Source organism: Nicotiana sylvestris, chromosome 10 (assembly GCF_000393655.2).
Source record: "Nicotiana sylvestris chromosome 10, ASM39365v2, whole genome shotgun sequence".
NCBI lineage: Eukaryota > Viridiplantae > Streptophyta > Magnoliopsida > Solanales > Solanaceae > Nicotiana > Nicotiana sylvestris.
In genome coordinates, this window is record NC_091066.1 from 146,232,390 (window position 1) to 146,304,478 (window position 72,089).

The window sequence follows — 72,089 nt, forward strand, 5'->3', positions numbered from 1 at the left end:
CAATAAATACCCTTGGGGGTGCGAAACGCAGTAAGCTCTTCATCTTTTGTTGCCATGTGAATTTGGTTATAGCCCGACGAACCATCCTTGAAAGACATTGCCTCGTAACCAGTAGTAGCATCTATCATCAGCTCTGGAATAGGAAGCGGGAATTCATATTTGGGACATACATTATTGAGGTCCCTGAAGTCAACGCATACTCGAATCTGGCCATTCTTCTTCCTTACAGGGACAATACTTGAAACCCATGTCGGGTATTTAACTTCCCGAATAAATCCATCTTCAATGAGCTTGTTAACTTCAGTTTCAATCAGGGGAACCAAGTCCGACCTAAAATGCCTTTGAGCTTGTTTAACAGGGCGAGCATCATTTTTTACTACAAGGTGATGGACTGCTACTTTCGGGTCCAAGCCAGACATCTCTTTGTAACTCCAAGAAAAGACATCCCTGAATTCTTTGAGTAACTCAATATAAGTGCTCTCTTTATCCACTTCTAGTAAAGCACTTAGGTAGGTGGGTCTTGGTTCCTCATCGGTGCCAATGTTAACTTCTTTTAAGACATCAACTGTCGTCTTCACTCCTTCTTCAAGTTCAGGTGGAGCATCTTTCGCATCTTCATCTTCTTGAGGGTCCCCATCATTGAAGGATATGTGATAACATGATGAAACATCCTCCAATTCTGCATTATCTTCCATCGAAGACGAAATACCATTCTCGCCTTGTATAGTGACATGATGCGAAGAACCTACACTTTCTTCATCTTCGTCACGTTCCTTAGTATAGACCACAGTATATGGCTTTATCTTCAGTACTTCTTCACATAAAACCACCAGTTTTGTTTGTCGCCTCATTCTAGAAGGAACCAAACTTTGGAAATCCTTAGAGATCTCCTGGATTTTGGGTGAAGCGGGTGTTATTATGCTTTGAAAGTTTTTCCGGAACTTGTTCCCCTTCTTTAGTGGACCCAATCTTTTAAACACAGAGGTCCTCACAGGTGATTTTCCAAGTCGATCAAAGATAGAAGGCTTGTTAGAAGCGGCTGATTCATCTTCTACAGTGATATAATTGTTGCTCGCCCTTCTTATTGAGATGCGCACTGATGACGGTTGCTTGTATCCCAAACCTTCACGTGGTTGCCTCGTTGCAGCTTCTGATGGGAGCTTCTCTAACTTTGACGGCTCATTGGGATTGTATCCAGCTTTTGCAAATAGCTTGTAAGCGTTAGGGTCAAAACCTTCATCTGTTCGCTTTGTAGGGAGTGCCACATTCTGCAAACGATTTTGGGCTACAAACCCTGAAAGCGGCATTGAGGACGACTTTACTACCTCAATTCGTTTGACCGGAAGCGTTAACTCCTTTAGCATATTGGATTGGCGATTAGATGATTCACTTTCATCTTTCTTCCTTTTAGGGATATATTGGAGTGTCGGACTCACTTTCTTTCCATAAGACGTAACATTCCCTCTACAAGACTTATTCGCGTTGGGTTGTACCTCCTTGCTAGCAGCTTTGGCTTCACCGGTAGTCACCTCTTCTATTTTAGTTGAGGGTTCTTTATTCTTACTTTTCATGCCATCATCAGCTTTTAGCTCCTTCACAATACGGTTCTTCAAGTAGAACTTTGCATCGGTGAAGTGTGACTCAGCCTCGGTGAATGGCTCATCATCAGCAACTACCGTCTTCTCGACTTTACCCTCGTAGTATTTTAAACATTGATGGTAGGTAGATGGAACTACTTTATTCTCATGTATCCAAGGCCTCCCAAGCAAAACATTGTATGAAGTCTTCGCGTCGATCACATGCAGCCATGCACTTGATTGCATATCTTCAATAGTGATTCCCAGCCTGATCGCACCTATGGCTCTTTTCCCCCCTTGGTTGAATCCTTGGATTATCACACAACTTTCTGAGAGTTCGTTCATGGGAATACCAAGTTCTTTCATAGTGTGGATTGGCAAAATGTTCACTGAGGATCCTCCATCAACCAAAATCTGATTTACCCTTTCATCGCGCATATAACCAACTAGGTACAATGGGCGGTTATGAGGAGTGTCACCTAGCAAAAGATCGTCATTTGTGAACGTGACCTTTTCCTCACAAGCATTAACTTCTTGAGGAGTGGACTCGATGGGCTTTTCCGAAGATGGTGCCAACGGTAGGTCATCACTCTTTTCTTCCCCTTTGTCAACATGGCAACAAGAGGCATCAAAGCCCTCATGGGAAATCTTCGTGCGGAACCAACTTGGTAAAAACTCCTCCAAGGTCACTGGATTTCGTGGCTTTTGAGAATGGTGCATCTTCACTTTTGCTTTCTTAAAATGCCTAACTGGATTCTTTTTCGTTGGTCTTTTTACCATCATCTTCCTTGTCGGTTGTTCTATTGATTCTTTTCGTGGGCTCCTTTTGTGGTGCCTACGACGAGTCACCAGTGTCCAACCTTCATCATTATTAGGTTGATTGACTTCAGCTTTGTCGCTCTCCAGTAATTCTTCATCTTTACTTTATTTAAAACTACATAAGTCATCCTGACTGAATGAGCCAAAGGTGATAGAAACTTGGTTTGTGCTTGCTTTCTCATCTTCAAGCACAATCTTCTTTTCGCGAGCCAAATCCATGACTTTATCCTTGAAGACAAAGCACTTCTCCAGAGGGTGGCTTACAAGTCGGTGATATTTACAGTAGTTTGGGTCATTTATTTTCCCAGCTTCATTTGGTCGCTTCATCTCCGGAAGCTCAATGAGATTTAACTCGAGGAGTTCTTCGAAAATGGCTGGCACATCAGAATCCAGGAATGGGTACTCTTTTTCCTGCATTTATTTTAGAGTCAACTTTCCACTTGGCTTGTCTTGAAAAGAAGTGGATTTCATACTCTGCTTCTTGCTCACCTTCGTCGTGAACTTCATAGGTGACGTATTGACATTCATAGCTTCTTTGCTTTCAGACTTGGGTACGAACTTGTTCCACTTCCTGACTTCTTACTTGTCATTCGCATTGCGAGGTTCATAGATGGGTAGCCTTTCATTTCCAGTGGAGGCCATGCTCAATTCCATGTCATGGGCACGAGTTGCAAGGTCCTCAAATGCACTAGGCTTGATACCTTGCAAGATGTAGCGCAATCCCCAATGCATGCCTTGGATGCACATCTCTATATCTAAAGTTTCACTAAGCCTGTCTTTGCAGTTGAGGCTTGCTTTCCTCCAACGATTGATAAAGTCGATGACTGGTTCCCCCTTTAGTTGACGAGTATTTGTAAGCTCTATCATACTCACCGTGCATCTTGTGCTATAAAAGCGATTGAGGAATTCTTGCTCTAGTTGATCCCATATGTCGATAGATCCAGCCTCGAGGTCCGTGTACCAGTCAAAAACATTTCTTTTTAGCAAGCGGACAAACTGCTTGATGAGGTAATCTCTATAAGTCCCAGCATTGTTGCATGTCTCCACGAAGTGCGCAATATTGCTTTGGATTACCTTTACCATCAAACTGTTGAAACTTCGAAGGTTGATAGCCAGTTGGCATCTTCAACATATCGACCCTTGCAGTGTACGACTTTGCATACGTAAGGGAGGATTTGGCAGCAACTTCATAGTTGTTCTTAATGGTTCCTTCGATGAACTCCTTCAGTTGATCGATTGGAATCATCCCTTCAGATAAGACAGGGATAGCCTTAGTGGATGCCGCTTGTCTTGGGGGAGAGTCACTCTCTAGAACTTCTGGGAGCTTGCCGGGTGCATGGGTAGATTCTTCTTCCATCAAGATTCCCACCCTGTCTGTTAGCTTGTCAATTCTAGCCTCTTGATTTTGCATGCATTTGGTCAAGCCAGCGATTGCTTCCGTCAAGTTTGCCAACTGCTCCTCTACGGATGAAGTATTTGTTACCATAGCTTGCATGATTGTCGTGGACGATGGAGAGTAGCATGGATTTTCACACAGATTGATCCTTGATCGGTTTACGCTATGTGGTGTAAGTGGGGAGGATCCATCACTTGAAGCATCATCATCTTCCTTCATAGCATAGTGCTTGGATCCGGAGAGGTCAAGCATAACAAGAGTTTTCTTGATCTTTTCAGCAACATCGCTTCCTCCTTCAGATACGTTTGTGGAAGATCTTGCTCCTTTTGAGGATGAAAATCCAAAAACAGGGGTTGATGCGGACGACACTTGGGGTGCTTGTTGTCCTAAAGAGCTTGCTTTTCTTCTCGTAACTGGTCCGAAGCTTCCAAATGTGACATCGAGGATGCTTTCCACATCAGCATAGAACCTGGAGTTAGCAGCCTTGGTGGATGTTGATCTGGAGTTGATTTTCTTCGAAGCCATTTCAATGTTCTTGAACTTTGGTGATTGAAAAGTTGAGATGAGAGGTAGAGATTGTCCCACTGGGCGTGCCAAAATTTGTAGACAATAAATTCGCGTCGAGAAAATAAAATCAAAACCGAAAAAATCGCAACAATCGTAGTATTTTATTTCGAATATTTGAGTATTACAATCTCTATGAATCCTCTGATTCTACTTTTCTAGTATAAATTCAAGGACCTTTGAGCTTGATCTTGAATTGTAATTTGATTTATCCGTCGCGAACACTTTGATTGTTGCCACGAATTTTATCACAAACAAGTAGCCTTGATCATGAACGCCTTGTATTTGATTTGACTTCGTTCTTGATTCTTGGATACTTGAATTGTTCTTCGTTCTTGAGCTTGAACTTGATTGCTTGAACTTGAACTTGATTTCTTGAACTTGAACTTGGTTGCTTGAAGCCTGAAACTTGTAGAGAAATTTGTGGCGTTTGATCCACGTGCTCTCTCTTGCTTCTTGTTATAACTTCTGGTCCCTTTTCTGAGTTATGAAGACCCCTATTTATAGTTGTGGAAGGGAGGAGTTATGATAAGAACAAACTCTTTCCGACCAATCAAATTGCAGTGTGACATGACCGCATTCGATTGGCCAGAACATGTCACTTGCACACGTGGCGCGATTTCATTGGCCTTTTAGTGTGACTTGGTATGCCTTGTCATTTTGACACGTGGCACGATCCTATTGGCTCTTCCATTTGACTTGGCGCGCCACGTCATTTGACACGTGACACCAAACTGGGCCTCTAGGAAGATGTCATCTTGGGCTTAATGAAGTGGACTCATCACTTTAGCCCAATTAAATGGGCTAGTCCAATGGATTAAGACCTATTTATTTAATCCATATATATTTGATTTATATAATTAATTCAATTATATTAGCCCATAATATTTATTTGGACCAATATTATCTTGAATTTAAAATATAATCCAAATTATTTTATGGATTTAATTTTAAGTAAAATTCATATGCCTACAAATATATATAAATTTTTAGAAATTGAAATTTCAAAATAGCAATATTTTTTGAAAGCTAAAATCATACCAAATAAGAGTTCAAGTCGTAGTATAAGAGTCACGTTGTAATCAAAGAATCGTTTATATCGTGTCAACCTTTTTGCTTTGCCATAAATATGAATTATTATTTCACTTTGTGGCTATTTTTAGGTTCCAATGATACCTATGAGAATAGTGCAAAAATAAAATTATCACTACGAGAATTGAGAAAATGTTATTCTTTTTCCATGTGGTGTTTCTTAATTAATATATGACGATTATCTATAATTATTTGGAAGGTTTAATGTTAAGGTTATTTACATATAATTCAAATAACTCAGATATTTAACATGGTTAATGTCAAATATCAAAATGGAGTAAAAAAATTCACTAGCTAAAGAATTTTTTATATTTTTAGACAGCCAACTAAAATGAGTTTTGAATTAAGAATAATATTTTCAATTACATTATTATAAAAATAATTATTATTGAAATGTTTTAGAATCATTCAAAGAATCATTCATTGTAAAGAATGGTATCAAAAAAGAAATGGATAATGGCATTTGATTGTTTTACCGTAAATATGAGTTATTATTTTGCTTCTTGACTATTTTTAGGATCCAATGACACCGGCAAGAATGGTATCAAAAAAGAAAAATAGAAGAAATATATAATTTTTTTCATGTAGTTAATATCCAATGATTATCTATATTTACTGAGAAAGTGTAAATTTTAAGATTATTTACATACAATCCAAATAACTTAAATATTTGACATGATTAGTGTCCGCGCATCCGCGCGGATACTAATACTAGTTCAATTAAATTGCAGCAAAGTTTTTCTTCCTCCTTGATCTAGGACTAAAAATCCTACTAAATTCACTCAAAATTTTCACCAAACCGCGCGAAAATTTAGATATAAGCTCCTTAAGTATTTTTAATTATTTTTTACAACACTTAATTAAAATCAAATTCAATTTTAAAAAACCCAAATTTTAAACTTGAAGCTATAAAGCTTGTTCAATGGCGGATAACTCTTCTTCAAGTTTTCATACTCTACTCTAAATCAATGGGTAAACAAATTGGAGTTTAAATTTTTCGATCCAACAAGGTTTAGCTCAACTCGGGTTTTTGTTATTCATAGTTCCCTTGCCAAGTAGATTCAATCTTAAAATCTATGTCTTGGTGTATCATTCGTTACAATACTTTTGACTTAATTATCCAAAAAAGGAAAAAACTGAAGTTTACATATGGAAATTTTGATGAGTTAGAGTTGGTACAGCTAGAGTGGCATGAACACTCCAGATCAAATAACTGCCAATGTGGTTCAATTGAATTCCCTTCCTCGAACAATTTGGATAAAACTAACATTTATTTTATTATATATAAAGTTTTGAATCCCATTGAAATCAAGAAAGTTATAGTGTGGTAATTGAGGTTCAAAAGTTGCTTTGGGTAAAAAGTTCAAATTCTAACTATGATATTCTAGTATATTTTTGATTCTCTTATACATAAAATGCTTAACAGTACAGTAATTTGTGTGTTATTTACTCTATGCTAAATATTTTCCGTATATCCCTTCTTCTTTTTTCTTTCTTTTGGCAGTTTTTGTTAAGCATTGAACCGCACCTTAGGTGTTGTGTTGTCCTCCCTCCCTAATACCTAAACAGAGTTCTGTCTATGAGGCCTAAAGCTTAAATTATGGCATGGCAGGCAGCAGTAAGTTGGCCTAGTCTCTCGCCAAGCCGCACTTACAGATAAACATTTCAAGTAGATAAGATCATAAAAGAAGAAATGGAAAAGAGAACTGCCATTATACGCTATTATTTTAATATGAAAGTCAATCATATCCAGCTTTGATATGAAAGTACGAGGGAGATCAAAAGGGAGTATGTTAGTCAAATAGCGGAGTGATGATTCTGGTGAAAAAAATCAGAAGAATTTGAAGTATTATTGTTTCAGATGGCGACACGACACGACAACGACCCAGTATAATCCCACAAGTGGGGTCTGGGGAGGGTAATATGTACGCAGACCTTACCCCTACCCCGAAGGGTAGAGAGGCTGTTTCAGATGGCATTTTATCTAATTCATATAGTCAAAGTGTCTTGAAGCTATAGAGAAATTTGCTTGGGGAAAAGTAATTTAGGTGGTTGGATAAATTTTCCAATCTTGATATTATCTATATATTAAAGAACATATATCCTGGCAACAAAAATAACAATTCTGCGGGAATACATTCTCATAAAGCTATTCTAATATTCAAAAGTTATGGGAAACCACTGATCCTTATTCTGAATTTGACCTTACAAAATCAGGCCAAATTATCTCCTCCTCTAGCTACTTCTTTTTAAAGGGGAAGTAAGGGTATTATAAGTTTTTTTTTTGGGTACTAATATAACCTAGAAGACTTCCATTTACATGTGAAAACTAAACATACTCATATTTCCTAGCATGGAAAAAGGGAAAAAGATGGCTCCATACTAACTTTCCTGCCAGCAACATTGATATTACTTAATTTCTTCTGGCACCAGACTAAGTAATCTCTCCTTAATCTTGGTAAACTTAGTACTCTTGATACCAGTTTTAGTTCCACCAGCGACGTGAATAACGGATGGCTTAATCGACCTTCTTGTTGTTTTTGGAACTTCTTCACTATGCAATTGCCACTTCTTTGTACATCCTTAAGCTTCCTCTCCTTCTGCATATAGAATCAAGTTATGCATAATAGAGTTTAGAAACTAAAAGAAAGACTTCTATGAGTAAAGATGACAAGCAAACCTTTTGAAGATCTGATTTGATATTCATAAAAAGCTCGGTTTCTGCAGTGTCCATTTGAGTTCCTTGAACACCCTTTAAGCCCAAATTAGCTTCGCGTTTATCAGCACGAAGAAACTCCCAGAAAACCTGCATTGTTTCCTTAATAATTTCCGCCAACTTCACTATGGAGATGACATTTTTTTCCCCTTCATTTCTGCCTTGCTTTTCCTTTGAACGATCATCTGCTAGACGGTGAGAGTACACCCCTCGTTACTTATGAATCGAACTATTTTAGTAATGATTCAGTGAAAAAAAGTGTACCTCTAATGCTCGGGACCTGAAGAAAGCTACGGAGCATGCACCTCTTCCTGACATAATTTTGGACTCGAGGTCCTTGAAATGGCTCATCCTCCACAAATCTTTGCAAAAGTACTTGAAATTGCTGATATTCTCCAGCTACTTGGTTGTATGTGTGAAACTGTTGAGGATCATGTTCTAGCAATTCCTTTGTTTTACCATATTGCCAACAAAGAATTTCCCATGAAAGGCAAACTTGTCCAATATATACTAGTTCCAAGTCTCTATTCATTTCAGTAATGGATTTTTGTGCTGGATCAGCAAAGATTTTCCTTTGTTTGTTTGCCAAGAAGCTAGGCAAAGCGAAGGCTTTTGTTATTGAATTTGATGACTTTTTGCTTGACATAAACACTTCTGAATCCTTAAGTTGAAGGAAACCTATGTTAAAAAGTAAAACATCAGAATACATGAGTCTAGGACTCAAAACAACATTTCAAGAAGCTAATTCTAGGTTAATGAAAGGCAGCCTGGTGCCAAAACATCTCGCATTCATGCAGGTCTAGGAAAGGGTCACACTGATGTAGGTAGAAAGCAACCATCAACGACTGATTTCAGAACTCAGAACCCACGAGTTGTACGTCATATGGAGACAACTTTACGTTACTCCAAAGATACTTTGCTAATTCTAGGTCAACGATTTTTTTTTATTAATTCATCTTTTAATTCAACAAATGTTTTGACAAAAAAAATTGTCTTATTTTTTTTCTACAATACTAGTCCAAGATGACTACTCTAAATTGGTTGCGGGGTTGTTCTATTCTCCCTAAATTAGCAATTTGATTAGACCAAGAAATTATTAGTGGAAGGACCTAAAAGTCGGTTGAATGGCATTAAAAGCCACTGATTATAACATTAAAATTTAATAATTGCATGACATAATTGAAAAGGGACAGCAAAAGAGTGTCCCTTTAAGCATTTGATAGTGGGTACTTTCAGAAGTGGAGATAATGTCACACTGCTCTTTTCGAAAATCTAATGGTCAAAAATCATGCAAATTATCAGACAGGACAATAAGCATATTCTGATGCTATTTCATATTGGACAAGAGAGGGAGGTTTGACACAACTTATAAGCGGTCCACAACCCTTTACCTCACAAGCTAGTTTTTGTATCGAAATTCAGCGGTCCGTGACAAAACAATATCAAAGCCAACTTGTCACACCAATGGCGGAGGCGTAATTTCCGCTAAAGAGTTTAAAAAAAGTTAAAAAGTAGAAGAGATTGTGTGACCAGCGGGAACTACACCAATTACCTCACAAAGATGTTGAACCCCTTTGAACATTGAGCTATGTTTTTGGGCTGTGTCATAGGGATTCATAATATAATATACAAAGTCATAAAACGGATTTTACCTTATATATATATAGCGTAGCAAAGGGGGTCCGGGTGAACCCTTTTTTGCCCCTCCTCCCCACTCCCCCCCCAAAAAATCCGCTCCTGCGTCACGCCCCAAACCGGTGCCGGGTGAGGGTGTGGCGCGGTCTCACATAGGACAGGAAACCAGCTTATAAGCGTTTTATAACTCCATCTTATGAGCTAACTTTTATAGTCAAAGTTAGTTGGATGAGTGACAAAATGGAACAAGCACAAGGCTCAAAGCAGAAATTTGGTTGTTCAGCGTGCTTATTGATGAATTTAATCCTAGAGTTTACTGAAAATGACATGAGTAAGGGGCCACAAGATTCATACATATGCTGACTTCATCAAGTATTTAATACTGAAATGGACAGAAAACAAACACATCATTGTTCTACACCAAACAAAGATTTAACAATTAAAGATGGAAGTTCGATTTTTTTTTTTTTTACCAAACAGCTAAAAGAGGTAACTAGTTTGAAACTTACTGATAGCATTCAAGGTCTGATAATTCAAGATATCCAATTTTCTCATTTTTTCAGCATAGCTTTTGTAAAACTTCTGGATTTCTTCAATACAATCTTTATACTCAATCTTTTCATCAATTTTCAGTGGCTTCAAATCTTCTACTACTTTAGGAGATTCACTATCTTCTGATATAGTAGGCAGCCCTGTGATTCTTGAATTTTTCATTTCCATTTTCATTTGCCTGACTAAATTCTGATGTTCCAATAAGATATCATCTTCATCTGAGTCTGTATCCCATGATTTTCGACTCGAATTATGACCTTGAAATTCTTGCAAATCATCCATTAACTTCACTTCCTCAGAATTCATATCTGTTTCTTCAACTCTGTCAACTTTTTCAGAAACAAACTCATCTGTATCTATTGCATTAAAATTATGCAAAGAGGTTTCCAATTCTATAAACCCCATGTCATCATTTTCCATAAAATGATCAGAATTCAAGAATCCATTAACATGTACATCAGAAGTTGATTTTTCACTTATAATGAAATCCTCAGCTCCAATAGTATCAGACCCTTGAAACGAATTTCGACCTAAAGAATGATTCTCAGGAAACAATTGAATTTCATAACATATATCTTCCAAATTCTCTGATTCCTTATCACTAAAAACTTCATCATTTTGCTTCAAATTCTCTTCACAACAAATACTTTCAACATGCTCTTCTGCTAATTCTTGATCATTAGCTTCTTTTTCATCAAAAACCTCAGCTTTTGCTTCCTCTTTATTTTCTGTCTCAAGTACATGTTCTTGAATGTCACTTCCATTTTTGAAAAAAGAGAAATAGAACAATTTTTCCTTAGAATTTGGTGAATCATCAAAACTCTTATGAATCTCTTCTTCTTTTCTAATTTGATCCAACTGAAACTCCTCAGCCATTAAAACTTCTTCTTCTCCTTCATTAAAATTCACAAACATTTCTTGAATAGTAAAGCTTTTAACTTCTGGCTTTTCTATAAATCCGAAAGCATCTTGTCCATATTTGTATTGAAACTTACTCTGTACAAAAACAGAGCTCTCTGTTTCAACACCCTTCTCATCAAATTCTAAACTTTTGTCACTTTTGCATTCCAATTGAATGGCACTAAAATCTGAATCATTCTTCTTATAATCACCCTCCACCATCCTGCTACAAAACCAAAAGTGACAAAAACTTTAAGCAAATATAACAACAACAACAACAAAAAACTCACTAAATTTAAATTTTTACAAGTGACGCATGGGGAGAGTAAAATATACACAACTTTATCCCTACCTTGCAAGTATAGAGAAACTGTTTGACTCTCGGTTAAATTAAATAATCTGATGAAAAAGAAGATTTATTTATCATACCTGTCTATGTATTTCTCCAAGAGAAAGAAAATCTTGAACATGAAGCTAGAAAAGAAACTCCATAGGGAATTGACACACCAAGTTATTGTTGTGTACATAAATTGACTCAAAAACATTTTATTAAAGTGGCTTTTGAGCATAAAATGTTTATTGGTACTCATGCCTTTTCCAACTACAAGTAAAGGAAAAAAGGAACACAAGCTAATAGTAGTAGGCTAGTAGTATAGTAATCTTGAATTCATAGGAGAAAGTGGAGAGACCACTAAAGAAGAACGATATTTGAGGAGAAAAATCCTAAGCATCTGCTAAAACATGTCTTGTTTTTACTATTTTTTTGGAGACCTAACATGTTGGCGAAGATTGAGGAAAAAGAGAAAAATGAGAGAATTTTAGAGAAGTCGTGAGAGTGAAAGATATGGACATGAAATTGCTGAATGATCAAAGTACAAATAAAGAGATGATATAAATTTGTTTTGTATAGAGAAATGACAAATGGGGCTTAGCTATTTCATAATGTTTTTTGTCGGTTAAAGATTTTGTATGGTTTTGGTGGGGCTTTTTTTTGTTTGTTTTCACTTAACATTTGACACGTTTCTTAGGTGAGTGGTAAGGGTCAAATTTCATTAACAATGGAGAAAGTCTTAGTTTTCTTTTTTAATCTTTTTTTTGTAATCTTAGGTATTGTTTATTTGAAATTATTGGTTCGATTAGTTCAGATTTCATCAGATAAACTTACTTAGGAAATAGTTAAATTAATTTATATTGCAATGCATAAACTCTTCAGATTACGTCGAATAGGCCTACTAAGGAAATAACTCAATTAATTCAAACTGTACCGGATGGATCTATTAAGGAAGTTGCTTCTAACAAAGTGGGCGTTTGGACATAAGAATTATAAAATTTCGAAAAAAAGTAAGATATTTTCAAGTGAAAATTAGATTTGTATTTGGACATGAACATAATTTGAAGCTATTTTTAAATTTTTCTGAGTGATTTGAAATGAAAATTTTGAAAAATAATTTTTTAAAGTTTTTCAAATTTTCGATTTTTTTTGAAATTCAACTTCAAGTGAAATATGCAATTTTTTAATGGCCAAACGGGCCCTAAAAGTTCTCCAATTACATAATTTTAACTTAATAACCTCTGATTTAAAGCGGAGAAAACATTACTTATTCCACCACATCTCATACGGTGAGAAAGTCGTGTTTGGATATTTGCTTTTTGGAACGTTGCTATACTCTTCTTTTGGTGGTGAGTCTTTGCCTTTTGTGCTTTGGGCCTAGTCAAAGACGTGAAACTAGTTCTTAGCACCAAAAAGGAAAAAAGCAAGGACTTGGTACAATAAATGTAATATTGTTCGCATTAAATTTCTTGTAACATAATTCCCGTGAAGGAGATTTACTGAATATGTTGTACATGAGAAGTTGAGATTGCAAGAATCCAAAGTTCCATCCCTCTTTTTCTTTTTTCTTTTTTCTTTTTTCTTTTTATCCCTCTCTTTTTTTTTTAAATTTTTCTTTTTCTTTTTCTTTTCCTTTTCCTTTTCCTTTTCCCTTTTTTAACAGTGGCTAATATATTATTTTAATGTGATATGAGGTAAGTCATCTGTTTTTATATATATATATAAAGGAGAGAAAAAAAATCATGGTCAATCGTACTACGAATTGTTGATACTTTTCTAAATCGACGCTATAGAACTGGCAAAAAGGCAATCAGATTTGGTAGAATATAAAATAGAAAAGTCATAAAATCGGTGGATTGAATTTCTCCACATAAGGTAGAATTGGATTCGAATTCCACAAAATTGAAATAATGACATCCACTTAACCAATATGAGCATTTGGTGCAACTGAACCAATTTGCTTGCCTATTCATATGACTTTGGGGTCGTTGTGTGGTGTAAACAAAATTGACATTTTGTTTATTAGAGGAAGAATAAAATGAGGTTTACTTGGTAGTACTTGTGTTTTTTTCTTCCTCCTGTTTTAATGAAACAGTAGAGATATGTACTGTCATAATCAAGTCTATGTCTCGATGATAATCAAAGTCTTTCACGTATGAACAACGTCTTTCAAATGGTGACGAGAGGTGTACCCAGGATTTAAAGGTAGCGGAACACATAAATGAATTGTTCAACTAGTAGCCATGTCAGACTTTTGATTAAGAATAATGTATGATCGTTTTCAACTTATATACATTTATATATTCAAAAAATTTGTCAAAATTAATGGAGTCCGGTGACTTCTAGTACAAGCATAGATAGCAATAAAACGATGAATGAAGTCAAACTTGAGTATGGACGAAACTCGTTCATTTTTATCCCCTTGTAAATCAAGCAAGATCACATGGAGATTGAAAATACCAACAAAACACTCTAAGTTATATTTATATTTGCTAGCTTAACACTAACTTTTCGATATAAGTTGGCTGGAAGTAGTTTTGATTATTGATAACGAGTGGAAACAAATAATTCGATCGGAGAATTTGTCGAACCATACCATACGGGTTCGACAAAAGCAAAAGATAATTCTAAATATAATTGGTCTATTTTGGTCCTATATTATATGAAAATAAAATCTGAACTCTTGATTTTAGATGAATACTATTTTTCTCTTTTATTTTTCTTACACCTTGGGGATTAAACGTGAATCTCCGTACTTCAATAGACTCGAAACTCTTATCCTAGCGATTGAAGGTAAAAGTACCTCACTAAGTGAAAATCTCACTCGCATTAATTTTAGATGAATACTTATATTTTAAGGTTCTTTTCTTTCTTTGGACTCCATATCAATATGAGGAAGGTTATCAAAAAGATAATATCTCTCAAGACCAAATAGCAACAAATTAAGGTAAATGAAATAAATTCCTTTTTTTCGGTTAGTTAAAAGAATTTCCTTTTTGCTTATGCGTTTGTCTAAGTGAAAAGGTAAAAGATCAAATAGGAAAGAAATATTTTGCCTTTCACTTTCCATCTTTTGCTGGACTTGATGTGGAAAAAGATAGAAAAAAATCTTAACTATTTTCCGTAACTTTCTCGCTGAAAGACACACAAACACTGAGAAAAAGTTCACTTTTAGACACTCTCCTTTTCTTTTGATGTCACCCATGCAGCATTTAATAAGATATATTTTCTTTTTCCTTTAATTGTTTTTGCTAATTATCACATGATAATATCTCCCAAGGTATGACCTAATGATCGACAAAGTGGAAAGAAAACATGAGGTCTCATCTTCAAAGCAAACGAAAAAAATAACACTAGATGATTTTTTCTATTTTGTCCCAGCTTTGATGGACACTCGATGGAATAATCATTTTATTCGAACTCATAAACCATTATTAAAATTTGCGGCCGTTAAATCATTAGTTTTTCTATGATATTTTTCTTTCTATTTGCATAAAGTTAAATAGCAGAACTTCTCGTCGTCACATAAAATGTTGGGCTGCATGCCTTTAAGATAAATAACACAAGATTGTGATAGGGGGCGTTTAATGCTTTAACTTAAATTAATATCTGTGCATTCATGTTATTGAGGTGGCGAAAAATGTACATCAAAATTCATGCATTCGAGAACCGTCCCCGTGACCCATCTCTGTCACATATAAACAACCGTTAGCATGCTTGTGAATTGTTGTGATATGCACCACTTGTGAACCGTTAGCATGTAGCTTTTAGGCTTAGGCGGATTCACGATTTAAGTTACGGGTTTCTATAGCTAGTACCTCAAATTGAAATACAATAATAAATGTTTTTACAATTAAATATTTATAAATTTTTTTACCTAATTTTTTTAATACGTATATAAATTGGAACAAAAGCTACTAAATTCACATGAACTGTAAGATATGTGATAGATCTGCATCTGCCCTTGCTTCAAGGATGAAGTTGAGCCTATACAATAGATCGGTGAGGAATCCTTGTGAGCAAGCAAAGGGTGGATCTATAATATTGGTATGGGTTCCCGGGAACTTAATAACTTTTATTCGAACTTTGTATTTATATTGAAAAATCTATTAATATATAGTTATTTTTAGCTTGGAACCCATAAGTAAAATTAGTGGTCGGTCGAGTGGTAAACGGAGGAAACAAATTAAGCTATGTTCCGGAGTATCTAGCTAGGGTTTGAATCCCGGTATACCCTTCTTAACTTCACTTTTTTATTTTCACAAAACAACACATGTAAGCACTTTTTTGTTTCCTTTTTCTTTTAAAAACAGACCAGCCAACATTAAAAAGACATTCCTACTTAGGATCAGTTTTGCCCAAATGCTAAGAATTCATAAGGTTCAAATTTTGGATCCGCCTCTGTGTGCGAGCACCAAAATGACAATTACTAATAGGGGTGTTTATCGGGCGGATAATTATGTTTCACGGTTCCGCTTATGAATTATCGGATTATAAATTTAGTAATCCGCTAGCCATCCAATAAGATAATGGGCGGATTGGTATCGGATAAATAGTTATCGGGCGGTTTATCGACTAAACCAAGCAGAAAATTTTTGAACTACCAATACCAAATAGGTGAAGAATAAAAATAGAAAGTTGTATATGGTCGAAATCGAACTCGGAACCTGACGAATTGGAGATCGACCCCGAGTCCCACTGGGCCAGAACCCAAGATCAGAATGTCCATCCTCAAGAACAAATGAGTTTGCAATCCCGGACTCGACCATGACCCTGAACAAGCTTGAGGAAACATTATCAACAGAAGGCCGAAATACCCGTGACCGGTCGGATATCACGGCGGGAATCTCGGCACATATCAATAAGGAATCGGCAAATCAGCAAATCAGGAGATATTTTATCTTTTATAGAGTTGTACCTAATGTAGGACTTTCCTACTATATAAAGGGGGTTTGATTACTTGTAAAACACATTTTAATACGCATCTCAAAGAAATATACTATCATTTTCTCTTTCGACTTCTTATTCAACCATGTTTTAATACTGATCAAATTGCATTATGTTCAAGGGTAGTTCACCTCCCAAGGTTGTTACTATTCCATTCGTGTGGTTTGAATCTACTTTATCACTGCTTATTTTAATTATATTTTTAATTTATCGCCTTGTGTCAATTTAATCCACGTATCCTTAAAACCATTTACAAATTCAATTGTTATGCGATTTTGAGGGTAAACAGTTTGGCGCCCACCATGGGGCTAATGATGATAGTGGTTATTTGATGCAAATTTCTATAGTACACATTGGTTTACATTTGTTCTTTGAAGTGTCTCTAATTTTAGGTTAAACTTCAAAATGTCAAACTCACAATTAGTACCCTTGCCTGCTGACAATGAGTCCGGTCACCATGGTGAAAATAACAACATAGCGCCTAGTAACGAGATATCACCCGTTGATCCTATCAAAATTCCAATCGTGGACCCGTTGGACGCTAACTCGCATGTGGCTATCGACACAAACCTGCCTACTGACCCTGAGAATAGCATCTACGACGGAGCCCGATCAACGATACAAAATACTCAAAATAATAGAGGAGACAGGATCAATCTACGGATGATCTTCGAAATGTTACAGGCTCAACAGGCCGTGATAGCTCAATTACAAAACCAAAGTCGCACATCGAACATAATTGAACCCGATATGTCCCATGAAATCGCTCGAGGAATGAACCGGTCGCAAAAGGGTCGAATGGAGATGAGTCGGGGACCAATCCCGAGATCATAAAAATGCTCGAGGAACTTACAAAATGGATAGAATCAAGGAAAAGAAAATCGAGCCAAATGACAAGAAGGTAGAAACCTATAATTCCAGGGTCGATCAAATCCCGGGAGCGCCGCCGGTACTGAAAGGCCTGGATTCCTAGAAGTTTGTACAAAAACCTTTTCCCCGAGTGCGGCTCCAAAGCCGATCCCCAAAAATTTTTGCATGCCCGAGATTCCTAAGTACAACGGGACGACCGACCCAAATGAGCATGTTACCTCTTACACATGTTCCATTAAAGGGAACAACTTAGAGGATGACGAGATCGAGTCTTTCCTGTTGAAGAAATTCGGGCAGACCCTGTCAAAGGGAGCTATGATATGGTATCACAACTTACCCCTAATTTTATTGACTCATTGCTATGCTTGTAGACTCTTTCGTGAAAGCACACGCCGGCCATCAAGGTCGAGACTAGAAAGTCGGACCTCTTCAAAGTAAGACAAAAGGATAATGAGATGCTTAGAGAGTTCGTGTCCTGTTTTCAAATGGAACAGATGGACCTTCCACTAGTCGCTGATGATTGGGCCGTTCAAACTTTCACCTAGGGATTCAATGTTTGAAGCTTAGTGGCTTCACAACAGTTAAAGCAAAACCTGATAGAATATCCGGCTGTTACTTGGGACGACGTGCATAATCGGTATTAATAAAAAATTAGAGTCGAAGATGACCAACCCGGGGTCCGTTTATCCCGTTAGAACCGTTGACGTAGTCAAGAGAGATATCGACCGCGAACCAAGGTCAAACAGGGATCGGTATCAACCTTACAATGGAGATCGAAGAAGTAGTGGGTCCGAGCGAAATTCTATGCGGAGTGAAAGGAGAGATCATCGAGGTCAGAATAACCGGGATCATGAGCAAGAACTGTTTCGACAGGCCTATTGGGCCTAAGGAAGCACCAAGGTTATCGGAATATAACTTTAACACCGACGCTGCCGCTATCATATCAGCTATCGGACGTATCAAAGACACCAAATGGTTATTCACACTTACAACGATAAAGTAACCAAGCTCGGGTACAAAGCAAGAGGCTAGATAGCAATTACTGACACCGACCACGAACCAACTGGATAAGCAGGGTACTAATGAAGACGATGATTACGGGGTTTCGAGATATTTTATAGTCCCTGATGATTTCGACGCCACTAAGTCAATGGTCGAGGAGTTTGGAACAGGTCGTATTGATCGTACATCTACCCGATCAAAAGGTATACCTGAGCATGGGGTTAACTCCCGAGCTCAAGAAAAAATTCAGTTAATTTCTTTTAGCTAACATAGACTATTTCGCTTGGTCCCATCTAGATATGACAGGGATCCCACCAGAGATAACCATTCACAAGCTAATACTGGAACCGAAATCCCATCCAGTCAAGCAGAAGAGGAGACCCCAGTCCGGGGTCAAACATGCCTTCATCAAGGATGAAGTATCTACACTCCTTAAAATAGGATCCATTCGGGAGGTTAAATACCCGGATTGGCCAGCAAACGTAGTATTAGTCCCTAAAAAGGGAACATATTAAGAATGCGCATAGATTATAAATATTTAAATAAGGCATGACCCAAGAACTCTTTCCCATTATAACAACCCGATCGGTCGTTTCGAGAGTTGTAGCCCCATTTCCCCATTTCATGCTTCTTTTTTGTTCTACAGCTGTGATATGGCTTATCGGGTTAGTCGGTTCGGGTCCGAAGTGATTTCGGAGTGAATGGAGACACTCAGTCTCTTAATTGGAAGTTTAAGTTGGAAAAGTCAACCGAATATTGACTTATATGTAGACGACCTTGGATTTGAATTTTGATGGTTCAGTTAGCTCCGTTAGGTGATTTTGGACTTAGGAGCGTGTCCGGAATGTGATTTGGAGGTCCGTAGTAGAATTAGGCTTGAATTGGCAAAAGTTGGAATTTTGGCGAATTTGACCGGCATTGGAAATTTTGATTTCAGGGTCGGATTTGATTTACAGGAATTGGAGTATGTCCGTGGTGTCATTTATGACTTGTGTGCAAAATTTGAGGTCAATCGGACGTGGTTTGGTAGGTTTCGGCATCGTTTGTAGAATTTGGAAATTTCAAGTTCTTTAGGCTTGAATTCGTGCGAATTTTGTGTTTTTAATGGTGTTTGAGGTTATTTGAGGGTTAGACTAAGTTCGTATGGTACTTCGAAACTTGTTGGTATGTTTGGTTGAGGTCCCGAGGGCCTCGGGTGAGTTTCGGGTGGTAACGGTTCATTTTTGCCCTTTGAGTGATAGCTGATAGTATTTTTCTTCTGGTTTCCTTATACGCGATCGCATAAGTTCACCCGCGATCATGTAAGCTTATTTAGGGCATAGGTGATTTTGTTCTATGTGGTTGCAGACTAAGGAACACGATTGCGTAAGTGTATTAAGCTGTGCTTCACGAACACGTGGCTAAGGTCGCGTTCGCGTAGAAGGATTTGAGCAATGGAGGAGGTGAGGAAATTTCTCTACGCGATTGTGTGAATGTGGGTGCGATCGTGTGAAGGTGGGTGCGATCGTGTAGGTCTCTGCGGCAGTAGTACGCGATCACATGGAGGTATCCGCGTTCGCGAAACATTAGCTAAGGGGCAGACTATTTTGTGCTCCACGATCACGATGCTATTTCTGCGACCGCGATGAAGGAAATTTGAGCAGACAATATTAATAAGTCGTCCATTTTACTTTTCCTTTTCCTTTTGTATTGCTTGAAGGAGGAGGAGCTGGAGGGCCTCTAGATCTGTTGTGATATGCTGATGAGGCCAGTATTAGTAAACCAACCTAAGGGGATGAGAATAATCAAAATAAGGAAAAACAAAAAGGTAACAAGTAAGTAAGGATTCTGAAATGTTTGCAGTATTTAATCACATATTGCGAAGCGACAAGTAGATTTTAGAGAACTTTAGATGCCAGTAAATACTTCATTTCATAATGTAAGATAGATGAATCCCAAAACGACACTAAGATAATAGAAAAATAAGTCATTACTAGCACTTGGCCTTATTACATTTCAAGAAAGCAAATAAATCTAGCCTACCCAGAAGGACATTCCCCAGATTCGATCTTCCTAACTCCATCATACAGGTCCCTGAGATCGCGCAGACCTAGCATTAAGTAGGCTCTGGCTAGATGTCCTCCTTCAGTTCCTTCAGCGTTCTGGCAATCCTCGATCCTCTTTATGACTTTACCTTCCAGCTCAACTATTCCTCACTCCAGATATTCCAACTTCCTATTGGAAGTGACTACCATTTCTTTCCATTCTTCGATCAACCTCACATTCCTCTCATATATTTCCCGGTTCTCATTCTTGGAGTCGTGGACCCTCTTGCGCAGCCTGTTGTATTTGACTTGAGCTTCAGCTTCTTCATCTATGATTCTATTCCATCGACTGGCTCCTAGCATCACCATTCCTTTTAGATTGTCTTCTAACCATGCCGAGTAGAGAGGCTCACACCCCATATGATACATGTCTGGCTCAATGGTGTTCTTTTCCACAATGATTTTGCAGTGCCACATGTGCTGAGCTTGGCACTTGTAAGGGATGTCATCATCTTGAAAGTCTTCCCTAAAATGACTCATCTTGGCAACCCTTGGTACAACCTGTTTCCTGTCTGCATGCCTCATAACTCGGATAGCGACATAAGGGTATATCCCTCTCAACCCAATCAGCACCAGGTGTGGAACGTCTCTGAATCTGATGATGAATTCGTTTTGGGAACCATTCAAACATCCATTGCACATGTTCCTCGGCCAGATTGTCGAAGAACTCTACCCATTCTTTGGCATTTTCTGGCTGAGCAAATCTGTTGTCACGCCGCACTTTTTTCTTCCGCGGAGAGGAGTCTGGGTTTCGACATTTATGGGGTGTGATGACTCATTTCCTTTTGGGAATTGGGTGTTTGAAGAGTCTCCACCTAACGGTTTTTAAGGTGCGTTAGGGCACCTATAAGGTTCAACTACAACTATGTTGATAACCATAGATAGGGTAAGGGCTTGAAATTATCCTAAGGGGAAAGTGTTAGGCACCCCTCAGGATCCACTAGTGTGGTTCCTGGCCAGACAATTTTTGTAAATTTGTGCAATTAGCATATAAACAAGTAAGGCTCAAGTAATAGGGGGTATAAGTTTAAATACACAAGTGCTCGAAAAACGATTAATAAAAGCAAAGTTTTGAAAAAGAGTTAAAATCTAAGCATACTTATAAAATAAAAGGGTGTTGCTATAGTATTTGTTTGGCACGAGTGGAGTATGATGTTGAGCATGATTATGCAATAATTAAAAGCATGTTGACATGTATTTGCATGTTAAGAAAGCGATAAATACAACAGTTTCATAAATTTAAAACAGCTATAAAGGAAGGAAACAAGAAAAGATATGTCAGTTCACTTTTGGAAAAAAAATTAAATGCTTAAAGGAACTAAACAAGTAATTGCACATAAAGGAGGGGTATAAATTCACAAGAACAATCTAAAATGGTAAAAGCCTAAATATCTCCAGCAGAGTCGCCACGCTGTTGCTCCCCCCTTTTTCCTTCCACGGAGAGGAGTCTGGGTTTCGACATTCATGGGGTGTGATGACTCATTTCCTTTTGGGAATTGGGTGTTTGAAGAGTCGCCACCTAACGATTTTTAAGGTGCATTAGGGCAACTATAAGGTTCAAATACAACTATGTTGATAACCAGAGATAGGGTAAGGGCTTAAAATTATCCTAAGGAGAAGGTGTTAGGCAGCCCTCAGAATCCACTAGTGTGGTTTCCGGCCAGACAATTTTTTTTAAATTTGTGCAATTAGCAAATAAACAAGTAAGGCTCAAGTAATAGGGGGTTTAAGTTTAAATACACAAGTGTTCAAAAAATGATTAATAAAAGCAAGGTTTTGAAAAAGCGTTATAATCTAAGCATACTTATAAAATAAAAGAGTGTCCTAGGTTTGCTTGTAATATGGATCACATCAATGCAATACCCGGTATGACACTCCTCAGAAGAGGGGATACACGTGGTATTAACGCACCGATAATCATACCCATATCTAATCTTTCCCACCCCGTGAAGGTAATTAGAGCAATGATTGGTCTCGACTCTTATTTCATGCTGCTACTCTTCCCTTCCTATTAGTCCCGGAGGGATTTAGGACTCCTATCCCTATAAGAAGGAGGTTCTAGGAAGACCCTCAGGTTTAAAGGTAAAAATGCTAAAGCGACATACAAAACATATAAGACTGCAATTAGGGGAAACACATAAGCAAACAGAAGGCTCAATTATACCTCCGCAAACAGTGGATATAGACAGCACGACTTATACACAGTTAAGGTCTGAATTTAGAATCCTAAAGAAGGGTGTTTAAGTCAGAACCAGATTCATTATATAACTCAGAAAAGAAGTCTGAATAAGGCCTTCCTGCTGGTTGTGACAGTCGAGAATTAAACAAAGGCAGTTCCAGTTTTAAGTAATTACCTAAGGCTTGCCTAAGCGTAAGCAGTATTCAAAAGTTATTCAGAATTGCTAAGACACTTTGAAGATTACTTTTATTTTCTAGGTGTTCAACACATTGAATTATTGCCAGTTGGTTGCAAAAAAAAACCGAGTAAAATTGTTTTATTCCTTTTTATGCATTCATAGTTAGCCTAAGCGTGCTTAAGCGAATATAAATGAAATCCTAAATACATGGTATCTAATGTACAGAGATGTAGAATGATGGATGTGCAGAATCCTAAGCAGGATTTCTATATGCACCAATATTACAACATGTAAACATGATTTCTAGAATATGCAGAAATGACATGTTTGTTTGTGTTGTTTAGCCTAAAACAGGATCTCTAAGTGTGCATGCCAGTAAGAACATGATCGCAGAAACACACATTTAACGCAGGATTTTCTAAGTGATATGATAATGAAATGGACATGCTGAAAACAGTAAGCTTAAGTCCTAGGGAACATCATCTCTAATGCATGAAATGAGTCATAAGCATGGTTTTTATTGCGCAAGTAGGAATATAAACCTAATAACATGTTTTCTACTCTTTTGATAGCTAAAACATACATAGTCACCCCTTTCCTTTCTACTATACATCCCCAGAGTTTTTTACAAATTATAACAGACCAAATGATTGAATTATATAAGAAATGCAAAAAATAAGAAGTTACAACCATAGAAGCCTGATTCTGACTTCCTCTATGAGTTATGTAATAAACCACCTCAGATGCCAAAATTGTTCCAAAGCCATTCTCATGTTTGGATGTGTCAGAGTTCCTTAAGGACCTCAAGGGATCCCAGGCAGTGCTCACACCCAGATGGCATAACCAAGAGAGTAAGTACAGTGTGGAAGGGCCAACTTTTATGTGTCCAAGTTCAGAGGGAGCTCAAGGGTTCCAAGGCAAGGCTCACACAAAAAGGCAGAACCTAGTATTCTAAGAGTATATATGAGAGTGCTTGACATATTTTGAAAAAGAGTTTGTGTAAAAACTGGATTGTCAAATCCAATTTTTTTAAAGCAATCTGTAACAGAGATAATTGAAAGCAGTGGTAGTAGTAAACAAAACTCAAACACCTTGAGAGGCGATCACATACAGAATCAGTAGCCACATAGGGGTCAAGGGATTTTGGGATACATAGACACTTGTCTGTAAGCACATGACCCCAACAGGGGTTTGGCTTGGACATACACAGCAATAACTGATACTGGCATAATCACAAACTAGCCAAACGATCATAAACACACGGAAGGGATAGGGGTTTGGTATTCATAAGATAGCAGGTACACAATAAGTGATTGACCAGGTATGCCTTGAAACACACATAGGGAGTGCATTAATCTAAAGGGGAAGGGGAAAACATTATAGCGTGCTGGTAATGTAACTTAAAAGAATCACAAGCAGAAGTAGACCAAAAATGAGAGAAATTGGAACAAATAAAGAGGCATTTTGTTGTTGAGGCTTTAAAAATGAAACCAGGACATACCAGTCAAAGAAGCAAAGTCCATAAAAGTAAAGCGAGTAGAATTCCACAGTCTAGCCTTGGCTTTCAGCCGGCTAGACAAGCAGTAGTACAAATAACAGATAAAGAAGAGACAGTTTGAGTGTGTAAGTGTGTGTTCTGAACTAAAATGTTCGTGTCTTTAAAGAAAAGAGGGTAGGGTATTTATAGCTTTGAAAACGAGTAGAAAATAAGGAAACAAGTACAGTTTTAACACAATCATGAAATAATCACAATCAGAATCAATTAATACAAGCAATTTCCTTTAATCAAGGAATTATTGTTCAAACGGATACTGACAGGAATAATTAAGGAAAGAAACCCAATTTGAGAATGATTGATTTCTGACCCTATAGGGATATTAAAAGTATAGAGTAAATAATTGAGTCTAAGTACAAAATAGACTTAATTGGGGAAAGGATTCAGCAGGGGTATAACATCACAACAAATAAAGGAAAGGAATCAATCAACTCAAACAAACGGGTAGAATTAGGGGATTATAAGAAAACCTTTGCAATCAGTTGTAACTTGAGGAAATCAAGATCAATCAAGAAAGAATTATGATTCTGCACTTCGCCATATAAATAGAGAAGACTGATCAAGAGTATTAGACATGCAAGGCCAACCATATTGAAAAAAGAAGCAACACAAACATACAGTAATAGCAGAAGTAGGATAGGACTCAGTAATAAAAGAACCTACTCAAAGCATGGTAGTTAACAAAGTCAAGTAGTCACATAGAACCAGAGTGAAAAACCAAACTAACAGGTAAGAAGGTCGAAAACAAGTAAAGAACCCGTTAAACTCGTAGTAATGAGAGAGGAAAACCTTTTAAGAAATTAGGGTTTTAACAATACTTGAGTTAAAAATGGTAAGAACTCTAAATCAGTCAACAAAGAAGAGGATCCAAACACAAGAACTTAATCGAAACAAGTATACGTACAAACAAACAAAGACAGCTTCAGAACCCGGATAAAACCAAAAAATACCTACGGTTTTAACATGATGAACCAGGTAGAATAAAAACATGAACAAATCGTTTAAACATAGTAGAATCATAAAAATACTGAAAATCGGAGAAGATATCTTTTGAAGAGGTTGAGAAACCCTAATCGTTGAAGACGAAAAGTCGTTTTGAAAAATCGGAAAACCTTTAAGGAAAACAATTGAGAGGTTAATAACATACACAGATCTAAGACAGTTCTGAAAGAAAATTGGAAAGCCTTTGAAGTTAGGGTTTCGGAGAACCTAGAAAGACGAGAAAGACTTCGAAAAGTTACTGATCTAGCCAAAAAAATCAAGGATCTGACTCGAATAGCCGTGGATGGCCGGAAAGAAGCTATGGATAGGAGTTGAGCAAGGACTGGACCAGATCTTTTCGAGATCTATCCATGAAATCACACAAGAGGGCCACCAGGGGACGTAGGAGACAAGTACGCGTCTCAAACAGCCGTGGGAGTCCATAGATTGGGGGGGTTGAAGGGAATTAGGGTGGATTTAGGTGGTGGTGGCTAGGTTTTGAGTGAAGTTGCAGAGAGAATTTGAGAGGAAGGTGATTCAAGGGCGGCGGGTTGGTGAGAATGATTTAGGTTAGGGTGGTCGTTTGGGTTAAAAAAGGTAAGAGTGAACGGTGGTCATCAATCTGAATGATCAACGACCTAGATTAAATGGGGTAGGTAGGGATCCGGGTTCGGGTAGGGTTTAAAAGGGTTAGGGTTGGGTTACAATTAAAATTGGTCTGGGGGAATTGGAGTCCAATTTGGGCTAGATTTGAAATACAAAAGGGGTTGTTATTTAAATAGCCAGTTTTCCCTTTTTTAATTTATAAAAATAATAAATAGTTTCTGAAAACTATATTGAAAGGGATAATATGATTTATAACACATAATTAACAATTTAAAAATATCGGACCCAATTTTATGAATATAAAACCTAATTAAACCTTAAAAGGGCTAATATTGTAATTATGTGCAATTTAGCTTTATAAATAATAAATGAAATTATAAAAATTACTTTAATAATATTTTGGCATAAATATAAAAATCCAATAGATGTATTATCAAAAATAATAATTTTGGAAATAATTATTGGGGATTTTATGGATAAAAAGGGAAATAAATCAATTTAAAAACCATAAAAATTATGAGAAAAATAATAAAACACTTGGACATGCTCATATATTCATATATATGCTATTTTGAAAGTATTTTGCATATTGAAAATATATAGGGAAGAATTAGGTATCAACAGCTGCCCCTCTTTACCCGAGAAGGATGAAAGAGTTGTCGGGTAAAGATATGATGGCCAATTTTGACCGAGCGAAATGGGTTGAAGAAGATTTAGGCCGCACCCTGGCTTTTGAGTTTCCTACATATACCTGGTTTTATAGGAATCAGGTCGTATGTAGTTCAGGATCCGTCGACGGAGTATGCCGATGGAAACTTTTAAGAACGGACGCAATATCTAGAGCCGGGTGAGTGACAGGTTTACGGGAATGATTAACGTTTGATATGGCTGAGGGAACTGGAGCGGAATTTCTCCCTCCGGGATGGCCGTTGCTCGCGGTTTACCTGCAACTAAGCAATACAAGCATATGTTGTACGTAAATTTAAACACGATGCAAATTCCCGTTGGACCATGAATGTTGTCTTTGGACAACGAGGATGACGTCCTTATACCATGATGTCCTGAGCCATGAAAGGTATGATAAGGGATTCGCAGGCCATGAAATGATGTTCTCGGGCTATGAGGATGGTGCCTCCGAACCAAGACGCCTTTGAATAATGATATGCAAAATATTGAAATTGATCCTTAGGCCATGACATGGTGTTCTTGGGCTATGAAGATGGTGACTCCGAATTATGACGCCTTTGGATGAGTTGGCGATATTTCAGCCCATGAAGGATACAGTAGCATGATGCGGACAAGACAGAGCTTAGTCTTGCGAATTGAAGGGCAGAGCTTAGCCCGTAAGAAAAGTGAAATAAACAGTGCTTGAGATAGTGCTTAGTCTCGAAGAAAATGGGAGGTAAAGCTTAGCCTCGGAAGACGGAATAATAGCCTTATGCAAAAGATGCGAATGCAGATGGAGGTAGAACTTAACCACGGAAGGCAGAATGGTAGCCTTATGCAAATTGAAAGGCAGAATGGTAGCCTTATGCAAGAATTCAGATGGAGGTAGAGCTTAACCTTGGAAGGCAAAATGGTAGCCTTATGAAAGAATGCATATGCAGATGGAGACAGTTTTTAGTCTCGGAAGGCAGAATAGTAGCCTTATGAAATGCAAATGCAGATGGAGACAGTGTTTAGTCTCGGAAGATAGAATGGTAGCCTTATGCAAGTTGGAAGGCAGAATAGTAGCCTTATGCAAGAATGCAGATGGAGATAGCGTTTAGTCTCGGAAGGCAGAATGGTAGCCATATGCAAAAGATGCGAATGCAGATGGAGACAACGTTTAGTCTCGAAAGGCAGAATGGTAGCCTTATGCAAGAAAATAAAATAACGAATGATAGTAGAGTTTTCTTAGCTGATAGCATATTGTGGCATTGTGATTACTGGGATCATTGTGACTACAGAGCATTACTTGTGTGTGCTAATAACAAATGTTGGAAAGTGCAATGGTTCTGAGAACTGTCTTTTTGAACAAGGTTTGTTCCATGAGCGTACAACATGTTTGATAATTTTGCAATCCTAGTGCCTGCATCCAAAGACATATCGTGAGTTTTGTAAAAGGGGGAGGTTAGTTCGTATCCCCGTTGGCTTTGCTCGACTCGTTCGGCTTCGATCCAGTGATACCATCTATATCATTGGGGTAGCACTGCTAAACAAAGCAGTTTCAACAGTAATCATACATGCTTTTCTAAATATATGTCATAAGTGTATAATTAAAATAATTTTTAGATGAACTGACGACTACGACGTAGCTCGGGACACTGCAACCTCTCTAACTACGGATTTTTGAGGGCCCCCCTCAAAATTCTGCCCAGTTTGATGGGTTGACGTTTCTGACTGTTACTCGTGCGGCGATCGGCTGAAATTACTTTGGAATTTTGAGGGTCCTCCTCAAAATTCTGCCCTAGTTTCCAATTTGCGGGGGGAAATGAAAATTTTATTGAATTTTGACCGAACCCATAAGGCTGCCTACGTAACCCGTCTTAAACAAGAATCAGGTCACACATAGTTCAATTTACATCATACAAGGGAAGCATAAAGATTACACATAGTAACGCTTGATTGCATCCGAATTAATCGGCTTTCTCCAGACTTCTCCGTCCATTTCTGCAAGTATGAGGGCTCCTCTTGTCAGAACCCGGTGAACTATGTATGGACCCTGCTAGTTGGGAGAGAATTTCCCTTTGGCTTCATCTTGATGCGAAAAAATTTTCTTTAACACCAACTGCCCCGGTGTGAACTGTCTCAGCTTGACTATTTTGTTGAAGGCTCTGGACATTCTGTTCTGATAGAGTTGACCATGGCAGACTGCTTTCATTCTCTTTCCGTCTATAAGGGCTAGTTGCTCATAATGACTTTTTACCCACTCTACGTCATCGAGCTCAGCTTCCTATATGATCCTTAGGGAAGGAATTTCTACCTCAGCGGGAATGACAGCCTCTGTACCATAAACCAGTATATAGGGGTTTCCCCGGTTGATGTGCGGACTATGGTGTGATACCCCAATAGAGCAAATGATAACTTCTCGTGCCACTGTTTATGCTTTTCTATCATTTTCCTCAATATCTTCTTGATATTCTTGTTGACGGCTTCTATAGCTCCATTCATTTGAGTCCTGTAGGCAGTGGAATTCTTGTGTCTGATCTTGAAAGTTTCACACATAGCTTTCATCAAGTCGCTGTTGAGGTTGGAGCTGTTATCAGTAATGATTTACTCCGGAATCCCGAATCGACAAACAATGCGGTCGCGAACAAAGTCCGCCACGACTTTCTTAGTTACTGTTCTGTAAGATGCTTCTTCGACCCATTTGGTGAAACAGTCGATGGCTACTAGGATAAACCTGTGTTCGTTGGAAGCAGCGGGCTCAATTTGTCCAATAACATCCATTCCCCAAGCGGTGAACGGCCATGGGGAGCTTGTTGCGTTGAGCTCGTTTGGAGGTACCTTTATTATGTCTGCATGTATCTGACAGTGGTGGCATCTCCGAACATACTGGATGCAGTCTGTTTCCATAGTCATCCAAAGTAACCAGCCCGGAGTATCTTCTTTGCTAAGACAAAACAGTTCATATGTGGACCGCAGGTCCCAACATGAATTTCCTCTAGTAACTTGGATGCTTCCTTTGCATCAACACATCTTAATAGTCCTAAATATGGAGTCCTCCTGTACAGGATTCCTCCGCTGTGAAAGAAGTTGTTGGAGAATCTCCGAATTGTGCGTTTCTGAGTAGGATTTGCAAGTTCCGGGTACTCTCCTTTTGCCAAATATTCCTTGATATCATTAAACCAAGGCTTTCCGTCTGCTTCCTCTTCGACATGGGCACAGTAAGCTAGGTGATCATGGATTTTCATCGGAATGGGATTAATGAAATTCTTGCCGAGATGCTGTATCATAGATGATATGGTAGCCAATGCATCGACGAACTCATTTTGGACTCTAGGAACATGCCAGAATTCCGTCTTCGTGAACCTCTTTCTCAATTCTTGTACGTGATGCAGATACGGGAGTATCTTGGAGTTCTTGGTTGCCCATTCTTCTTGTACCAGATGTATAAGTAAGTCTGAATCTCCAATCACTAACAACTCTTGAACATTCATGTCAATGGCCATTTTGAGCCTTAATATGCATGCTTCATACTCGGCTATATTGTTGGTGCAGGGGAACCGAAGTTTGTCAGACACCAGATAATGCTGACCGGTTTCTGATATTAGGACTGCTCCTATGCCAAATCCTTTGAAGTTTGCTGCTCCATCGGAGAACATTCTGTAACCGTCATAGGATTCTGTAATATCTTCTCTTATGAATGACACCTCTTCATCAGGAAAATATGTTTTCAGGGGTTCATATCCTCCATCCACAGGGTTTTCAGCAAGGTGGTCTGCCAGTGCCTGTCCCTTGATCGCTTTCTAAGTTACGTAAACAATGTCGAACTCACTTAATAGGATCTTCCACTTGGCTAGCTTGCCGGTGGCCATGGGTTTCTGAAAGATGTACTTTAAAGGATCCATCCTCGATATAAGATATGTAGTATAGGCACAGAAGTAATGTCTCAGTTTCTGAGCTACCCAAGTCAGAGCACAACAAGTTTGTTCCAATAGAGAATACCAGGCCTCGTACGTGGTGAACTTCTTACTAAGATAATAAATGGATTGTTCCTTCCTCCCTGTTTCATTATGCTGCCCCAGAATGTAGCCAAAAGCTCCATATAACACTACAAGGTAGAGTAATAAGGGTCTATCTGGCTCGGGAGGGACTAAGACTGGCGGTGTTGATAGGTACTCCTTGATTCTGTCGAAGGCTTTTTGGCAGTCATCAGTCCATTTGGTAGCAACGTCCTTCTTCAACATCTTAAAGATTGGCTGACAGATAACTGTAGACTGTGCTATGAATCGGCTGATGTAGTTGAGCCTTCCAAGAAATTCATCACATCTTTCTTGTTCTTTGGCGATGGTAGTTCTTGAATGGCTTTGACTTTTGATGGATCCAGTTCTATTCCTCGATGACTCACAATAAACCCAAGCAATTTCCCAGCAGGAACCCCAAATGTGCACTTTGCGGGGTTTAGTTTCAGTTGTAACTCCACAGTCTATTGAAGAACTTCTCAGATCTTCCATGTGATCAGTGGCCTTCTTGGATTTGATAATAACATCATCTATATATACCTCTATCTTTTTGTGTATCATATCATGGAAAATGGTAGTCATGGCCCTCATGTAGGTAGCCCCTGCATTCTTCAGGCCGAACTGCATCATCTTGTAACAGTACATTCCCCACGGCATAATGAAAGTTGTTTTCTCAGCATCTTTTTCGCAGATCTGATGAACCAGCGAAGCAATCTACAAATGACTGCAGCTCATGCTTGGCACAATTGTCAATCAGGATGTGTATATTTGGCAAACGGAAGTCGTCTTTCGGACTATCCCGGTTGAGATCTTGGTAGTCGACACAGACTTTGACCTTCCCATCCTTCTTTAGCACTGGTACAATGTTGGCTAACCATTTCGGGTATTCCACTACCCTGAGAACCTTAGCTTTGACCTGCTTGGTGACTTCTTCCTTGATTTTTAAACTCATATCATGCTTGAACTTTCTGAGCTTTTGCTTTACCGGTGAACATGTTGGATAGGTCGGCAGTTTGTGAGCCACAATAGACGTACTCAGACCAGTCATGTCATCATACGACCAGGGGAATATGTCCTCATATTCCTTTATAAATTCTGTGTATTCTTTCTTTTCTGATGGCGGTAGGTGAACGCTGATTTGTGTTTCCTTGACGTTTTCTGCATCTCCCAGGTTGACAATTTCGGTCTCGTCCAGGTTGGACTTAAGTCTGTTCTCAAAGTTCTCAACTTTTTTGATAATCTGTTAGGTATGTCATCCTCCTCTGAATCAATATCCATTTGTTGCATTGTCTCATTGCATGTCACAGTCGTTGGTTCAACAAGACAAGTAATAGTAATGCTATATAAGTAAAGTAATGAGAGAAGATGATAGCAATAAATATTAATTCATAAGAAAAATCAAAATGCTTTTGATAAGTTGAATAACTGTTTTGAACATTGAAGATCTTATTGTGGGAATTGAAAATGCGAAAAGAGAATCATTTATTAAAAACAATGAATAATGCTTGTTTTAGCCTTGCTACCCCAAGGCACGTCGGGCTTTGGTTATCCTGATGGTCCAATTCTTGAGGTTTGCTCCTCTGCTCACAGCCTGTATGGAAGGGCCTTCCTCCCCCTCCTCCTCGAGAATAACACAACAGCCCATATCATTGTCCTCTAGAAACAAGTTCTGCACTGCTGCAAATGCTTCTTCTTCATCTGACCCATAAATAATGTCGGTCTATTGGAAAGTCTGCTCCAGATGCGGTATCGGCTGCTCTAGTGGATAGTAAGGATCGCGCCATGGTGGCGACCATTTATTGAATTCTTCCCAGATGTAATCATATCCCAGACCGAAAGTAGTGCCATGTTTCTTGAGTTTTATGGGTTTAGAGATTCCTTGGAGGTTTTTGCCGAGCCCTTTGCCCGGTTCGTACCCACTCCAATTCAGTATACTCTCAATTTTATTATCCCACCATTTGTCTTTGTCGATAGCATTGACCCGTTCAATGTGGTGGTAAGTCTCTCCACCTAGCTTCCTTCTTCTTTCGATTGTCGGAATGGTCTGGTGACTGTATATAGGGTTTCTACTGTCACCGTGAATGATCACTTCCTGGTGATTCCATTCGAACTTTACTGCCTGATGCAATGTTGATGCTACGGCCCCAGCCATATGAATCCATGGTCGTCCTAGCAGCAAGTTGTAAGACGCTGGTAAATCTATCACTTGGAAATCGACCTCGAACCAGGTTGGTCCCATCTGCAAACATAGAATAATCTCACCAATGGTGGACCTCTAAGAACCATCGAAAGCTTTCACATTGATTACTCCATCCTTTATCTCATGCATCCCTTTACCCAACTTCTTGAGTGTTACCAACGGACAAATGTTAAGACTGGAACCTCCATCGATCAGGATTCTGGTGATGAAATAATCTTCGCATTGCACGGTGATGTGCAGTGCCTTGTTGTGGCCCAGCCCTTCAGGTGGCAGCTCGTCCTCATGAAAGGTGATCTTGTGGCTTTCTATCACTTGTCCTACCATATTAGCCACTTCACCGCTAGTGATGTTACTTGGTATGTATGCTTCATTTAGCACCTTTAATAGAGCATTCTTGTGCGTCGCAGATTTTTGCAACAAGGAGAGAATGGATATTTTTGCTGGCATCTTGTTTAACTAGCCGATGACCGAATATTCCTTGGCTTATATCTTCCTCCAAAGATCGTTCGGGCCTGTCTCAATGAGGGGTGGCCTATTAGAGGCCTGCTTGCTTGATTCAACTAGGTGTTTAGGGGTATAGACTCTACCAGTTCTTATCATACCCTGTGCAGTGACAGTTTCTTCAAACCTGACCTTGCCTTTCCTTCTTGCCTCGGTTGTATAGTCCCAAGGTACGACATTCGTATAGAATGATGTCAAGGTTGACATTGCTACTGGATCGGTGTGGCTATCCTCACCCCGAACGGTACATGTGCCTTAGGTGGCAAGACTGCAACCTTAAATGGTGCGGGTGCATTTGCCGGAGATACAAATTCAACCTCAATTGGTGCCAGTGTCTTTGCGGATTGCGCTGCTTCGAACCCAAGAGGTACATGCATATTCACCTCAGCGTCCTCTGATGGTTGGATCTGGACTATGATTGGATTGAGAGTGATTGTTGGTTTCTTTGGGTCATCACCTTCTGCGATCAACCCGATTGATCCTTCGGGATCCCATTCATCTTCTATTTCAATCATGTGGATACCTCCACCCTTATGGTCTGGTAGAGGGTTGTTGCGGATATTTGGAGTGGGTTTTTTTGCCACAATGATCTTGTTATCAATCAAAGATTGTATCTATCTTTCAAAGAGTGGCATTCATTGTTGGTGTGCCATTTCATATCGGAGTGGTATGCACATGATTTGTTTGGGTTAACCCACTGAGAAGGGTTCTCAGGGGTTTCAGTATGGATGGGGGTGACATAACCAGCAGCTTTGAGTCTCTCACACAACTAGTCGATGGGTTCAACAATGGTTGTATCTTGTTTTGGAGGTCTGCGATCAAAATTAGGTCGAGGTCGAGGGAAGTTTTGGCGTGCAGGGGGTGATTGATAGTGGGATGGTTGAACATTATAGGTTTGGTAGACATGAGCGGGTTGGGAGTATCTGGGTGAAGTAGGTTGATATGTAGAAGATGGAGGTGACTGATAAATTGGTAGTGGAGCGTGGTATGAAGGTGAGGGTGCTTGGTAATTTGGAGTTGGCTGGTATGTGAGTGGAGGTGTTGGGTAAGTTTGGTATTTGAGGGGAGACTTGGTCCTTTGTGCAACTATCACGGCCCCTACGTCCCTATTCTTGGACACACCACCAGACTGTATGGCCTTATTTGTAGCTTGCAAGGCCTCGAAGTTTGTAACCATGCCACTTTTGATACCTTCTTCAATCCTCTCACCTAATTTGATAATGTCGGAGAACTTGTGGTTCTCAATCATCATAAGCCGCTCATAGTACTATAGGTCCTGATCCCGGACAAAGAACTTGTTCATCTATTCCTCTTCTAAGGCAGGTTTGACCTTAGTAGCTTCGGACCTCCAGCGAGTAGCATACTCGTGAAACGTTTCCGTGGGATTCTTCTTCAAATTCTGAATATAGAACACGTCTGGTGCATTCTCTATATTAAACCTGAACCTGTCCATAAAGTTAGACGCCATGCCTACCTAGCTTAACCACTTCTTGGGATCTTGGCTGATGTACCAAGATAATGCATCTCCTTTCAAACTCCTCATGAACAGCTTCATGCAAATCCTCTCGTCTTTCCCTACTCCAACCAACTTGTCGCAATATGTTCTCAGATGGACCGTTGGATCACCTGTACCGTCAAACATTTCAAACTTAGAAGGTTTGTACCCCTCGGGCAGTTCGACATCAGGCTGTATGCAGCGATCCTCATAGTTTGGCCCTTCGATTCCTTTGCTTCCCTTAATACCCTGAATCCGGCTGGTCAATTTCTTAAGTTCCTCAGTCAGGTTACTGATAAGCATATCCTTTTCATCAGACTCAGGTGTGCTTGAGATAGGTTGGGTGGAGGGTGGCATGGTCTCCATGTAGATATGAGTGTTATGGTGGCCTGGTGTATGGGTGTGGAAATGATCATTTGTGGAGTTCTAAGATTCTGGGATGAGTAGTGGAGTGTTGTTTGGGGTATGGCAGGTGTTACATTAGTTCTTCGGTGGAACAGCGTGATGGTGAGGAGCGGGATGATTCTGTTGTTTTGGGATATTTTGTGTAGGTGTAGGGTTTTGAACGTTAGGGAAGTTGATATCTGGGGTGCTGAGCGAAAATGATAGGTTTGCCAGATTCCGGACCTGATCGAGTTCTTCCTAGAATTTCAACAGTTTCTATTCAAGTTGTGACACATTCTCGTTAGAACCTGAATACCCTGGCCATCAGTGGCCTCTACCCGTTCAGTTGGGTTCTCTTTCCTGACGTTGTTCAAATCTTCCATCTTGCTTTTGTTCTTGCTTTTGACAGGATTAAGAGGAGGAATGGGTGGAGGGCCTTTGGATCTCGTGGAATAAGATGATGATGCCAGAGTGCACGAACTAACCTTTGGGGAGGGGAATAATAAAAACAGAAATAAAAACAAAAGGTAATCAAGTCAGTAAGGAGTATAAAAAGTATTGCAATATTTAAACACATAGTGCAAGGAATGTAAAGCGTGTCCTAATTTGGGAACCTCGTTGTGCCTGAGGTAGGCCTAGAAACAAATTGATTTGGAGAACTTAGAATGCTAAATGCCTCATTTTATTTATAGAGATAGACGACTCCCAAAACGACACTAAATAAGCAAGAAATAAAAGTCACTAATGGCCATTAGCCTTATTACATTCATAAAGCGAAAAAGATAAACTCCTATCTATTTGGTCCTAGAAGGACCTTCCCCATATTCGGTATCCTTGGCTCCATCTAACAACTTCCCCAACTCGCGAAGTCCTAGCAACAGGTATGCACTGGCTAGATGTCTGCCTTCGGTCCCTTCAGCCTCTTGACAATCTTCAACCCTTTGAGATATTTTCTTTCCAGTTCTACAATGCCTCACTCCAAGTATCCCAGCCTCTTGTTGGCGCTGACAGTCATGTCCTTCTATTCCTCAATCAGCTTCTGGTTGGACTCTTGTATCTCGCGATGTTCGCTCTTGTACTCACGGATCCTTTTGCATAGATGGTTGTACTTGACTTGCACCTCGGCCTTTTCATCTATAATTCTGTGACCTCGGACAAACCCTAGCTGGCCCAGACCATTATGATTGTCTTCCAACCAACCTGAATAGAAAGGAGTACAACCAGCATGATATTTGTCTGGCTCGATGGTGTCTTTCCCAATTACGATCTTGTAGTGCCACATATGCTGGGCTTGGCACTTGTAGGGACTATCATCATTTTGGAAGTCAGCTCGGAAATGGCTCAACTTGTAGGCCCTAGGTATAACTTGCTTCCTACCAGCTTGCCTCATAACTCAAAGAGGGACGTAAATGTAGGTTCCCCTTAGACAAATTAGTATCAGGAAAGGTGCATCTCTGGATCAGGCGATGAACTCCTCGGCTGGAAACCACTCGAACATCCATTAAACCTGTTCTTCAGTCAGATTATCAAATAGCTAAACCTATCCTTTGGCGTTCTCAGGCTGAGCGAACATGTCGGGGATGTAATTCATTTTCTTTGGATGGTGGAAAGCGATGTGATCATCCCAGTCCCTTCGCTGAATTTCTTGTCGGTATTCTCCCCTTTGGAGGTGTCCCATGAGCCAGAGTTGAAGTAGTAGATTGCAGCCTTCGAAGTGTTTTGCTCCTCGTTGACACTTCTCTAAATCTCGGTATATGTCTGCAATGATCATAGGTACAATGTTGAATGTCTGCCCACCAATCCCCTCCATTAGGGTCTTGGTTACCATAGCTAGCCTAGTATGGATTCTCCCTTTCTTCATTGGAAACACGATCTGACCCAGGAAGCAGAACATGGAGACAAAAACCCTATGATGGATGTGCCCCAAGGATGTGATGGCAAACTCGTCATGGTAGGTACACTAGGATTTGCTGTGACCGTACCTTTCATACAGGTAGTCAAAAGGGATGTATGATTCCTTCAGGCATGCCAATTCTGTATTCTTCTTCAAACCCATCATTTTAAGGAAACCCCTGCCTTTGCGGTTCTCAGGCATTAGCAAACCTAGAGTTTCCCATGCCAGACCAGCCAGTCCTCCTATCTCCTCTAGCAAAGGTGTCATTTCAATGTCCCCAAAGTGGAACACGGCCCTTTCACAATCCCAAGATAATGTGGCAGCTTCTATGATCATGTTGTTAGGTTGGATCTCCAGGAGGGATGGTAGATTTCCCAGGTATTTTCTGACGAGAGTTTGGTCACTAGAGTGTAAATCTCTCCACCAGCTTAGTAATATTGGGTGGATGTTGGTGACTATGCCGAATCTAGGGACTTCGTGCCTCATATTTCTGCAAGACAAATAAGGTTAGACCCTTACCCCTACCAGACTCGACTATTTAACATCAACAATTAGCATGAAGCATTTAGTTCTCCAAATAAATGCATAGAACGTGATGATGTCCGTTTGGGTTTAGGGAAACCCAGTGGATTTTTGGACAAGGCTATCTTAAAGAATCATTACGTGGACAACATAACTGATCCGACTAGGTTTGACCATGATGCATGCACAATTTTAAACAGAGTAAAGTTTCTATGGGATTTTAGACAGGGAAGGCATGGAACTGTCGACTGCACCATTGATCGACTAGTTTTACCGCAAATATGCCTTTCCGAATTAGGGGGTAATGATATAGGAAGGGCGCAACCACTCATCAAGTGTTGCTATAGTATTTGTTTGGCACGAGTGGAGTATGATGTTGAGCATGATTATGCAATAATTAAAAGCATGTTGACATGTATTTGCATGTTAAGAAAGCGATAAATACAACAGTTTCATAAATTTAAAACAGCTATAAAGGAAGGAAACAAGAAAAGATATGTCAGTTCACTTTTGGAAAAAAAATTAAATGCTTAAAGGAACTAAACAAGTAATTGCACATAAAGGAGGGGTATAAATTCACAAGAACAATCTAAAATGGTAAAAGCCTAAATATCTCCAGCAGAGTCGCCACGCTGTTGCTCCCCCCTTTTTCCTTCCACGGAGAGGAGTCTGGGTTTCGACATTCATGGGGTGTGATGACTCATTTCCTTTTGGGAATTGGGTGTTTGAAGAGTCGCCACCTAACGATTTTTAAGGTGCATTAGGGCAACTATAAGGTTCAAATACAACTATGTTGATAACCAGAGATAGGGTAAGGGCTTAAAATTATCCTAAGGAGAAGGTGTTAGGCAGCCCTTAGAATCCACTAGTGTGGTTTCCGGCCAGACAATTTTTTTTAAATTTGTGCAATTAGCAAATAAACAAGTAAGGCTCAAGTAATAGGGGGTTTAAGTTTAAATACACAAGTGTTCAAAAAATGATTAATAAAAGCAAGGTTTTGAAAAAGCGTTATAATCTAAGCATACTTATAAAATAAAAGAGTGTCCTAGGTTTGCTTGTAATATGGATCACATCAATGCAATACCCGGTATGACACTCCTCAGAAGAGGGGATACACATGGTATTAGCGCATCGGTCATCATATTCATATCTACCCTTTCCCACCTCGTGAAGGTAATTAGAGCAATGATTAGTCTCGAATCTTATTGCATGCTGCTACCCGTCCCTTCCTATCAGTTTCGGAGGGATTTAGGACTCTTATCCCTATAAGAAGGAGGTTCTAGGCATACCTTCAGGTTTAAAGGTAAAAATACTAAAGCGACATACAAAACATATAAGACTGCAATTAGGGGAAACACATAAGCAAAAAGAACAATTATACCTCCGTAAACAGTGCACATAGATAGCACGACTTATATATAGTTAAGGTCTGAATTAGAATCCTAAAGTAGGGTGTTTAAGTCAAAACAAGATTCATTATATAACTTAGAAAAGAAGTACGAATTAGGCCTGCCTACTGGTTGTGATAGTCGAGAATTAAACAAAGGCAGTTCTAGTTTTAAGTAATTACCTAAGGCTTGCCTAAGCGTAAGCAGTATTAAGAAGTTATTCAGAATTGCTAAGACAATTTGGAGATTACTTTTATTACCTAAAGCATGTTGTTCTAGGTGTTCAGCACATAGAATTATTGTCAGTTGGTTGTAAAAAAACTGAGTAAAATTGTTTTATTCCTTTTTATGCATTCATAGTTAGCCTAAACGTGCTTAAAATAATATAAATGAAATCCTAAAGACATGGTATCTAATGTACAGAGATGCAGAATGATGGATGTGCAGCATCCTAAGCAGGATTTCTATATGCACCAATATTACAGCATTTAAACATGATTTCCAGAATATGCAGAAATGACATGTTTGTTAGTGTTGTTTAGCCTAAAACAGAATCTCTAAGTGTGCATGGCAGTAGGAACATGATCACAAAAACACACATTTAATGCAGGATTTTCTAAGTGATATGATAATGAAATGGACATGCTGAAAACAGTAAGCGTAATTCCTAGGGAACATGATCTCTAATGCATGAAATGAGTCCTAAGCATGGTTTTTATTGCGCAAGTAGGAATATAAACCTAATAACATATTTCTACCCTTTTGATAGCTAAACCATGCATAGTCACCTCTTCCCTTTCTATTATCCATCCCCAGAGTTGTTTACAAATTATTACAGACCAAATGATTGAATTACATAAAAAATGAAAAAAATAAGAAGTTACAACCATAGGAAGCCTGATTCTGACTTCCTCTCTGAGTTATGTAATAAACCACCTCAGATGCCAAAAAATTTTCAAAACCTTTCTCATCTATTGGTGTGTAAGAGTTCCCTAAGGACCTCAAGGGATCCCGGACAGTGCTCACACCCAAATTGCATAACTGAGAGAGTAAGTGCAGTGTGGAAGGGCCAGCTCTTATGTGTCCAAGTTCAGAGGGAGGTCAAGGACCCAAGGCAAGGCTCACACAAAAGGGCAGAACCTAGTATTCTAAGAGTATATGTGAGAGTTCTTGACATAGTTTGAAAAAGAGTTTGTGTAAAAACTAGACTGTCAAATCTAGTTTTTTAAAAGCAATCAGTAACAGAGATGATTGAAAGCAGTGGTAGTAGTAAACAAAACTCAAACACCTTGACAAGGGATCACACACAGATTCAGTAACCACACAGGGGTCAAGGGATTTGGGGATACATAGACACTTGTCTGTAAGCACATGACCCTAGCAGGGGTCTGGCTTGGACATGCACAACAATAGCTGATACTGGCATAATCACAAACTAGCCAAAAGATTATAAACACACGGAAGGGATAAGGGTTTGGAATTCATAAGATAGTAGGTACACAATAAGTAATTGACCAGGTATGCCTTAAAACACACATAGGGAGTGCTTTAATCTAAAGGGGAAGGGGAAAACATTATAGCGTGCTGGTAATGTAACTTAACAGAATCACAAGCAGAAGTAGACCAAAAATGAGAGAAACTGTGACAAAAAAGAGGCATGTTGTTGTTGAGGCTTTAAAAATTAAACTAGGACATACCAGTCAAAGAAGCAAAGTGCAGAAAAGTAAAGCGAGTAGAATTCCACAGCCTAGCCTTGGCTTTCAGTGGCTAGATAAGCAGTAGCACAAATAACAGAGAAAGAAGAGAGAGATTGAGTGTGTAAGTGTGTATTCTGAACTAAAATGTTCGTGTATTTAGAGAAAAGAGGGTAGGATATTTATAGCTTTAAAAACGAGTAGAAAATAAGGTAATAAGTAAAATTTTAACACAATCATGGAAATAATCACAATCAGAATCAATTAATACAAGTACTTTCCTTTAATCAAGGAATTACTGTTCAAACAGATACTGACAGGAATAATTAAGGAAAGAAACCCAATTTGAGAATGATTGATTTCTGACCATATAGGGGATATTAAAAGTATAGAATAAATAATTGAGTCTAAGTGCAAAATATACTTAATTGGGTAAAGGATTCAACAGGGGTACAACATCACAACAAATAAAGGAAAGGAATCAATCAACTCAAACAAAAGGGTAAAATTAGGGGTTTATAAGAAAACCTTTGCAATCAGTCGTAACTTGAGAAAATCAAGAACAATCAAGAAAGAATCATGATTCTGCACTACGCCATATAAATAGAGAAGAATGATCAAGAGCATCAGACATGCAAGGCCAACCATATTGACAAAAGAAGCAACACAAACATACAGTAATAGCAGGAGTAGGCTAGGACTCAGTAGTAAAAGAACCTACTCGAAGCATGGTAGTTAACAAAGTCAAGTAGTCATATAGAACTAGAGTGAAAAACCAAACTAACAGGTAAGAAAGTCGGAAACAAGTAAAGAACCCTTTAAACTCGCAATAATGAGTGAGGAAAACCTTTTAAGAAATTAGGGTTTTAACAATAGTCAAGCTAAAAATGGTAAGAACTCTGAATCAGTCAACAAAGAAGAGGATCCAAACACAAAGAACTTAATAGAAACAAGTATACATACAAACAAACAAAGACAGCTTTAGAACCTGGATAAAACCAAAAAATACCTAGGGTTTTAACATGATTAACCGGGTAGAATAAAAACATGAACAAATCGTTTAAACATAGTAGAATCATAAAACAACACTGAAAATCGGAGAAGAGATCTTTTAGAAGAGGTTGAAAAACCCTAATCATTAAAGACGAAGAGTCATTTTGAAAAATCGGAAAAACCTTTAAGGAAAACACTTGAGAGGTTCATAACATACACAGATCTAAGACAGTTTTGAAAGAAAATCGGAAAGCCTTTGAAGTTAGGGTTTCAGAGAATCCAGAAAGATGAGAAAGACTTCGAAAAGTTACCGATCTAGCCAGAAAAATCAAGGATCTTACTCGAATAGCCATGAATCGCCGGAAAGAGGCCATGGATAGGAGTTGCGCAAGGACTGGAACAGATCTCTTCGAGATCTATCCATGAAATCACACAAGCGGGCCACCAAGGGACGTAGGAGACAAGTACATGTCTCAAACATCCATGGGAGTCCATGGATTGGGTAGGGGTTGAAGGGAATTAGGGTGGATTTGGGTGGCGACGACTAGGGTTTGAGTGAAGTTGCAGAGAGAATTTGAGAGGAAGGGGATTCAAGGGTGGCGGGTTGGTGAGAATGATTTAGGTTAGGGTGGTCTTTTGGGTTAAAAAAGGTAAGAGTGAACGGTGGTTGTTGATCTGAATGATCAACGACCTAGATTAAATGGGGTAGGTAGGGATCTAGGTTTGGGTAGGGTTTAAAAGGGTTAGGGTCAGGTTACAATTAAAATTGGGCTGGGGGAATTAGAGTCCAATTTGGGCTAGATTTGAAATACAAAAGGGGTTGTTATTTAAATAGCCAATTTTCCTTTTTTAATTTTTAAAAATAGTAAATAATTTTTGAAAACTAAATTGAAAGGGCTAAAATTATTTATAACATATAATTAATACTTTAAAAATACCGTACCCAATTTTATGAATATAAAACCTAATTAAACCATAAAAGGGCTAATATTGCAATTATGTACAATTTAGCTTTAAAAATAATAAATGAAATTTTAAAAATATGTAAAAATTACTTTAATCATATTTTGGCATATATATAAAAATCCAATAGATGAATTATCAAAAATAATAATTTTGAAAATAATTATTGGGGAATTTATGAATAAAAAGGGAAATAAATCAATTTAAAAACCTTAGCAAATATGGGAAAAATAATAAAATACTTGGACATGCTTATATATGCATATATATGCTATTTTGAAAGTATTTTTCATATTGAAAATATATAGGAAAAAATTGGGTATCAACACCTATCTGGAATGTACGTCATCCGCTTGGGGTGATGGAAGGAAATATGGTCGTTCTAAGCCCTTTACGGAAATTCTTGGCGATAGTGACCCTTTTGAAAATGGTCTAACAACCACAATTGCAGCAACAAGTTACAACCCTCGAAATGCTTGACCCCTCTTTGACAGCGCTCTAGAGCCCTGTTGATGTCGGCTATGATCATGGGGACTACAGTGTATGTTTGTCCATTGATCCCTTCCATTAAAGTCTTGGAGACCATAGACAACCTAGTGTGGATTATTTTCATTCTCATTGGGAATACTATCAAGCCTAAGAAGCATACAATAAACACGAAAACTCTGCAGTGTATGTGGCCCAGAGAAGTGAGACAGAGCTCATCATGGTAGGTACAATAGGACTTGCTATGGCCATGCCTCTCATACAGATATTCGAAGGCTATGTAAGATTCCTTCAGGCATACCAGGTCAACATTTTTCTTCAGCCCCATCATCTTTAAGAACCCTTTACCGATACGGTTCTCCGACACCAATAACCCGAAAGTATCCCAAGTTAATCCCCCAAGCCCTCCAATTTCTTCTAGAAGTGGTGTCATTTTTATGTTGCCGAAATGGAACACAGACCTTTAAATGTCCCAGAACAAAGTGGCAGCCTTAATCAACTTGTTGTTTGGCTCAATGTCTAGCAGGGAAGGCAAGTTACCCAGGTACTTTTTTACATGTTTCTTGTCACTTGAGGAAAGGTCCGCCCACCAATCTAGCAGCAATGGTGGAATGTTGCTAACCATGCCGAATCTGGGGACCTCGTGCCTCATTTTCTACAAAACGAAAGGGTTAGGCCTTTCTCCCCCACCATAGTCGACTATTTATACATTCATAATTAGCATATCGGCATTTAGTTCTCCAAATTAATGCACAGAATGTGGTTGTGTTCGTTGGAATTATGGAAACCCCGGTGGACTTTTGGATAAGGCTCATCTTAAAGGATCATTATGTGGGTAACATATTGATCCGAATAGGTTTGACCATGATGCATGCACAATTTCGATCAGAGTAAGGTTACTATGAGGGTCTAGACTGGTACCCTCAAGCGGACAACTTGAGGGGGAAAGGCACGGAACCGTCGACTGCACGCTGATCGACTAATTTTACCGCAAATAAGCCTTTTCGAATTTAGGGGTAATAAATAGAAAGAGCGCAACCACTCATCAAGCGTTGCTATAGGATTTAATACGCACGAGTGGAATATGATGTGGAGCATGATTTATGCAGCAATAAATAGCATGTAGTCAAGTATTTGCACGTAGGAAAAATAATTACGGTATTTAAATAATTGAAAGACAGTTATGGAAAAGAAAACAAAGAGACAAGTCAATTCAGGAATAAAAGAATCATAAATGCTTAAAAGAAAGTAGACGGTTAAATCCACATAAAGGGAAAGGGTACGTGGGATGGAGCATGCTTGGACTAATTCACAAAAGATAAATTTGTTATGGTAAGAGCCTAAAAGTATTCCCAGCAGAGTCGCCATGCTGTCGCGCCCCCTTTTTTCCCTCCGCGGGGAGAGAGAAGTCCAGGTTTCGACATTCATGGGGGTAATAACTCACTTCCTTTTAGGAACTTGGATTTTTGAAGAGTTGCCACCTAACGGATTATGGTGCGTTAGGGCACCTAGAGTGATTAACTCTTTAGACTAGTTTGCATTACCAGAGATTTAGGGTAAGGGCTCGAAAAAACCTTGAAGGGACGGTGTTAGGTACCCTTCGCGGTCCACAACGGTGGGTCCCGGATGAACTTATACTTATGAATTAGTTCTATTTAACAAATAAATAATTTAAACACATACTTGCAAATAAAGGCATGTTTTGGACATTTGCATGACTCAAGTAAAGAAACAAAAGGAAAAGACTTGAACAAGTTGCATACATAGAGAAAAGTAAAGTTTAAACATCAGGAATTGGAAAAGGGGGTCCTAGGTTGGTTAGCCTACAGGATCACCCCACGCAATGTCCGGTAAACACTCCTCAATGAGGGGCTACACGTGACATTAGCACGTAGTCATCATATCCTTACTATCCAATACCCTCCCCTTGGTCATAGCCTAAAGCGTTCTAATAACCTTGACAGATGTACTATGCATGCACTACCCGTCCCTTCCTCGTGGCCCTGGAGGTATTTTAGGACCTTTATTTTTGGGCAGTTCTAGACCTTCCTAAGGTTTTAAAGGATAAAAGTCTAGGCGTCAATCAAGAACAGTTAGGACTGCATTTAAAGAGAACAAATTACAGGCTCACAGTTACCTCCACAAATATAACAGATAAATGCACGTCTTCAAACAACAGTTAGGTATTTAAGAGAAAATCCTAGAACATGATATCTAGGTGAGCAGGGATTATACAGTATTGAATTGGGGACAAAGTGTCAAAAACCTATTTAGCTTGCCTACTGATTTAGACTTGTCAAATCTGAACAATTTTAAAATAACAAAACACAGTTTTATAGTTGCAGAATTTGAATCGCCCTAGAGGCTTGCCTAAACGCATAACAGTGGTGTCCTAAGAGCATGATATCTGTATTGATTAGGAAATAGTAAAACGATGAACAGTTTTTTAAAACGGACAACTTGAGATCCTATAGACATGCTTTCTAATGGTATTATCTTAAGGCGGTATATAAAAACTTGTTAAAAACGAACAGATTAATTAACCAATTCAGAATGAACAAACAATGAATTAAACTGATTTATTTAACTAGACTGATTTTAAGTTCTATAGGCATGATTTCTATTAGAGCTGATTATAATCCTTATAGGCATGGTATCTAGTTATTAAAGCCATTTAGATCCTATAGGCATGGTTTCTAATATTAAAGCCATTTAGATCCTATAGGCATGGTTTCTAATATTGTGGAAGTAAAGCAAACATAGCAAATGCATTAACACAATCCTATAGGCATGGTATCTATCCGATTTACCCAACAGATATGTAACTACCCACCCTCTTTCACTAATCACCCCAATGTTATTTACAAATAATTATTACAGACCAGCTGAATAAATTACACAAACAAATAAAGAAGAAAAAGAAGAAGTTAACTATAGGGAGTCTGAAGCAGGCCCAAGTGACTTCCAAGCCTCCAATAGCTTCAAATGCCAATGTTTCATAGACAAGATCATGTCTAGGTGTGTCAGAGTTCCCTAAGGACCTCAAGGATCCCGATTAGTGCTCACACCTAGACCCTTTTCTCAAACAATAACTGATTTAGGTGTAGTGTGGAAAAGCCAGCTCTGGATCTCAAGGCAGTACACACATCAGAGAGGCAGAGCCTAGTATTCTAAGAGTGAAGTGAGATTGCTTGATATAGTTTTGAAAAGGTTTTGAAAATAGTATAGATATGACTTTAGAAGTAAGAGAGATTTTTCAGAAACAAGAAATAGTTTTGTGGTAAAAGAAAATTTGAGAAGAGGACCAAACAGCAAACAATCAATTGGTCATAAAAACATCCAGATTCAGAAAACACCTAACAAACAGACCTTACATAGGGATAAAAGTATTGGGGCACATAAGAGTCACATGGGGTACATGAATAGGGTATAGAGGAAACATATAAACAATCAGGATCTAAGGGACTTTAACAGGCCAGTCATGCTAGGCAAAGAAATAAAAAGGAAACAGGGCATACATTAAACAAGACAGAATTTTAGACATGCTAGGCAAAGCAAGAAAGAGTGCAGAATATAAAGATTACATTGAATAGGCAGATTTTAGACATGCTGAGCAAAGAAGTAAGCAGGAATACAGGTTGAGCTCATAACTGATAAACTAGTGCAGGAATGAAAACACATAGAGTTTGGATTCTAAAACTTAACTAGAGACATACCGGTTGAAGAAAAAGGTGCAGAGTATAAAGCAAATGAAGTTTCAATATCTAGCCTTGGCTTTCAGCCGGCTAGATTAGCAAGTATCATAAATAGCAGAAGAGAAGGAGAACTTTCAAAGTGTAAGTGTGCGTTTTTTTGTGAACTAATGTTCTGTCTAATGAGGGTAGAAGAAAGCATATATATAGTAGTTTGAAAGCTAGGTAAATAAGGTAAGGATCAAATTGTTCAGTAATTGGAGAATCTCGAAATCAATTAAGGTAAAATCAGTCCAAGTCTTCCCTTAATTAAGGGAGTCATTTCAAATGGTAAAGAACAGGTTCCAAATAAGAAAAGAGTTCAAAAGACCTAGGTAGAGAATAAGCAATTAGGGGTAGATACATAGAGTTATAATTAAGGAAATAATAGTAAGAATCAAGCAATAATGCAGACAAGGCAGGGGAAAATTAATTAAGGCAAGCAATTCAATCAAATCGAGTAGAAAGGTAAGAATCGAAAGTTTAAGGGAAAATGTTCAAATCAAATCAAGAAATGAGGAATTCAGAATAATCAAAAAGAAAGTCACGAAAGAGTCAGCATGTAAAATAAGGTAGAACATGAATAGTCAGGATTCCACATAACTTTAACAAAACAAATAGTTAGAACGACACTGATTCAAGGAGAATGATACAGGTCTTGATATGAATAGTCAAGACGAACACAAGCACATAGAATCAGTGAAAGGTCGAACTAAGAAATTCAGTAGAAGCATATTAGGTGAAAAAAGTCACAAGAATCACAAGAACTCAAAGCAAGAACTAGTCAGATGTACTAATACTCAAAAACCAAACGAAGAACCCCAAAATTAGGGCTTTTGGAACAAGCGAGTTAAGGTTGTAGCAGGCTCATAAAAATCAGTTAAAATATATGAGAAGCAGAAGATTAAACACAAAAATCATCAAATAATTTTTAAAAAAATTCCGAAAACCCTAGTTTTAGAAAAAATTTAAATCGCTTAAAATCATACGATTCTTGTAAAGAAACTTAAGGTTGTTGTAAAACTCACATAAAACAAACCCAAATCACTTTAGATCTGTACAGATCTAAGAGGTTTAGAAAAAGAAATTAGGGTTTCGAAGAGAACGACACAGAGATGAAGAAACATATTGAGAAACCCATAGATCGTAGTCAATATAGGACGATCTTACTTAGAATCACACTGGAATGGCCTGAAACAAGCGAGGGAGGAGCCATAGATGCAAGTCACTAGCCCTGGTCCCTTGAGGGCCCTGAGATGGCGAGAATAACGTGAAGGAGGCCATTTGAAGCCTGAGAGGTAGTGAGAAGCCACCTAAGAGAGCCATAGATGAAGGTCAGTGGGTTTGGTTAGGGTTAGGTTGAGAGCTTCTGAGAGATGAGAGCAATAGATGACAGCGGTGAGAAGAGGGGAATGATTAGGGTTTGGGGGGGGGGGGTATATGTTAGTTTATTTTAGGAAGGGGCGTTTTGTAGCCGTTGATCTTTATGATCAACGGCCGAGATTAAAGGGTATTGGGGTCGAATCGAGTCTTCATGGGTTTAGGTTGGGTAATTTAATTAAGGATTGGGCTGGCAATTTGGTTAGGTTGGAGCTGAAATTGAAAAATAAAATAGGCTAGATTTTAAATAGCCACTTTAATAGTTATATAATTTATAAAAATAATAAATGATTTCCAAAAAATATTTTTATATACTAAAATAATTTAAAATAATTTTTTAACATTTTAAAAATATAAAAGATTATTTTTTGCATCAATATTGTAATTATGCATTAGTAGGGCCATTATTGCAAAGATATGCAATTTAGCTAAAAAATGTAAATGCAGTTACAAAAATGCAATAAAAATATTTAAATAATATTTTAGCATAAATAAAGAGTTTAGATGACTAAATCACCATAAAATAATTTGAAGAATAATTATTGGGAATTTCATAAATAAAAAGGGAAGAAATAAACCAATTTGGAACTTTATTAAAAATTATAGAAAAGTTATAAAATGCTTATGCAGGATTATAACTGCATATGTGCTATTTTGAAAGTATATATATGTATTAAAAATATATGAGAAAAAATTGGGTATCAACAGTCCCTATCTATAGGAACACCCTGAACTTTAAGGCAAAGGGTTGGGGGAAATTTGTGTGCAGCAGATTAGACCTCACTACTCATGACAGTGACATGCCGGTTTCTCAACCAGACTCTTTACAAAATTAACAACTGGATGCAGGCAGCAACATCAAATCTGTATGTACTATCCAACTCATTGGTTGACCAGTCAGTTCCCGCACATCCCCAGGTGTCTGCTTCAGTGGAGGAATCTCTCAAGGAGATTTTGGACAACCAAAAGCTCATCATGGATGCTTTGGAGATCAAGGCAAATCAATTAAGGAGCTGAGCAAGCATACGAAGAAGCTGAAAAGATTCGGGCCTCAAAGGAGTCAGTGAAGCTGTTGAGAAGAGAAGTGGAGAAGATGAAATCTTCTCCAAATTCCAGCAGTTGAGGAGCTATTATTACAGGATCAAATTCCAGCAGCTCAGGCAGAGCAGATACCAGAGCAGGAAGCTGATAGAGAGCCTAGGAGGAGGAGACTGATTCCCCAGGTTGATGACTTGGAGATTGATATGGAGGACCCTGAGGGAGGTGCCTCATGCCAGCCACAGGACCCCGAGGGAGGTGATCCAGGGACCCAGCCATAGGACCCCATGCAGACAAAGGACCCATAGTGAGTTTTCTTTACTCTCTAACCCCTTTTTTATCTTGTTTTTGCTATTTAGCATTAAGGGCAATGCTAGTTTTTATTTGGGGGGAGGGGGAGGTTCCTATTTTGATGTTTTGATAATTGGATTGTAATTATGATACTGATTTTTCTTTATTGTTATTTTGCACTTTTAGTATGTATATAACTTTACCATTTATTTTTTACTTTTCATCATTTTTTAATTTTGGTATGTATATAAAGTTACTTTTCCATGTATATATTCATTTCCTCTTATGTATATTCATCCCAATCCCCTATTGTACATATTCAGTTTACTTTTCGTATTTTACTTCATAATTTCTTTTGTAATTTTTCTTAATGGCATAGCTTTTTATTTCATGTAGTAGCTTCTTTTTCAGTTCGTACCTTCTTAGTTTTACAAGTTTTCGTAATCAATAAGCCTTTGGTTTTCTTAATGCCACGGTTCTTTCCAAAGGTGGAGTTTGTGTGAACTGGGTGGCTCTTCCCGATGATGGATGGTATGACAATCTTCTTAAGGGTTTGAGTCTGTTTTCTTTTCGTTTTTTGTAAATAGTAGCTAATGAACAATAGTGCCTCAGGCAAAGCTTCACTTGGGCCTATCACATTTGCCTTTGACCTTATGGTTAAAAACAAATTTATGTGTAAAGGATGGTGATAGTTGTGATCTTGAGACTCTTGTGTTGACTAAACAATCATTGAGTGGTTTCTCGGAACCATTTGTGTTGCTCAAATATTAACTAAGGTTGTTGTGGGCCCTCGACTCTGTCTCTTTAGCAATCCTATAGCTTGTGTGGTGAGGTTTTGATTTACAAGTCTAAGTCTCATGCCAATAAGTCTAGAACTTGCCCTTAATGTTTGTCTAGGCGAAATTCTAAGTATAGCTCGACTTGAGAAGTGATTATAGGCTCTCCTTGATCCAAATTGAGACTTGAAAACATCCATAGCCCACCAAAAATGATATCCCTAGTCAACCCCGTTGAGCCATAGCCTGTATTCTTTCAAAAACCATGATACAAGCCTTTATTCGTTCTATAATGATCCTCTCTTGGCACCCGATCTTTCCTTAGCACAAATTGGCAAAAGTATAAGTTTGGGGGAAGAGACGAGAAATGCAAAAATGATAAAAGGTACAAAAGAAAGAAAAAGGTAAGGCAAAAGAAAAAGAAAGAAAAGCCAAAAAGTCAAAAAGAAAATGAATAATGTCGAAAAATTGAAGGGATTCAATACAAGCAAAGATGAAAGACTTGGAATGATTAGAAAGGAGAAAAAGGATTGACATGAACAAGAAAGAGTGACAATGTGTCTCTCTAGCCCCTAAGAAAGAAGTAAATGACTCAAAGAGTCAAGAAAATTGAGCCAAAATAAAGAAAATGAAGTGCTTAAGGAAGGATTAAATCTTCATAGACCAATATATCCTACCTTGAATCAAAAGCCTTCATTACATTCCTGCAAAATTCCTATATAATCTTCAGTTGAGTGAGCTTACATTAGTGGTAACTTAAATAAGGGGAAAGCTTATGGTACTTAGAGCCGTACTTGAGACCTTCTTTTGTGAGAGATGAGTGTGTTTTCCACAATTTGAGTGCTACAATCTAAAAGTGAGGTTTGCATATGGAGAGTCGAGGAGTATGAGTTTGGGTTCCACAACGACCAATGTAGTAGAAAGAGTTTCCTTGATGAGTTGAGTCAACTCTTGATGCTTTTGTGTCGCACTAAAGCCATGGTGCTAAAAAGCTTGTGTATTGTTAATAATGCATTTGAGTTGAGGATAATTGTTAGTCCCAATTGATTCTTGATGAGGTTGATTTAGGACAACTGAAATTTTTCTTTTTTTATCTTGAAGAGGTGGAAATTACTTTGTTTGCTTGAGGACAAGCAAAAGCTTAAGTTTGGGGGAGTTGATAACTAGGGATTCTAGCCTATTTTATGCTCCTTTTTGCTTAGGTTTTGGATTAAAAGTGTGTGCAAGTATTTCCGAAAGCTAACTTATTGTGCTTGTTTGCAGTATTTGGCCAAAAAGAGACAAGAAAGTCATAACCAGCTCATAAAGGATGAAACTTGCACAAGTTCAAAGCTGAGTCAAAAGGGTGCTGACAGCGAAGAAATAGAAGCAGACGCAGAGGTATCACGCTGAGGAGGTCTTAACTATGCTCTCAGCGGTAGCAAGGTTCAGAGAGACAACAATTAGGCTTAATAGTCACTGCCGCCCATAGTGAAATTGCGTGGCAGCGGTATCATCTTGCGCGGTCGCGATCTAATTCTCGCCCTCAGCAGAATTAACAATCAGAGAACTATAGTTTGGAGCTCAAATTGAAAGGCGTGGTCCGCGATCATATTTCGCGGCCGCGGTTGAAGGAGCGCTGAGGCGGTTGATTTTCCACTCCCAGGGGACTCAAGTTCAGAACCTAGCTCAGAAGAGAAGAACTACGATCCACGCTTGATTTTGTGCAGCCGCGGAAGTCATAGCGCTGAGGCAACCTATTTTCCGCTGTTAGCTGAATCTTCGTAGGGGCAATTTTGTTTGAGAAATTTAGTTGTATATAAATAGTTCTTTTTCAGATTTTTAGGGTATCTGTTGTTTTGTAGAGTACGTGAACAACCATTTTTTGCTTTTTAGAGTAATTTTAGAACATCTTTAGCAATTAATCTTAGCTTTTACTCTTGTAATTACTTTTTATGGCTTATATTTCATCTTCATCTTTGATTTCTTCTTTGATTATGAGTAGCTAAACCCATTAGCTAGGGTTATGACCAAACCCTAGTGTGGGTATTTAATGGGTCTTCAATTTTAGAGCTTAAATGTTTATGGGTTAATGATATTTAGCTTGATTCATGCTTTAATTGTTGAATTGGTGGTTGCAAACACTGATTTGTGCCTTTTTTACTTAGGTTATTCTTGAGAAAGAGAGACTAAGTCTAGGAAATTCAAGCTAACAAGGAATTGGGGTGCATTCAAGAGATTGATAGCCCTAATTAAAGGGTTAAACCTAGAGATAGTAATACCTGACTTGAGCCAATTTTACTTGCCTTGTACAAACACCCAATTGGGCTTGAGAAAGCCAATTAGGGCAAAGTCAAACAAACTACCGAGAGGTATAGAGTGAGTAATTATGTACAATGGTTATATCACGATCCCAATTATAACAAGTCTGCCCTAACTTTTAGATCCCGTTAGATATTCACCTAGGAGTAAGTCACTTCCCTAGTGCTTTTTTACCAATTAAGAAAACTCTTACAAAATATCATACTTAGCTTATTTTCGTTCTTCATTAGTGTTAAAAGTAGAATAGTAACCAAAACAAAGAATGATTGGAAGTGCAATTAAGAACATTGTACATAGCTAGATTAGATAGAAACCCAATTCCAAACTAATATTAGCTCTCTGTGGATTCGATCCCGACCTTTCGGGTAAAAGCTGCATCGACCACTTTTGCCATTCTGTAGTGGTACAGGGTTGGAGTCGATCAGTCACCACAGTGAAAATAACAACATAGCACCCGGTAACGAGGTACCGCGTGTTGATCCCATCAGAATTCTAGTCGCAGACCCATTGGATGCTAACTCGCATGTGGCTATCGACACAAACCTGCCTACCGACCTCGAGAATAGCATCTGTGGTGGAGCCCGATCGACGGTACAGAATACTCAAAATAATGGAGGATATGGGATTAATCTATGGATGATCTTCGAAATGTTACAAGCTCAACATGTGGCGATAGCTCAGTTACAAAACCAAAGTCGCACACCGAGCAGAATTGAACCTGATCTGTCCTAGGAAATCACCCGCAGGAACGAACCGGTCGCAAAACGGTCGAATGGAGATGAGTCAGGGACTGAAAAAATGGATAGAATTAGGGGAAAAGAAAATCGAGGCAAATGACAAGAAGGTAGAAACCTACAATTCTAGGGTCAATCAAATTCCAAGAGCGCCGCCGGTACTAAAAGGCCTAGATTCCAAGAAGTTCGTACAAAAACCTTTTCCCTTAAGTGCAGCTCCAAAGCCGATCCTAAAAAAAATTTGCATGCCCGAGATTCCTAAGTATAACGAAACGACCGACCCAAACAAGCATATTACCTCTTACACATGTGCCATCAAAGGGAACGACTTAGAGGATGACGAGTGATATCGACCGTGAACCAAGGTCAAACAGGGATAGGTATCAACCTTACAATGGAGATCCAAAAAGCAGTGGATCCGGGCAGAATTCTATACGAAGTGAAAGGAGAAATGATCGAGGTCAGAACAACTGGGGACTCAGGAGCAAGAACGGTTTCGACAGGCCTATCGGGCCTAAGGAAGTACCGAGGTTATCGGAATATAACTTTAATGTCGACGCTGCCACCATCGTATCAGCTATCGGACGTATCAGAGACACCAAATGGCCTCGACCCTTACAATCCAATCCTGCCCAAAGGGATGCTAACCAGATGTGTAAATATCATGGCACTCACGACTATAGAATAGAGGATTGCCGACAGTTAAGAGAGGAAGTAGCTCGGCTATTCAACAATGAGCACCTTCGAGAATTCCTTAGCGACCGGCCCAATATCCATTTTAGGAATAGGGATTCTAATAAACAAGCCAAACAAGAAGAATCTCAACATATCATTAACATGATCATTGGTGGGATGTTGAAACGCACCAAGGTATCCATCACAAGGGAGAAACTATTCGAGATTATATACCAGAAGGAACCTTGTCTTTCAACGACGAGGACGCAGAAGGGATCGTGCATCCCCCACAACGATGCACTGGTAATATCTATACTCATAAATAAATCTCGAGTTAAGCGTATGCTGATTGATCCATCAACTACCACAGCGGTTCAATAGTACATTATATACATAGGAGTAAAAGTATAAATATAAAAATTCTTAATAGCTTAACAGTTTACCCGATAAGAAAATTGAGTAATCCGCCCCCAAACCGTTAAATCATTAATTATAAAATTTTAATCCGTACATCATCCATTATTCCGATAATCCTATACCAATAAGTCAATAAGCCATCGGTTCGATTCCATTTACGATTTCGATTCGGTTTTGTACAACCCTAATTACTAATATATCAAATTACACAAGCTTTTGATGAACTATTGAAGCTGTTCATGTTATTGATAAGACAAGTACCAAGGATTTTCATTAGATATTTTTCATTCTAGATTAGCTTGAGAAAAGTCATGATATTAATATGAATTTGTAACCACATAAGGAGCATTAAAGTAAATGACGATAACAAGAAAATTTATCAATATTGATTAGACAAGTACCAAAGATTTTCGCTAGACATCTTTCAATCTAAATTAGCTTGAAAAATGTCCTATTGGTATTAATTTGTCACACTAGGTATATTGTTAGTGTTGTTGTTGTAAGGACTATCGACCTAGATAACCATAACAAGCAAATTTAATTATTGCCCATTTATCATTTCATTCTCCATTCTTCAATTGCCAAAGAATATCTTCGATATTTTCCAAAAGAATTATTCCAATTGATTTTGACTTTTTCCTGTTATTACCATTTGTTCTGCAGCCCATGATGCAAATTAAAGAATAGCCCATTGGAGAGATTGAAAAGCCCCCCCCCCCCCCCCCCCGCAAATTTTTACACTGTTGGTCATGTAGACAATAAATTTGGTTCGAGAAAATAAAATCAAGACCGAAAATATTGCAACAATCGTAGTATTTGATTTTAAAAAATATGAGCGTACAATCTCTATGAATCCTCTGATTCTACTTTTCAATAGTAAATAAATTCAAGGGCCTTTGAGCTTGATCTTGAATATGTATTTATTGCCTCGAACGATGATCTTGTTCTTGAGCTTGAACTTGATTGCTTGAACTTGACCTTGATTTGTTCTTCGTTCTTGAACTTGCACTTGATTTCTTGAACTTGAACTTGAAGCCTGAAACTTGTGGAGGAATTTGCAACGTTTGATCCACGAGCTCTTTCTTGCTTCTTGTTATAACTTATGGTGGTCCTTTCTGAGTTATGAAGACTCATATTTATAGTTGTGGAAGGGAGGAGTTGTGATAAGAACAAACTCTTTCCGACCAATCAAATTGAAGTGTGACATGACCGCATTTGATTGGCCAAAACATGTCACTTGCACACGTGGCACGATTTCATTGGTCTTTTAGTGTGACTTGGCATGCCTTGTCATTTTGACACGTGGCATGATCCCATTGGCTCTTCTGTTTGACTTGGTGTGCTACATCATTTGACACGTGACAAACTGGGCCTCTAGGAAGATGATATGGGTCTAATGAAGTGGCTTCATCACTTGTAGCCCAATGAATTAAGATTTATTTATTTAATTCATATATATTGGACTTATATAATTAATTCAATTACATTAGCCCATAATATTTATTTGGATTAATATATCTTGAATTTGAAATATAATCCAAATTATTTCATGAATTTAATTTTAATAAAATTTATATGCCTACAAATGCCCCCTACTTCAAGACTTGTCAATATATCAATTAGTCGACTTTGAAAGACGAGGCTTGAAGTACCACGCTTAAACGATTGAGTAACTCGCACGTTGCTTTACATATAGATGAAAGCTATTAATTTTTAATCTTTCCAAGCTGAACTGCTTTTCTTTTAATGTATAATCCATGCCAAGGCTTTAATTCACAATCCATATGAGCAAATATCACAACAAGAGATAAAATCATATCAGAAAAGATAAATCATGGAAACTTTAAGTTTGTTGCCAGGTAATTAAGGTCATGTGACCAAACACCACAAAGAGTGGTATTGAGATATACGTTTGGTCTCCAGGGACTTTCACTTGTTTTGAAACGTAGGAATCCAATCACGGCTACACAGCTTCCGACTAGCATTTTCCTAGTTTGGGTAGGAATCCAATCACAGCATCCTAATTCATGATGGGAACGTTTTTCCAGTTAATCCCACATCGAGAATAGGCTAAAGCAAGCCATCTACGAAAATCTATATAAAGCCATATACTTGTGTTTATTGAGCATCAGTTTGCAGTCTTCGCAAGCCACTTGAGTCTAATTTTGTAGGCTCGGAAGCATTAACGCGAAGGTAATTTCTTCATCTTTTCTTGTGCCTTTCTTCTTTTATTGTCTTTTCTTTTCGTTTTGTAGGTCAAGCGAAGAAGATATGTTCTTGTTCAACAAGATGATCCACGCATGAAGAAGATAATCTTGGGATGTGAGGGGATGGGTACTCATCCCTGCCCATATATCGGAGGGATTACTTTCATGGCCCGACTATCGGAGAGATTACTCTCAAAATGGCCCGATTCTTGGAGAGATTACTCTCAATGTTGCCCAATTCTTAGAGAGATCACTCTCAAAATGGCCCGATTCTTGGAGAGATTACTCTCAATGTGGCCTAATTCTTGGAGAGATGACTCTCAAAATGGCCCGATTCTTGGAGAGATTACTCTCAATGTGGCCCGACTACCGGCGAGGCCAACTTAAGGTGCAAAGGGACTCATATGTCCACCTTAAGATTGGAAAGTTATAGTTCATTTTAAGGACGAACCCGCGAAAAGGCCAACTTAAGGTGCAAAGGGACTTATATGTTCACCTTAAGATTGGAAAGTTATAGTTCCTTTTAAGGGCAAACACGCAAAGAGGTCAACTTAAGGTGCAAAGGGACTTATATGGCCACCTTCAGATTGGGAAGTTATAAAGCTTCAACTCGAAGACGACATCGACTTGAACACTTGGAAAACCTTGAAGATTTGGCGGACTTTGCAGACTTTAACTCGAAAATTCGGAGGGCTTAAACAATTCAACTTTAAGATCGGCGAATTTGAAGACTGAAACTTGAAGACCGAAAGACTTGAAGACTTCAACTTGGGGGGCTTAAATATTTCAACTTTAAGACCGACGAACTCGAAGACTTCAACTTTGAGACTTGGAGGGCCTAAATATTTCAACTTGAAGATCAGCGGATTTGAAGACTTCAACTTGAAGACCGATGTGGTTGAAGGTTTCAACTTGGGGACTTCAACTTGGATACACTTGAAGACTTCAACTTGGAGACTTCTAGGGCTTAAATATTTCAGCTTCTCTTTTGCTTTACATTGTTCGACTTTTATCTTAGTCGCATAATTTTCAGCTTTACGTGTTTGTAACAAATGATTCATATCTTGCCGTGGGAGAGTCCAAATAATGAACCATTTGATGACTTCAATATCTAAAATATATTCAATACTCAAAATCAAAAACCTTCAGAATCGCGCCGGATAATATCTTGAAACCAACTTTAGATTTCACCATGTTAAAAATTTCAGATTTGCGTAGTCTCACCAAAAAAATTCACTCGGTGTAGAAATATCGAAATTGCAAACCGTTTGATTTCAAGAAAACTAGACTTCAAGATTTAGCATATATCCAAAATTCTCAATCAAACAACTTCAGAATCGTCTCAGATAATATTTTGAAATCAACTTTATATTGCACCATGCTATCAATTCCAGATTTGCGCAGTCTCACCAAAAAATTCATATCTCAGTGTAGAAATATCGAAATTGCAAACCGTTTGATTTCAAGAAAACTAGACTTGATTTAGCATATATCCACAATTTTCAATCAAACAACTTCAGAATCGTCCCAGATAATATTTTGAAATCAACTTTATATTGCACCATGCTATCAATTCCAGATTTGCGCAGTCTCACCAAAAAATTCATATCTCAGTGTAGAAATATCAAAATTGCAAACCGTTTGGTTTCAAGAAAACTGGACTTCAAAACCTAGAATATATCCAAAATTCTCAATCAAACAACTTCTGAATCGTCTCAGATAATATTTCGAAATCAACTTTACATTGCACCACGCTATCAATTCCAGATTTGCGCAGTCTCACCAAAACAATTCATATTTTGGTGTAGGAACATCGAAATTAGAAGATGTCTTACTTGCCATCAATAGAAATTTAAGATCCGTATTCTCACAAATATCTTGAGTTCAAGTCTCACTGAATTTGAAACGTTGTGCCAAGCAATCCTTTCCTTATACTTGTGTTTCCTTTTGATGTATCTCTTCTCTTCCTCTTTTTTTATAAGGCAGAGGGCGGACTTGGAGACCAACAAACTTGAAGGTTTGGCGAACCTGAAGACATAGAGAATCCCTGGACTTCAATGCAAATACTTGACATCCTCCTAAAATCGGCCTATCGAAGTTATCAATTTATCATGGAGGGTTGCCCCCTTTAAATCAAATGAGGTCAAAGTTCAGTAGGAGGATGGCATTTCAGCTTGATCTTACATTCCTTTATACTTCATTCGAACAATAATTGGGGCAATATGTATCTTTTGAACTTATGCGACTGAACTTAGAATGAAACTCTAAGCTGCCTACGTACCTCGGTGAAGAGGATCAAGTCATACCGTAGTTCAGACTGGGTAGATTTATTTTTAATCCTAACTTTTGCCTAGGCCGCCTCATTTGAGATTTTCAACCTAGTGGATTTTTTAGGGGGGGGGGGCGTACACAGTTTAGACTCATGCGGGCCAAGAGTGTAGCAACATGTAGTTTAGGCTCGTGCGTCAAGGAGCGTCATGACTTACAGTTTAGGCTCGTACGTCGAGGAGCATTATGCCTTGCAACTTCATGGATAATACTTCTTCAAAAACTTGCCATTGATAGGGCCGATTCTCATAACATCTGCATCAACCAGCTTGTAAGCCCCACTTGAATAAGCTTCTTGTACGACATATGGCCCATCCCATTTTGAAGTGAACTTCCCTACAGGTTTATGGGAAGTAATTATGGCTCTTCGTACGGCAAGGACTTGATCTCCTACTTGAAAGGATCTCGGACAAACTCTTTTATTGAAGGTGCGAGGCAATCGATCTTGATAACATTCAAAACTCTGTTGAGCTTCCAATCTCTTTTCATCAAGAGCTTCCAACTCTGCTAATCGAAGTCGAGCATTTTCTTCATCAGTGATCCTTTCTTGAATAGTCAGTCGTAACGAAGATATTTGACGTTCAAGTGGCAAGACGACTTCGACTCCATAAATGAGGGAATAAGGAGTCGCCTATGTTGGCGTGCGGTGAGTCGTCCTATATGCCCATAGAGCTTCTTCCATACGGTCATTCCAATCTCGTTTGGATTTGGAGATGACTTTCTTTAACAAGTTGCATAGAGTCTTGTTGAATGCCTCAGCTAGACCATTGGTGGCAGCATTATACATCGAAGAGTTACATTGCTTGAATCCAAAGAGCTCACAAATCTTATTCATCAACCTATTGTCGAACGACTTGCCATTATCCGTTAAGAGTAACAACTTCAGCCCATTTTGAGAAGTAGTCAGTTGCAGCCAAGATGTATAGGTGGCCACCAGAGGACTTTGGCAGTGGTCCAACAACATCCAATCCCCAAGCGTCAAATGGCCAGGATGCAACAGTCGGGTGCAACACTTCAGGAGGTTGATGAATAAAATTAGCATGGAATTGACAAGCCTTGCATCTTCAGGCGTAGTCCAAGCAATCTTTTACTATCGTTGGCCAATAATATACCATCCTTTTTATATGGAAGTGGAGCTTTGGTCCAGACTGGTATGACCCACATACCTCAGAATGTGCCTCTTGCAAAGCTTGGAGCGCTTCTTCTTCTCCTAGGCATCGCAAGAGTACTCCCTCAAACGACCTTCTGTATAGAGTATCCTTATAGTAAAGGAAGCAAGGTGCACGACGACGGATTTCAGTCCTTCTCCTCGGATTTTCTGGAAGTATCTCATAGCATAAGTAGTCGATAATGGGTTGTCGCCATTCTTCTTTCTCAACTTCAGAAACAGCAACAAGATGCTTGAGTTCATTATCTTCACCTTCGACCTCATTTGGCGGTTGTACTACCCATTTTTGGCAGACGGTAACTTGCGCTTGGTCAGGCAGGGCTAATGATGAAGCTAGAGCAGCTAAAGCATCAGCCTTCTTATTTTCTTTCCTTGGTACATACTGAATAGTCACATTGCTGAGCCACCCCATCAACTTTTTTGCGTAATCATTATATGGGCGTAGTTCAGGCTACTTGACCTCGTAACTACCCAAAAGTTGATTGACCACTAACTGGGAGTCACCAAATACTTGCAATTTCTTCATATCAACGGCCATTTCAAGCCCAAGTATTAATGCTTGATATTCAGCAACATTGTTAGAACAGAGTTGTGTCAAGGTGAAGGAGTAGGGCAAGACTTCACCTTGAGGAGTGACAAATACTATGCCAGCACCGGCTCCCCCACAATATGCAACACCATCAAAGTACATCTTCCATGGAGGTTGAACTTCAACGACCATTGTGTCCTCATCAGGTAGTTCATCAGTTAGCTCCCAGTCATTAGGTATCGGATGATCTGCCAAGAAATCTGCCAATGCTTGTCCTTTTACAGCCTTTTGAGGGATGTACAAAATCTCGAATTGTTGAAATTGGAGGTACCATCTCGCTAGTCGATCACTTAAGAATAGGTTTTGACATCACGAACTTGATGGGATTTGCTTTAGAAACAAGACGGACAATATGAGCTTGAAAATAGTGCTTCAACTTTTGAATTGAGAATACTAGCGCCAAACACAACTTTTCAATTGGCGAATAGTTTAACTCGTTAGGTGTCATCATCCTTCTCAAGTAGTAAAGAGAGTTTTCTTTCCCCTCATTATTTTCTTGGGCCAATAGTGCTCCAACAGACCTTTCCTGCACCGCAATGTATAGTATCAGTGGCTTTCCTGGAATAGGAGCTGCTAAAACTGTAGGCTTCATCAAGTAGGTTTTGATACTTTCGAAGGCATTGCTACAAGCTTGATCCCACTTGAAAGGAACGCCTTTATTCATGAGGTGACTAAATGGTTGGCACCTCCCAGCTAAGTTTGATATGAATCTTCTAAGGTATGCTAGCTTTCCTTGCAGACTTTTCAATTCATGGATATCTCGAGGCTCAGGCATTTTCAAAATGGCATCCACTTTGGCTTGATCAATTTCGATCCCTCGATGGCGGATAATGAAACCAAGGAACTTTCCCGAAGTAACTCCAAAGGCAGATTTCAATGGATTCATCCTAAGTTGGTACCTCCGGAGCAATTCAAATACCATCCTCAAGTCTTTCATGTGGTCGCCCTTCTCTCTTGATTTCACCACCAAGTCATCAACATAGGATTCGACATTCTTGTGGAGAAGATCGTCAAAAATATTCTGCATAGCCCTTGGGTAAGTAGCACCAGCATTCTTCAAGCCAAAAGGCATTACCTTGTAGCAATAAATACCCTTGGGGGTGCGAAATGCAGTAAGCTCTTCATATTTTGGTGCCATGCGAATTTGGTTATAGCCCAACGAACCGTCCTTGAAAGGCATTGCCTCGTAACCAGTAGTAGCATCGATCATCAGCTCTGGAATTGGAAGCGAGAATTCATCTTTGGGATATGCATTATTGAGGTCTCTGAAGTCAACACATACTCGAATCTGGCCATTCTTCTTCCTTACAGGGACAATACTTGAAACCCATGTTGGGTACTTAACTTCACGAATAAAGCCAGCTTCGATGAGTTTGTTAACTTCTGTTTCAATCAAGGGAACCAAGTCCGGCCTAAAACGCATTTGAGCTTGTTTAACAGCACGAGCACCATTTTTGACTGCAAGGTGATGGACTGCTACTTTTAGGTCCAAGCCAGGCATCTCTTTGTAACTCCAAGCAAATACATCCCTGAACTCTTTGAGTAATTCAATATAAGTGCTCTCTTCGTCAGTTTCAAGTAAAGCACTTAGGTTGGTGGGTCTTGGTTCTTCATCGGTGCCAAGGTTAACTTCTCTTAAGGCATCAACTGTCATCTTCACTCCTTCTTCAAGTTCAGGTGGAGCGTCTTTTGCATCTTCATCTTCTTGATCATTGAAGGATATGTGATAACACGGCAAAATATCCTCCAATTCCGCATTATCTTCCATCGAAGACGAAACACCATTCTCGCCTTGTACAGTGACATGATACGAAGAACCTACACTTTTTTCATCTTCATCACGTTCCTTAGTGTAGACCACAGTATATGGCTTTACCTTCAGTACTTCTTCACATGAAACCACCAGTTTTGTTTGTCGCCTCATTCTGGAATGAACCAAACTTTGGAAATCCTTAGAGATCTCCTGAATTTTGGGTGAAGCGGGTGTTCTTGTATTTCGATGATTTCTCTGGAACTTATTCCCCTTCTTTAATGGACCTAATCTCTCAAATACAGAAGTTCTCACAGTTGATTTTCCAAGCCGATCAAAGAGAGAAGGCCTGTTAAAAGCGGCAGATTCGTTTTCTACACTGATATAATTGCTACTCACCCTTCTTATTGAGATGCGCACTGGTGACAGTTGCTTGTATCCCAGACCTTCACGTGGTTGCCTCGTTGCAGCTTCTGATGGGAGTTTCCCTAACTTTGACGGCTCATTGGGATTGTATCCAGTTTTTGCAAATAGCTTGTAAGGTTTAGGATCAAAACCTTCGTTTGTTCGCTTTGTAGGGAGTGCCACATTCTGCAAACGATTTTGGGCTACAAACCCTGCAAGCGGCTTTGAGGACAACTTTACTGCCTCAATTTATTTTACTGGAAGAGTTAACTCCCTTAGCGTTTTGGTTTGGAGATTATATGATCCACCCTCGTCTTTCTTCCTTTTAGGGACATATTGGAGCGCGGTCTTACTTTCTTTCCATAAGACGCAATACCCCCTTTATGAGATTTATTCACGTTGGTGGGTACCTCCTCAGTAACAGTTTTGGCTTTACCAATAGTCACATCAGCTCTTTTAGTTATGGGTTCGTCATTCTTGCTTTTCGTACCATCATCAACCTTCAGCTCCTTCACAATGTGGTTCTTCAAGTAGAACTTTGCATCAGCAAAGTGTGACTCAGCCTCGGTGAATGGCTCATCATCGGCAACTACCGTCTTCTCGACTTTACCCTTGTAGTATTTTAAACATTAATGGTAGGTAGATGGAACTACTTTATTCTCATGTATCCAAGGCCTCCCAAGAAAAACATTGTATGAAGTCTTCGCGTCGATCACATGCAGCCATGCACTTGATTGCATATCTTCAATAGTGATTCCCAGCCTGATCGCACCTATGGCTCTTTGCCCCCTTGGTTGAATCCTTGGATCATCACACGACTTTCTGAGAGTTCGTTCATGGGAATACCAAGTTCTTTCACAGTGTGGATTGGCAAAATGTTCACTGAGGATCCTCCATCAACCAAAATCTGATTTACCCTTTCATCGCGCATATAGCCAACCATGTACAATGGGCGGTTATGAGGAGTGTCACCTAGCAAAAGATCGTCATTTGTGAACGTGACCTTTTCCTCACAAGAATTAACTTCTTGATGAGTGGACTCGATGGGCTTTTCTGAAGATGGTGCAAACGGTAGGTCATCACTCTTTTCTTCCCCTTTGTCAGCATGGCAACAAGAGGCATCAATGCCCTCATGGGAAATCTTCGTGCGGAACCAACTTGGTAAAAACTCCTCCAAAGTCACTGGATTTCGTGGCTTTTGAGAATGGTCCATCTCCACTTTTGCTTTCTTCAAATGCCTAACTAGATTCTTTTTCGTTGGTCTTTTTACCATCATCTTCCTTGTTGGTTGTTCTATTAATTCTTTTTGTGGGCTCCTTTTGTGGTGCCTACGACGAGTCACCAATGTCCAACCTTCATCATCATCAGGTTGATTGACTTCAGCTTTGTCGCTCTCCAGTAATTCTTCATCTTTACTTTCTCTAAACCACCTAAGGCATCCTGACTGAATGAGCCAAAGGTGATAGAGACTTGGTTTTCGCTTGCTTTCTCATCTTCAAGCACGATCTGCTTTTTGCGAGCCAAATCCATGACTTTATCCTTGAAGACAAAGCACTTCTCCAGAGGGTGGCTTACAAGTCGGTGATATTTGCAGTAGTTCGGATCATTTGTTTTCCCAGCTTCATTTGGTCGCTTCATCTCCGGAAGCTCAATGAGATTTAACTCGAGGAGTTCTTCGAAAATGGCTGGCACATCAGAATCCAGGAATGGGTACTCTTTTTCCTGCATTTCTTTTAGAGTCAACTTTCCACTTGGTTTGTAGCAACCTCTTTGGGAGGGTACTACTTAGGAAAACAAATCTAATTTCCTACTTAACATATGGTGATACAACCCTTCTGGATTAATCAACAGATTAAAGCAACTTCCTAACAGACTTATACAATCATTCAAAATCACTACAAGTTTAAATTGTGCATAAATTTCAAACTATCGGGTATATATAAAAACAAAGGAAACTAGTTTTCTCCTTTTCTACATATTTACAAAACAAAGTGTAAATTCAGCATATTAGAAGACTTGAGTTATTAAAACACCCTAATACAATAAAATAGGTTACAAATTCAAGCTACAAGATTTTGGTCTTTAAAATCCAACAAGCCTTCAAATAACATAAGTGTGACATATATATATATATGTATATGTACATATCATGTATATCATGTATATCCTGTATATCCTGTATATCATGTATATCATGTACATGTCCCAAAACTATGCAAACCAAGGTGAATATGCAAATGTGATCTCCATAAATTCTCCCAAAGAGACTACTTCACCCTGTCCATCTTCAGATTTCATCCTGAACATTTCCTACGATAGAAAACCACTATCGCTAAGCATAAAGCTTAGTGGTGTATAAACTTTAGGCTTGGAGTCATTAAATTCTCCAATTTCCCTTTTTCAGTCATAGTTAGCTCAATTTAACATAATTTAAAACAAGTGAACAAATATATCAAACATATTAATATCAAACTTTGAAGTGTTTTCAAATATCAATAACAATGTTCAAGAGTCTAGAAAGTGTATACTATCAATCTAAGAGAATATACCAAATATCCTCTCTTTTTTCCGCCCAATATGTACGTCATGCCATCACACTAAGCATAATCAGATATCAAGATGGACCGAAGCCCCAAATCAAGTAGGGTCAAAACCCAATAGACAAGAGAATCAAGAACCATATTAAAAATGGCTTCCTAGTTCGTACTTAACACGGACAAGTTCCATAATTCAAGACGAACTACAAATCCAAAGTCAAGATTGCAAAAGATCCGAATCAAGAGGCATGCCAAGATGAGTGACCAAGTCACTGCCACAAGAAGGACAAAGTCCCAACAAGAATGCAAAATGATCAAACAATTCGTACGAATGGGCGATTTAGCAAATTTCTTACAAGACTTGATATAATACGAATATAACAATATAATTCGAAAACAAGAAAAATAAAATATCAGGTTATTTTAACATATTTCCAGCAAGCAAAAAGAGTACAAGTTTATACACAAACCTTGATGTTTTACCACAAAACAGTTCAATCACAACTTGGGGACGTTCGAATCGTCTACGCCGTAAACAAACCAAATCTGTCCACTTCCTCAAACACTTTCCCTTTGATTTTTTTCAAGGGTTTATATACCTTAAATACATAATCAAATATCTAAATAAGTTCAGTGATTTAACAAGTCAACTAAACATGATATTGGTGAAAATTACCCAAAAACGTTTGAAACAGAAATTCTGGACAGTATCACTGTTCCGAGTTGTGACTCAGTTTTGAAGATCTATACGGACAAACTAGACTTTATAGTCTTCACAAAAGTTGTAGATCTATGTCTTACCGTTTTAGAACATCTTGAACCACCACCATATCAATTTTGAACAAAATGTTATGCTAAAATTACTAACAGCAGTACGTGGAGTATTTCAAAAAGCGGTATATTTTCAGGTATATACCGACAAAACTATGTTTTAGTTCCTTCATAAAAATTATAGATTTATGAAATACCTTTCCAGAAAGTCCTAGATCACTTAAATCGGAACTCTGTACAAAACGATATGTAGAAAATACTAGTAGGTGTCTAGTATAAAAACGAGATTAGAAACTTACCAAGAGGAGCAACTTGATCTTCACCAAAAACGAATTTTGTGCGTTGATTTAGTAGAAATCCATGGTTGGTTTTTTTTTTTTGATGAAACTTCAGCTTCTTGTTCCTACGGAGGAGAGATAGAGAGATAGAGATAGAAAGATAGAGATAGAAAGAGAGAGAGGTAGATAGTTATTCTTCTTTGTTTCTGAAGAGTAGAAGAATAGGAAGTTTATGGACAGATATGAAATAAAATGGTTCCCCAACTACTAAATATTCTTAGATAAATACAAAAGATTGGAAACCCAATACTTAATTATATACTATATTTACTAACAACTCATCAAAATAATATTAAGTGTTGCATATAGCAACACCATGGAAGTTCATTGCCAATATTAACACAACCTAAAGTAAGAAATTTTCATATATTGACCATTCTATATTTAGGAAGTGCAAAGTAAAATATTTTCTCATTATAAAAAAAATGCTCAATCAAGAATGCAAATATTGTAAAAAAATTTGGGGTGTTACAACTCTCTCTCCCTTAAAAAAATTTCGTCTCGAAATTTACCTTGTACTAGTCCCGAAACAAATGTGGATATTGAACTCGCATATCCTCTTCTCGCTCCCAGGTAGCTTCTTTGCCTGAATGATTTCTCCAAAGAACCTTCACTAATGAGATTCTCTTATTTCTAAGCTCTTTTATCTCATGCGCTAAGATTTGGATTGGTTCTTCTTCATATGTCAAATCAGGATTAACCTCAATAGACTCAATAGGAAGAATATGAGATGGATCTGAGCGGTATTTTCGAAGCATAGAAACATGAAAGACGTTGTGGATCTTACCTAATTCAGGTGGCAAAGCTAGCTTATATGCAACCAGAACCAATTCTTTCAAGTATTTCATAAGGTCCAATGAATCGAGGACTAAGTTTACCTTTTTGGCCAAATCTCATAATCTTCTTCCATGGAGAAACCTTTAAAAATACCTTATCGCCCACCTGATGCTCAATTTCACGCCTTTTAAGATCAGCATAGGACTTTTGTCTGTCTGAAGAAATTTTCAAACGATCCTTGATGATTTTTACCTTATCTTCAGTTTGTTGCACAATCTCAGGACCCACAAATTTTCTTTCACCAACCTCATTCCAACAAAGAGGCGTTCTACATTTTCTCCCATATAAAACTTCATAAGGAGGCATGCCTATACTTGATTGGTAGCTATTATTATAAGCAAATTCTATTAGGGCCAAATGTTTGTCCCAACTACCCTCAAACTCAATAATGCAGGCTCGAAGCATATCCTCCAAGATTTGTATTACCCTTTCAGACTGGCCATCTGTTTGTGGATGGAAAGCGGTACTAAAATTCACCTTGGAACCCAAAGCTTCTTGCAAGCTAGACCAAAATCTGGATGTAAACCTCGGATCTCTATCAAACACAATAGAAACAGGGATTCCATGCAACTTCACAATCTCATTAATGTACAATTCTGCTAAACGTTCCAGTGAGTAGTCCATTCTGATTGCCAAGAAATGAGCACTCTTAGTTAGTCTATCTACAATGACCCAAATTGCATCATGATTTCTTTGAGTGCGTGGAAGTCCAGAAATAAAGTCCATCGTTATCCTTTCCCATTTCCATTCAGGTATTGACAAAGGTTGCAGTAGACCAGCTGGGACTTGATGTTCGGCTTTTATTTGTTGACATACCAAGCATTTAGAAATGAACTCTGCAATGTCTTTCTTCATACCACTCCACCAATAGTGCTCCTTAATGGTCCGATACATTTTAGTACCTTCAGGATGCATTGCATAAGGTGAACTATGTGCTTCAATTAAGATCTGATTTCTCAATTCATCATCATTAGGAACACATTACCTATTTTTATAAAATAAGGTACCATCTTTCCTTAATGAAAAATTTGATTCTCTTCCATTTTGGACTTTTTCAACCCGTTTCACAAGCTTCTCATCTAACTTCTGCGCTTCTTGGACTTGCTCAAGTAAGACTGGCTTGACTTGCAAATTAGCAATGATAGAACCATTAGAATTAAATGAAAGACAAACATTCATGGCTCTTAAGTCAAGAAGCAAAGGCAAAGGACTTAGAGTTAAACTTGCAAGAGAATTGCGACTCAACGCATCTGCAACCACATTGGCTTTACCAGGATGATAATCAATTGTGCAATCATAATGTTTGATGAGTTCAAGCCATCTACGCTGTCTCAAGTTCAACTCTTTTTGTGTACCCAAGTACTTCAAACTCTTGTGATCAGTAAATATGTGACACTTCTCTCCGTATAAGTAATGCCTCCAAATTTTTAAGGCAAAAATAATGGCAGCAAGTTCAAGATCGTGAGTGGGATAATTCAACTCATGTGATTTCAACTTTCGAGAGGCATGAGCAATTACTTTCCCTTCTTGCATCAAAACACAACCCAAGCCACGATGAGATGCATCACTGTATACCGCATAATCTTTTCCTTCAGCTGGCAAAGAAAGTATTGGAGCTTGTGTCAATAAGGATTTGAGCTTTTCAAAGCTCTCTTGACACTTGTCATCCCATACAAATTTGGCATCTTTCCCCAAAGGTTTGGTTAAGGGAGAAGCTATAATAGAGAAGCCCTTCACAAACCTTTTGTAGTATCCTGCTAATCCCAAGAAACTTCTTATCTCAGCTGGAGTTTTAGGGAGTTTCCAATCAACAATAGCTTGAATCTTACTAGGATCAACCTACACACCTTCAGATGATACAATGTGCCCTAAAAAAGCCACTTCATTCAGCCAAAATTCACATTTGGAAAGCTTCGCGTAGAGTTGTCTCTCTTTCAGAATTTGTATGACAATTCGGATATGCTTATCATGATCTTCTCTATTCTTGGAATAGACTAAAATGTCATCAATAAACACCACCACAAATTGATCGAGATAAGGCTTGAATACATGGTTCATTAGATCCATAAATGCAGCAAGAGCATTTGTCAAACCAAATGGCATTACCAAAAATTCATAATGGCCATACCTGGTCCTAAAAGCAGTTTTAGGAACATCTTGCTCCCTCACACGCAACTAATAATATCCAGACCTCAAGTCAATTTTTGAGAATAAGCTGGCACCCTTCAGTTGGTCAAACAAGTCATCGATTCTAGGCAGTGGGTATTTGTTCTTGATTGTTACCTTGTTCAGCTGTCGGTAATCAATACAAAGCCTAAGAGTGCCATCTTTCTTTTTCACAAATAAAACAGGAGCTCCCCAAGGTGAAATACTGGGACGGATGAAACCTTTCTCAAGAAGTTCTTGCAATTGAGCCTTCAACTCTTTTAATTCAGCTGGAGCCATTCTATAAGGAGCGATAGAAATAGGAGTAGTTCCAGGGACAAGATCTATAGGAAATTCAATCTCCCTTTCTGGAGGCAACCCAGGAAGATCATCAGGAAATACATCAGGAAAGTCGCACACAGTTGGTATGTCCTTAAGACTTGGACTCCCCAATCGTGTATCGACTATATGAGCAAGATAGGCATCACAACCTTGACAAATCATCTTCCTTGCCAAGACCGCTGAAATAATATTAGATGTCAATGATCTTTCTCATTGAACTACTATGTGTGAATGTGCAGGAGTTCTAAATGTCACTTGCTTCAACCTACAATCAACCATTGCATGGTGCCTATGGAGCCAATCCATGCCAACAATAACATCATAGTCTTGGAAGGGCATTTCAAGCAAGTCGGCAGGGAAGACCAGATTTTGAATCATGAATGGACAATCTCGGTAAATCCTGTTAATAACAGATTGATGACCTAATGGACTCGTGACCAGCACATTAAAGTCAAGTCTCCCAGATTTAGCAGTATCAGGAAATGCAAGTGATGAGCAAACATAAGAGTGCGAAGATCCAGGATCAAATAGCGTAACAACAGATATGCCAAATAAGTGAAATTTACCAGCAACCACGTCTGGGCCATCCTGGTCATTCTTCTGTCTCATAGCATAAACTCGTGCAGTAGCTCTTGACCCACCAGCCTGATTAGCTCCACTCGAACCCGCTGCTTGCATATTTCGAGGTCTAGCACTGCTATTAGCTTGAGAATGAGTAGTGACAGGCTTTTGAACTGATCCCTCTGTATGGGTATAAGAAAGAGGATTAGGATTAGGACAATCCTTCACTTTATGATCCATACTTCCACAATTAAAACAAGCACCAGAAGCTCGTCTACATGCACCATAACGATTCTTCCCGCACTGTGCACAAGTAGGTGTATGAGTTTTGCCTTGGCCATAACTTGGAGTACTGGCAGTAGAAAAATTTGACTTATTCTGCTTATGATGTAATGATTTATGTGTACTCTCGGTCTTGGAATAGTCAAACTTTCCCTTTTTGGATGGACCGTCATATTCTGAATTACCCTTCCTAAACTTGTTTTCTCTCCTACTAGCTTCTTCCTTGTCAATTCTTTCCCAAGTAAGTGCAGCTGAAATCAGCTTGGAAAAATCATCAAGTTGTAAGATTGCCACTGATTTTCGAATGTAACCATTCAAACCTTCTTCAAATCTTCTGCACTTGTCTCTTTCACCATCAATAATACCTTTAGCATAGCGAGAAAGCCTGAGAAAATTTTGTTGATACTCTGCAATAGACATACTCCCTTGTCTTAAATTCAGAAACTCTTTCTTTTTAGCATCACAATAGACAGGGGGAACATATTTTGCACGAAATGATTTCACAAAGTCATCCCAAGTCAGCACCGGAGGTTTCGCTTTTGCATTTGGCACACTTACCCACCAATCATAGGCATCTTTTTGTAAAAGAGAGATAGCATACTTAAATTTGGCAGCATTAGTACACTCCAGTTGTTCAAAGACCCTCTCCATGCGCTCGAGCCATTATTCAGCTACCGTGGGATCTGTAGTGCCTTCAAATTCAACTCCGCCCATTTTTTGCATCTTCTCAAAATTCATTTCACTAGGTTCTGACATTATCCCAGCTAAGTGACGAAAGAATTCAACCATCTGCTGGAATGGGGGAGTCATAAATGGAGTATTATGACTCATTGCTCTTGGATTACTGCCCATTTCATTTCCACTAACACGAGGATGATTTAGGTCAGGCAAGGGTTCCTCATTTCCTCCCTGAAGGTGAGGCATGGCATTATACTGGGCCTGACTTTCATCAACGGATTCAACAGCTCTATTCGAAGAAGTGGCCATATTAAAAATCCTATAAAATATAAGATCTCACTGCATTAGGGACATATACATGATGCATATGCATACAAAATACAATAAATTAAATTAAACAAGTATGCAAAAATTTATAAACTCCAAGTCATTTTAAAAAAAGGAAATAACAACAAATACTAGATACTATCACAACAAAATAAATCCTAGAATCACAAACCGTAGCTCTGATACCAAAACTTGTAGCAACCCCTTTGGGAGGGTACTACTTAGGAAAACAAATCTAATTTCCTACTTACAAAATATTAAAAGAGATATTAATAAAAATATTTAGAATAATTTTAGTAGCGGAAGTAGG

General features: G+C 38.6%; 2 protein-coding genes across 3 annotated transcripts; both read right to left on the minus strand.

The window, feature by feature from the left end:
• Positions 1–7,574: 7,574 nt before the first annotated feature.
• Positions 7,575–12,116, minus strand: LOC104224157 (uncharacterized). Of its 2 annotated transcripts, none has more exons than XM_009775743.2 (5): positions 11,681–12,116; positions 10,309–11,474; positions 8,429–8,842; positions 8,129–8,349; positions 7,575–8,048 (listed from the first exon to the last, which is right to left on the minus strand). In XM_009775743.2, exons 1-5 carry the CDS (start codon positions 11,839–11,841, stop codon positions 7,797–7,799), a joined length of 2,214 nt encoding a protein of 737 aa, XP_009774045.1. In that variant the 5' UTR covers positions 11,842–12,116; the 3' UTR covers positions 7,575–7,796. The 2 variants fall into 2 exon arrangements, with proteins under 2 accessions (XP_009774045.1, XP_009774044.1); XM_009775742.2 differs by having other exon boundaries at positions 10,309–11,477; positions 11,681–12,112.
• Positions 12,117–31,324: 19,208 nt separating this feature from the next.
• Positions 31,325–33,867, minus strand: LOC138880088 (uncharacterized). Its single transcript, XM_070159742.1, has 2 exons — positions 33,601–33,867; positions 31,325–31,891 (listed from the first exon to the last, which is right to left on the minus strand). The coding sequence occupies exons 1-2, from the start codon at positions 33,865–33,867 to the stop codon at positions 31,325–31,327; spliced, it is 834 nt and encodes a 277-aa protein (XP_070015843.1).
• Between the last annotated feature and the right edge of the window lie 38,222 nt (positions 33,868–72,089).

Excerpts from the sequence above, each read along its gene's own strand:
- LOC138880088 (XM_070159742.1), bottom strand. The coding sequence starts at position 33,867 with ATGATTGAAATAGAAGATGAATGGGATCCCGAAGGATCAATCGGGTTG. Across the intron at positions 31,892-33,600 it reads TCTTGCCACCTAAGGCACAT|ATTATCAAAAAAGTTGAGAA; the intron begins GTACCGTTCGGG and ends CATACCTAACAG.
- LOC104224157 (XM_009775742.2), bottom strand. The coding sequence starts at position 11,841 with ATGAGTACCAATAAACATTTTATGCTCAAAAGCCACTTTAATAAAATG. Across the intron at positions 11,478-11,680 it reads TTGGAGAAATACATAGACAG|CAGGATGGTGGAGGGTGATT; the intron begins GTATGATAAATA and ends TTGGTTTTGTAG. Across the intron at positions 8,049-8,128 it reads TCAAATCAGATCTTCAAAAG|AAGGAGAGGAAGCTTAAGGA; the intron begins GTTTGCTTGTCA and ends TTCTATATGCAG.